The sequence below is a fragment of the Diuraphis noxia genome, unplaced genomic scaffold, assembly GCF_037042655.1.
Source record: "Diuraphis noxia isolate RWA-SAM2 unplaced genomic scaffold, SU_Dnox_SAM2 contig0001, whole genome shotgun sequence".
Lineage (NCBI taxonomy): Eukaryota > Metazoa > Arthropoda > Insecta > Hemiptera > Aphididae > Diuraphis > Diuraphis noxia.
In genome coordinates, this window is record NW_028301711.1 from 21,622,809 (window position 1) to 21,674,825 (window position 52,017).

Consider the following 52,017-nt stretch of genomic DNA (forward strand, 5'->3'; position numbering starts at 1 on the left):
AAAATAATTCATTAAAACTGTTAAGAAAAAAAATATACATGGAAAGATAACATTTTATGGTAAGGAAAAATGTTCAAATTAAAATTTATCGATCAGTGACGTTATATTATGTTCTATATAAATGGAAGTGTACTCGCAGAAACGATATTTAAGTTTGGCCACAACACTGACAACATAATACACATTTGCTCAAAAAAAAAATTTAATTATTTATTTGTTTGTTTTGCATTTTTATTTAAGTATGAAGTGTCTATAAGTTATAAATATATACATAATATGTCATATTATATATTATAATATAGGAACTTATTTTTCACATTTTAAAATGTGAGTTGCGGCAATCAATAAAAAAAAACGTTTATTCGAAGCAAATAAATTTAAATAACAAATCATTTAGTAATGAAATAGCTTCAAAGTTAAATAAATTGAGATTATTAAATATTAAATAGAACTCAGCATTTATTCAGTTGTCAAATATTCACGCACGACAAAAATCATAATACATAATATATTCGCTTAATATCAATAAACATTCTTAAACTCTTTAACAAGATATCAATTACATTGTAAAGTGATCTACTACGATTGTACGAATATATCATATTAATATATAGCTACTATCGCTACAACAAATAATGAATTAAAAACTGTATAGAATTTATTTTTAATTATTTTTGACACTCCAAAGTCATAAACATAATACAATTAAGAAAAAAACTAAATTTCCTTTACAATAAAAAAAAAACATACGTTGCATATTTTATAAAATTGATGTTTTCGTCGTCAAATATGTTTGAACAAGATATAGGTATATACAAATTGTTTATTTTCAATCCAAAATAGCAAAGAATATACCAATCCTGTAAAGTTACTTCTAAGACATGTTTTGAATTTGAGGGAAAATTTTGATCATTTTATTCTCATCATTTTTCACTTTAAACGTGATATTTATAACAGTAGCGACTAATACCTTTCTTCGACCACTCGCACCGCATTAAGCTATGGAAACCATGGACTCTTAAAGTACATTATTTTTATTTATTCCGCTCTATACCGATCTTTAGATCCCGATTCCCTGACATCCACACATTGGTGTTTGTACAATCCTAGTAGGTATTTATCATTTCACACCTTTTCCAGGTTGTCTCATTTGTGCAGTCTATTTGCAACATTAAATTGATTTATTTGATAAATTAATATTATTTTAAAAACATAAAATTTAAATGTTACCATCTAGTATTACATATCATCTGAAATTCTAAAATATGTTAAACAAATTACATTTACATCAAGTATATAACTTAAATAATATCCATAAATGACAGGCGTCGAGATCCAAATTATATTGATGTTTCATGTTAACAAACGAAGTTCTACATATCAGCCAAACTGCGTCCTCTTGCCATACTGGCCATCGGCGTCTTATGGGTGTGAAGTATGGCTCAAAACGCTTCAACTAGAAAAGAAGCTACTAAATTTGAAAATAAGATACTAAGAAGGATTTGTGACCTCTTTTTAACAGCGAATTAAATATATTGCGAAGAAGGAAAAATATAGAGCTGAGAGACATCACTTAAGTACCAAGCTATATTAAAAGCCAAAGACTCCAGTGGTTTGGACTCGCGATGCGAAAAACTGAAAATTTAAATGTAAGAGCAGCAATCGAATGGCAACCGAGCGGGAAAAGACCCAAAGGAAGACTAAGAAAGTGATGTTTAGATGGGGTAAGGAGGAATTTTGAAATACTAGATGTGGTGGATTGGGAAGATAGAATCCAGAAACGGGAAGATTGAGGAACAGTGACGTTGGCGGCGAAAATTCTTAAAGAATTGTAAACCCAAAGAAGAAGAAGAATATCTACACTATCCCAATGTTAACATTGACCTTAACAACTATCTGTATTCGGGATAATGATATAAACTCTATCAGATCGATATTATATTTACCTGAAGGAAATGTGTTATCTCTCTCGAAAACACCTTAAGTTTTTTTTTAAATCCGCATATAATAAAAATTAATTATCATGAAATCTATTCAAATTGTTATTATTATTATGATTATTTACTATAATTTAAATAATTTACTTTATTATAATGAAATTCAAATGTATATTATTCATTTAAAAAATGTGTATGTTTGTATAATTATAACCATTTAAGTTTAAATGTATAAACGGAGTTATTATACTTATACATAATAGAGAGAGTTTACAGTGTTTACACGTACCCTGAGGTAGTAAAGTACTGATGTAAACCCAGGACTTAGGAGATTTTACATCATATATCCGTCAGAGAGTATACTTAAGTTGGCCCTGGAAATTTTACAGTTCATCAAAATCGGGAGATTTTACAACCGCCAGCAGTAATATTAAAATACATTTGAAATTTTTCTTTTCTATATTTTAATAGGTCACTTAAAACAAAAATGAATTCTCTTTCCGAATGTAATATCTATAATATTCCATCAAAGACAATAGTGAAACACGATGAATACTAATGAATACTTTTGTCCACAATATTAACATCGAATAATTATGATTATTAATTGAGATGATGACGGTTGTTGTTGTTTTGTTATTCTAAGCGTAAGATATAAACGCATATTAAACATTTATCATCGCAAGTTGTGTGTCAACGTTCGAATTATTTTCTGACAAAAAAAAAAAAAAAACCAATTAAATATGACTGTGGATATTAAACGGTCAACATTCTTTTGTATAGCTATACCTTTAAAAATCAAATTAACGCTAACATACGAGATTTTTGTACACTTGTCCACCATAATTATTTGATATTGAATAATATAAAATAGTCGTTACTAAAGTGGGTCTGTACCTATATGTATACATATTAATATATTATACATTTTATAACCACGTTTATTTAAAAATACATTCTTTTTTGGTTTATGAATAATTCATATTCATACATTTTTCTTTAATAACAGTACATACCTGTGTTAAAGTCAAACACTAAACACGATTGCATACGAATGCGTGCACTAAGAAAAATTCCAATATCTTACGGATATTGCGTGTGATATACAACTAACAATTTTTAAAACCCAGTCCCAGAGCTTTAAGACATTTCTAGTGAATAAATTACACGGATTCTGACGAATATTACAATAATAGATTTAAGAAAAAAAAAAGCAATACTACGTATATTATACATTTATACTGTTGTAGAATGTTTAAGATTAAAATATTTAATAGGCGTGGTTATAAAGTTCTTAAAAACCCTTTGAAACCCACCCCCCTCCCCCACCAAAAAAAACCCCTTTAAAAAATATGGCAAACTGTTATTTAATTTTATTAATTTTTTTTAGAATATATCAAAAGATTCATTTAAAATCCAAAATTTATTCTAAAAAAAAAAATAAGTAAATTATTAAAAAAAAAATGCTTATTATATGATAATGTTATTTTACGATACGTTAGGATAATTGGAAAAAAATAAAATTTGCATTTAAATAATCCATGTCACAATAATAAGTTTGAAGTAAATAAATAAACAACATTATATTTTGCCCAGGATTTGCAACGAATTCACAATATTGCTATATGCTAGTATAAAAAATACTCGAAATATATTTTTTCATATTATATACCTACCTATTCCATCAGTTTAAGTAATAAAAACAAATACATAAAATATTAGAAATTTTGGTTTTATAATATTTTTATTTTATATTTGTACCTAACTAAACTTACATAATGCTACAATTAAATATAATTCTACAATTAAAAAATCAAAAGTTTAAACTGGTTTCATTAGGTAACAAAAATAATTACAGTAAAAAAAAATGTTGGAATTGCACACATCTTAATTTTTTCAAAAACTTATTTCCATATATAATAACTTGTTGATGTGATAGTTCACTTTTATAAATAACATTCTGTATAAAATAAAAAAAATATGGCCATAGTTATTTATATATATATAGTATATTGTATATATAGTGTATTGTATATATTATATATAGATATATATTAGTACATGTGATTAAATAATAAATATTAATGGGACACGTCTTTTACTGCTCTTGGAAAAAATTAAGATTTTCCAAAAAAAAAAACTATATATAATAGGTAGTAAAACAAATTGATTGTTTTCTTGTTGTTGCTCAGAACCTATTTAAAGTTCGAACATACCTATGCAATTGTAGGTGAAAAAACATCCATCAAATCGCTTTTGTTATGTCATTTTTGATTTTACATTACACTATAAAAGGTTTATATAATTTTATAGCTAATTTTTGCTTCCACCAGAGGGATAAACACTTCCATCTACTATATTATTATGTAAACACAATACATTTTGAAACCAGATTATTAGCTACATATTCTTAAGGCGTAAATATTTACGGGAGACATGTTTAAGTATTCATTTAACGATACATTTTGGTCTTGAACGGACCCTTTGTTGTATATTTACAACTTGGATTAGTTGGATTATTATAAATAGACTGCCGGGCACACCCAAACAGCAGTTGTTCACAATAAATGTCTCTGTAATAGTAATATTATTTTATTTTTTATACAGTAGACGTTTTCAGTTATGAAACGGATTGAAAATATTTTCAATCAAAGTCGTCAACGGTGATGTTGCGTGCAGTAAAAATTATGCGATAAAAAATATTGTTATTTGATGATTTTTTTAAATGAATCTAGCATGATATACTTAATAAATAAAATGTCATACTTAGATCCTGGGTACCTATAATTTAGTTGTAGGTAAACAGCAAATAGATACACACTGCAGAAATTTGAAACTATATAGGCTATATAGCTATACTATTATTACTATTGTTGTGGATATTATTGCTATTATTTAGTATTTACATAATAATCCCATAAAGAATAGGAATTATACTAGAATTCGTAATAATATTAAAGTTTTATTTTAGATTTTTATAACAGTTTAATATAAAATGTTAATTACATATTTGTTAATGAATTGCCTATCTTGTGCGCCTGTATTTATTTATTTATAATATATTTTACGAGCCGAGTCATTTTAGCATGAATATACACTATACAGTTTAATTTAATTGACAAAATATATGTGAATGGTAGATACAATAATAAACAAAATGTAACAAAGATAATAGAAATACGAAAAATAAAGAACGATAAAAATAAAAACGACAAAATAACCAATAAAAGAATATAAAGTGCGATTTTTAATTATCTCAGCAAAACGTATGAATAAATATGCAATTTATTGATATTATTATGCTCAACAGCTCAACTGTATATTAAAGTAAGAAAGCCTAAATATAGATTTTCAAATATACACATGGACACTTAATTAATTCATAATTAACAATACATATAATAGTAATACATTTTTAGCACAAACGTTAACACTATATATGAGCTCTTGGTAGGTAACTAATTTTTTAACCACTGCACTCGATAATCTATATCTGGTAATATTTTGACTGATGCATTATAAAAACTATTTTCACGTGACGACCAAACACTTATTTATAACACCAATTCATTAGATGATTAAAATAAAAACGATTTCGACTTTAGATAATACTATCGCGTCTTATTCGTGGAATTCGATAACAAAATGGCATGATAAGTCCTTTATAATTACATTCTTAAAGTAATTAGGAACAAAATTAAATTTAAAAAAGAATCAGATCCCATCACATATTAGAACATATTAGACGTTAGGATGTGCACGCACTCGGAATATAGTATTTGAAATTATTAACATTGTTATTGAATTCATATGCGATACAATATAGGTCTAAGCTAAAATTAAAAACAACGTCATATTAATATGATATTGATAAAATATTGGGTGCAATATTTTTTTTTTAATTATCAAAATTACATGTTGAAAGTATAGTCAAAAAATGAATACATTACCGTTAAACTATTACGTGATTCACTCGGTTCAAAATCAAAGTAAATTATGCCATGTTAATAACTTCATGAATAAAATAATAAACATTTTTAGCAGTTTTGATACCTGAATACATCTAATTGAGAGATAATTTTCAAAATGCTCATAGATTAATAATTTCCAATTTCGTTAGAAAATCTGTGAGTTGGTATACATAGAAAAAGGAAACGATTCAACAAATATTTGACGTAGCAACACCTCTATCTATTCGCAAACACTATTCCATGAGCTATGCGTAAATCATCATACACTTTTGACTTTATTCACTATAGACTTGTTGATATTAATAAATTAATATTATACATCTATTAATAGTCACACTAATGTTATAGATTATTCACATTATGAGTAGGTATTATTTAGACTTGTTAAAAATGTAATTTTTAAAACACGTATTAGTACAGACTAGTGACTACAGGACATAACATGTTATTGTTATGAAAATATCAAAATTGCATACATATAGATATAATATAATATGAACCTATTGTAATCCAGCTCGAGTTATTTAGTTTCACGATGATATTCACAGGTGTTACCTATATGTATTTTACGTTATAATGGTCACTACAATTGTACATTAATTATTTTTTAAATATAAATGTTGGTACACGTTTTTTTGCCAAATGACAACAATCAAAATATTATCTGTGGTACCTAAATATAATAAAATATAGGTATAGAGGTATTACCATTGATTACATTATGAAATATAATAATATATGTATATAATCAATGGCATTAAGTAAATAATATTTACATAATGAATTCTCTTGGAAATTAATATTATTGTATTTAAAATTTAGAGATATAATGCAATACGATACCTTAAAAAATACATATTGGAGCACAGATGGACTTTAATCATCAAAACGTTTATAATTGCTGTGTTGAGTGTTGCGATGTTTGTCACTTTAAAATACTTATAATAATCGTGTTCGACGTGTTCAATATGTTGTTAATTCTAATTGAAAAATATAAAGGTGCCAATAGAAAATGTCAGAGCTATATATTATTGTAAGTATACTGTAATGAAACGGTTCCAGAAGTTTTACTAAAAAATGTATTACAATATTATACACGTATAACAATGACAAATTCAAATCAATACTGTACTCCTGAACTTGTAAATAATTTGTCGTTCAAAAACAATTTCAGTCGTTTTCTAATATATACAATCACAGTGACCACGTTTAACCGGAATGTCGTGGTAAAATATGGATAACAGACCATGTAAGTTGCATACAAATACGCCTTCGATAATACAAATATTGTCGTTATGGTTAGTAAATATTATTGTTAATTAATATTATATACTTATTATAAGTATAAAGTGGTACCAAGTATTTAAAGCGAACGGCGGTGGCGGCGGATGTTTTGAGAGATTTTAATATGTATAAGTACGAAGTACAATAGTACCTATTACCTACATGTTATTGTTATGGTACATAGTTAGAATATATTATTGAGAAACGTCTGATAGGAGTTTATTTTAAAAGTTTAAAATAATTCATTTTTTATTGTTGTTAAAAAAAAACTACATATTTTGGAGTTTTATTATCATATTAAATTATTATCGATATATTACATTCTGAACGAAGTGATGAATGTATTGATTTTACAATGATGTGTGTTTATTTTTTGTTTCTTTTTTGTGTCTGTGTACAGCATAACTAGTCGACATAATGCTTCGATTTCAAACTTTGGGGGTGGTTTCCGATGTAAAATTGAAGATCCTTGGTGCATTATAGATGTCAAAAGTAAACATTTTCCAATAGTTTTCAAAAAAATCGAGAAAAACAAAAAAAAAATGACAGAAAAACGGGAATTTTTACGCAAAACCAGTTTTCGACCAAATCGATATTTTTATATGGTTGTAATTCAAAAATTAATCACTGTAAATACTTGAAATTTTCACCAAATGTTAATTTTAGTGTTATATATATACAGTTTAATTTTCAAAAAGTTTTGACTTTTTTGAGTGATTTATAGACCACTGAAATTCTCTATTTTTTGAGAATTTTTTTTTTTGAAGTGTCGGTAAAAAAATGTTGGACTACCAAAAAAACTTGAAAATGTAATACAAGGTTCCTTATGAGTTGTTCTTATTGTAGCTAAAAAAAATTAAAAATCGTTAGTCACAATTTTTTTTTATAAGCGTTTATAGTTCAAATTTTTACGAAATCTGTCGAAAACGCGAAAATTTGCAAGTAATTTTGAAGTTTAAAAATCATAAAAATGTTTGTGTTTATAACTAAGGATTAAAAATATAAATCTAAGTTTTCCATAAGTTTTCCTTCAAATAGCTATAGAGAAAACTCGAAGCGTCGTTATAGGAAAAATTTTAAGTGCGTTTGAATTTTAAATTTTTTCGAAATAGCGTAACGATATCCTCAAACGATTTTAAACATTTGTTATTATTCAAAAAGTATAAGTCGTAGATACTTGAAAATTTTACCAGTTATTTAGATTGGGATTTTCTTTACATGATTTAATGTTCAAAATATTTTGACTTTTTTTGAGGTATTTATAGACAACTGAAATTTTCAATTTTTCTGAAAAATTTTTTTTGAAGTCTTGATAAAATTTTTTTGGCCCTATCAAAATACTTGAAAATTTAATACAAAATTCCTCATAAGTTATTCATTTAGTGATTAAAAATTAGTTCACAAAATACATACCTACTGTATAATATACGTCATACATCGAAATTCAACAGGTATGTTGTGAGTACTATAACACTGCATATTTGGCAATCATCTCGTTTCTCTTGTTTTAGTCGGTATGATACTATTGCGATTCGACACGAAGCCGCGGGAACAATACATTTATTATAGGTAGGTATCAATAATAGCAATAGCGTTCCAATGAAAGGCTATTGTCTATCCCGTCTAACAGCTACACGATGGAATAATAACAATATTAATAAATAATAATACAATTTACTAATTAGTAATGTATAATTACTAAAATATAACATCGATACAAGTTCCGGCCGGAGTCTTATGCACCACATATACTCCTATATAATATTGTAATATGATGTACTGATGTAGTATACAATATACATAATAGTAATATTATTGCATACCTATAATATCAGGTATACCCTGAAGGCTTGTAGCATACAGGGTGTGCGTAGTGATTAAACCACGAAAGTTCTTAACTGTGTCTTGACTCATGACTTTTAGACAATCTGCGCCGTCAATTGACATCCCCGTAAGAGTCCTATACTCACGGGAATTATAGGAGATGGATCCTCATGAACCTTTTTACATATTGAGCAAGAACAAAAGAATATCCGTTGTACAGAGTAATGTGTGCTTTTTAAAAAATATTTTTTAATAATTCCACGATCCTCCTCCGCAAAGATACAATTGAGTGTATTACCTATGCCACTTGAGTTCTGCATTTAATTCATCTTATAAATTGTTATCATAACTGTTTTTTTTTACATATTTGGGTACTTCGTGAATCATATCAAAATAAAAATAAAAATAACATCAATAAGGCTATATAATCTATGCAAATAAGTATTCACATTTTTTTATGTAGGTATACCTTCATATATTTATAAAAAAATTTGTTTTATGTCTTTTAACAAAGTTTGCCAACCAAATTGATATCCGCTTAACTCTTTTTCCCCGGTGAATGGTGATACTATTAAAATAATATAAAACAAACATAATAATAGATAAATAATCAACAGAACTGAAAATAGTAAAATAAATAATAATTATCATATTGGCATAATTTACTAATGCTGTGGTTCGAGTTTGTTGACTATGATAATAATTATTGTACTTTTATATTGGACAGGAGATAACAAAATACGCCATAATATTATAATCAATAACTTATGTCTATTGAACCACAACAAATTTGTACAAGTTAAGGAATTATTTTTAGATATATATTAATAATTCTCTACCGCTGATGGCTTTAAATAGTAAAAACATTAATATTTAGTTTTTGAAACTCGAAAAGCATAATAAAATATCATAGGTACTCTTATTTAAAAAATTTCAGTTTTAAAAGGTTTTATATTTCACGAGTGAACAAATTTCCGACTACAGAATGTTGCTGGTGTTTATGCGGACATCCGCTTCATGAAACGGACAATACCTACCTATATTTTGTACTTAGTGTAATTATTATGAAACAATAATATTGTTATGTTACACCCCATGATCGTGTCTAAGTTGACGTACGTTTGCACGTATACCTATATAATATATATATATATATATATAATAATTTGATTATTATGGTTCGTTTTTAATATATTATAATTAAATATTTATCGGTTTACTGTAATGTTAATATAAATAGGTACCTAAATGATATTCGTTCGATATAATTGTAAGGGATATGGATCAAATATAATATAACGATCAAGTTGGACCCGTTTATAGGCACGGAAGTGTGTAAAATTTTATATTTTTGCACCGTAATTTTACGTTTCATAGTGTCAATCTTATCGAGAACATCGCAGTTTTTATACGTATCTCTATAATATGATACAATATTATATTATATTTATTCTATTTCTAACTTTCGAACTATGTAACGTGTTTATCGTGCCTTAATTTTTTGGAATGGTTCAAATAAAACGAAATATTAGCACTATTGCTAGAGTTTGGATTAAAATCCCTTAAAATTATCGAGAAATAAAAACTTTAAAATGTATCTATGGAGTAAAAAACGATAAATGCGCTTTAAAAAAATATGCACACCAACCAAAACAATGTACCTAATTGTTTGTGCGATAAGAAAACATATAGATGATCGGGTAACTTATATAATTGCTGGTCATTATAACCATTTTTTAAAATTTTTTTTAGGGTTAGGGCTTCGACAACTGAGGTCATTAGCCTGGGGAACTGTAGGGGAAGGTACTGTAAGGTACTACACGTGGGTTTTTGGCAGAATTTGGTTTCCGGCCCCGGTTGGGGGGCGGCGGCCTCTGTCTCCAGACACCGCGAAATGCTATCATTAACTATTAATATTGACATGTTAAAATCATTTTGTGAATTGTTCTATGCATATATTAGATAAACTATTGTTATTTTAATAAAATTTGTGTATTTATACATTGTTTTTTTAATTTAAAAAAATGATAAACCTACTTGTAATATTAATTAATTTAATAATTGGTTTACGGAAATAATTTCCAGTATTAATAACGATGGATATAAATATAAAATACACAAACCCATCAATGTCATCTAATATAGATCAATAGATGCCTACGAAGTACAAAGTAAAATTAATTAATAATAAATATTTTTATTTTTATCTACAATATAATTGAAAAATGTTTACAAAATTCTAATTCTAATTGCTTATATAAACATTCCTAAAAACAAAAAATGATTAATGTGAATTATTAATATACCACTGATTACCAAATATCAAAACAATTTTAAATTCAAACGCGCATAAAAAAGGAATTTTACTTTCCGGTAAACTTTTTTTTGTTAGTACTTCCCAAGATTCATATTTGTTTTGAGTACACCATGCTAACAACGAACTCTTTTTACGATATTTTTTATTTTTTTAAAGTCATTTTTACTAATATTTATAGTAATATAACTAAAAAAAAAATATAATATATAAATGTGCAATTTATTCATTAGGTATTGTATAATCAAAAACATTAAAACATTTAGCAATCTGGTATTTACATAAAACGATTCTCAAAATTATCTTAATTGCCCACATGCTCATTCGTTAACAAAAATTGTGGTTGGTACCGTTATCATGGTTACTTGTTGACAAAAATATATTTATGATTTATAGGTTATTCTTTATGTTGGTTTGCGTTTCTATGGAAATAAACAAAGCGTTGCAAAATTTGGTTTTGAAAAATCAGCCAGAAAAAAAGTTATGGTCATCGCAAATACGTATTTATGTTAAAAGAAAAATGTTTTTTTATTGAATTCACTTAATTTATACTTTTAATAATTTAATTGTTTTCGAACTGACCACTTAAAGGTAATTCGCAGTACCTAAGCATTAAAACTTTCATACATTTGTAGGTGTAAAACAAAATAATTACTTTTTAAATTAATAAAACACTAAATCTGTTTTTGATATTAGGTATTTTTAAGTACTTAACAAGTAGTTATAAAAATTGTTTTGAAATGAATAAAAAACGTTCATAAAGAGTACATTAAATCTATATAGGTAGGTAGGTAAAGAATAAAAGTGGTTTAGTGGTGTAAAAGGCTCGATTAAATTATCCCGTAACGACCCTTAAAAGATTAATCGGTTTGTAATGCGTACCTTATTATTTAGTGAAGATGTATAGTTCAGATTATTAAGATATAATTCAGGTACCTGTAATTGTTTATTAATATAACATCCATAAACAACATTATTCAATATAATTTTATAAAGGGAACTGATCAGTGCTCATAACTCGAATAGTTATAATTAGACACGGTTTACTATACAGTACCTATTTAGTTATTTGTAAGATAAATGGTGACAAATAAAAAATAAAATAAAGCATCAACGATTATTGGTCTGAATAGTTTTAAAACTTTAAATGATATAAATATACGATATGGGCTTATTAAAAACATAAAAAAAAAAATAGAACTCAGATGGTACAATTAATAGGTATACCAAACTATAATTGTATGATTACAGTGAAACCTCCTTTAACGGACACTTCTCAATAGTGGACACCTCCAAATAACGGACGGAATTTTGGGAACGGTGAAATATGTACTCACTGTATTTCCCCTTTTAATAGCGAACACCTCCAAATAGCGGACGACGTTTAATCGACCGAGTGTCCGGTATTTAGAGGTTTCACTTTATATACTTACATATTACTGTATAATGTATTGGCCATTGATGTGATCTACTATATACCCCTTAATTATTAGTCTACATTCTACCAATTTTTTTTTTTTTTTGGGGGGGGGGGGCTTTTACCCTCATATTTTTATTTATTTATCTGTGAGAACATTTCTCTTGTATTTATTCACCGAGTTTTTATATTTTGAACATGATCTTTAATAAATATAAAAATATATGAACATATTATTGTATGTATATAATTATAATGTATAATTTATTTTAATCAACAAATTGTCTGCCTTTAAAATGATGTGCTTTCAGTATAATATTATTTAATAAACTGACAACATTTCTATCAAAATCGAAAACAGCCAAAAAATAGTCTCGCTGTAGGATACTTTATCTTTCGACCTAATTTTATCTCATCAAACATTTTTCGTGACTTATATACTATCTAAAATAATATATTTGGAGATACTATGACAATATTTGATATGCTAGGTCCCCTCTCTTTTATTTTTGCATTCAACGGCGAGAGCCGTATAAAGGTCCGTATATGTCGAATGCGACGAATTCGGAAAATTCGGTTTATTTCGTTTAAATAACAAAGTAGGCATACCTACATAATAATATTACCTATAATATATACGTGACGTAACGAATCGCAGAAAATGATATGCTTTTGTAGGTATTTTATTTTATTCTAAACTAGTATACATTTTCGTTCGTATTTTCGACACGGCCGGAGGGTTGAAAGGTTTTTTTTTTATTCGTTTTTGAAGGTCGTAAACGATGACGATTTGGGAATTCACGGAAAAACAATAAACATATCATTTTCAATGTGTCTACGCGTAACAATAATATAGAAAAATACGTTACGACTATACCCTACCGGCCTACCAGCATATACTGCACATATATATTGTGTACTGTCTATGTTGAGAGGGGGTGTGGGTGGTCGACTTCGGTCCGCGGTCAAGGGGTGTACGTGAAATACGCGTATATAACGCACGGCTGTGTTCAAGCGGCTGCTCTTTGAACAGCGGTCTCCGCGGGGTGTGTATACCTGTAATAATAATATAGTAGGTATATAGGTAATAATAATATTAGGTACGTCTTGTAAGTATATATATATCGCATATGTTGTATATAATATTATGTACACGACGAGATCGTATATCGATACCTAGGTATATGTATACAAACTCGCGGGGGTAGATGAATGTTAAACGTCGTTCGAGGTGTAAAACCGTTCCAAAGGGTCGTAAAACGATCGGAGGATGGGAAAAAGTACAATATACATAATATAATATACGCGTAGGTATTATATGAACAATACACCCCACGTCGATACATACCCGCGTGATTGTAACGCATAAAGTGTGCATTATTATTACGTAGGTATATATAAGTATATATTATGTGCCTGCGGCGAATCGTTTGGGTGTATTATACGACTACGGAGCCGCGCCAGGGAGTCTGGCACTGCTGCACGCTGCCCGAACCGATCGTCGCCCGGTCGCGGTGGACCGACGTTTTTGAGCGTTGCCGCCGTGCGCTTATAATAGGAACTTACTGCAGGTTCAGGTAGGAAAACTGAACCACGGCCGAGGCGCTCTGTTTACATCGATAAATGTATAGGTACAACGAGCACAGGACGTCTACGGGACCACACACGCACGTAAATGCAGTAGGGGTCGACCTTCGGTGACAAAATATTATTGTTGTCGCAGTGTCGTAAGTATACGAGTATATACTCGCCCGGTCCGGAGACTTCAACAGCGTGCATGAGCCGAAAACAAAATATAATTTATTATCATGGGCATAATATTATAACACAACCCTGTATGGGTACAAGACATATCCGAAAAAGTGACGGCCAGTTGTATATTATGTTACGTCTTGTGGCCATCATATCCATATAATATATTATTACACAACCATTCACAACAATCCGGTAGGTCCGTACAGTCGTCGTCTGATCATTTCACGTATTCGTTACACCTGCGCGGCTGCGTGACCAATCGAAATCGATCGTAAAGTCATTCACGGGTCGGTGTTGGGGACAAACCAAAGTCTCCCACATGCAAGGCTAAAGAAAATTATCTGATTTTCGCATATCTGCAGAGGAGTATAAACAACTTACATGCACCCAATCAATTTCGAGTTCCGCTTGTCTATGTATATGGTTTAATAAATGTATTTTAAATTAAGCACTTATTGTACTTCGCCAGCTTTGGATATCGTTTGATTTCGATACACAATTTCAAGGAATATTATTTATTTTTATTTATATTCTTTAAACTTTAAATTAATGCATTCGGAACATTAGCTACAAGTACGTTTTGCATTTTCGAATTTTATATTTTAAACAATTGTCTCTACAAAGCGATCTTTTAGTGTCTTTTACCATGCGGATCAGAAATTGAATAGTTAAGATTTAGGTATGGTTGACCTATAATCACAATTCACAATACTTTTAGTCCACCAAAATATTTTTTATAATATAAAACCCTAACATAATCAGTATCTCATTATACAGTCCATTTTAAAACTAATTGGTGACAGTGGTTATGGTGTGCATATTTACGTTTATAAAATCAACTTACCTCCTTTAATGAATATTAGGAGAGCATGTATAAATATTGTTTTATTTTATTGTTCATAAAGCGACAAATCTATTATTTATGACTTATAAGATATAAGCAGTGTTGAGCATAATAAGATAAATTTATCTAGATGAATTATCTAGATAAATAATTAATCATTTCTTATCTTATCTAGATAAATTTAAAAATGTTCATATGATGTGCCATCTTAGATAAATAATCTCATCATCTTAACCAAATTATCTAGATAAAAAAATGTCAAATACATATATTTTTTTTAATACAATTAATTCAAGAAGAAATAAAAATTGAGAACCACTAGATAAAAACAAAATAATAGATACGAAGTACAATAATCGTACATATCGTACAATTATTATTGTTATGTTTTTTGAGTCATAAATTATGACTATGAACAGGCAATGTTATGCAATGTGCTCAGTAGTCAGTACAGTCGTGCACACATACATACATACATACATACATACATAAATACATACATACATACATACATACTTACATACATACATACATACATACATACATACATACATACATACATACATACATACATACACATATGTATAAATGTTATCGCATTATGTTATTTTGATAGCCGGTAGAAAGTATTTTTATACATATTTTAAAAATAGCCGGTATTTCAAATAATATTATGGAAACGGAGACACCATCGTCTATTCGTCTCTAAACCTCTAAACCGTCTCTAAATCACAATTAAATGCCATATAAATTAAATATATATTATTATTTATTATACCATTAATTATACCTACCATTATAACTTGTGTTCCAGTAGCTTAGTCATAACTCATAACTCATCAATTTTAAAGCATTAAGTACTAAATTGGTACTATTTATAAAATATTCTAGTGTATTAATAAAAAGGACTCTTACTTATAGAATTTTAATTCATGAGTTTGTATAAGTTCTTATTTCTAATACCTGGCAATTTTTTACTTTAAGAGTAATTTTGTATAGGTATTCTGGGTATTCAACATTATAATAAGGTTAAAAGAAATTGATTTTTGTGTAATTTTAAATCACTAAGAAATAGAAAAAAAAATATTATCTTTTTATTTATCTAGATAAATTGCCATTATCTTTTATCTTTATCTTTATCTTTTTATTTTACTGAAATATTATCTTTATCTAGATGAAATTAAACTCAATTATCTTTATCTTTATCTAGATAAATATTTAATTATCTTTGCTCAACACTGGATATAAGAATTATTTACTTATTTATTTATTCTGTGATATGTTTACGGAAACAAATTAAACTATTATAATTATGAGTACAAATACATCTATTTCATAATATTAAGTATACACAAAGTAGAATTGATTAATAATCTAAAGCTTGTAAAAGAATTAAACTTTACATGCGTATGAAATGTATATTAGTGCTAAACTTAATATATGGGCTGGTATGATATAGGTACCATTTTTTCAAGGTACATATTTTATACTCTTCAAATTTAGTAAAAATGTGTGTATGATCGGTAAATTATTACAATAATTACAATTCATGATATATAATATATAATAATATTTTGTCATATAAATAGTGTATTATAAATAGGTCTATAGGATTTAAATGTCCTTTAAAAAAAAAAAAAAAACTCTAAAAGAAGGCACAGAATCAATGTTGTTGTATGATAAGAAAGCATTTAGATGATCAACAACCGCAATATCTTAAATAAAATACTTTAAAAACAATATCTTACTTTAGGCCACGAACCGTTTTGAAAATAAAATAAATTATCAAAAAATATATCATGAAATACACTTGTCTTGTTATAGACTCCGCTTAGAATCGTTTTTCCTATTCTATGTTATTTATAATTGTATACCTAGGTATCATTAGATTAAAATTTAACATTTAACAGTGATAACCACTCGCCTACCTTTTTTAAAAAGACATAATATTGTCTAAAAACACTTAACAATGTATAATATTAATTGTTATTTGTTATATTGAAAAATAAGATTTATTTTGAATGCATAAGGTTTTTATTTGTTTAAACCTATATAACATATTTTTTTTAGGTAAAAAAAATTTCATTTTAAAAATATGATGCTGAATCTGGGAAAATGATAAAAAAATCGATATAAATTTTTAATAAATTTTTTTTTAGTTAGGGTATGTTATCAATTTGCATTAATGTGCATTAATTATACGATTTTATATTTATTATTTTAAAAAACATTTATATTAGATTTTAATCATTATATTAATAATTCAGAATTCATTAAAAGGATGTCACCGCACTATTTGTTTTCTCTTTCTAACCGATACTCAACATAGACTAATTTACGCAGAATCGTTTTTTCAATGTTTTTAAATAATCTTAGTGTAAAATCACTCTCCGTAAAAATATATAGAATAAGATTTTTGAGGGAATGACATATCGATTTGATTAAATATTGTCTCAAAACAATTAAACATAATTTAAATTTAAAAATATTTTTTGTTTATTTTAAATTTTGAATACAAAATCAAATAACAATAATATATAATATCGATGTGTAATTCCTGCAAAAAATATTATTCTCTATCTTTTTTGTAATGGGTGATTTTACTCAAAGATTACTCAAAAACATATAAAAAGCGATTCAGCATAAATGCGTTTTGCCTGTGTCACTTGTGGGCCAGGGAGAGAAAACAAATAGTTCGCTGACATCCTCTTAATTTTCCGAGAAATTTTTCTAATTTTCATTTCTATAAAAATCTCATTGGAATATTACGATAAAAAAAGACAAATCCGTCTTCACATTCTAGATTGGCGTGATTACTATCAGGCAGTTTCCAGTGTTCGTCATATAGATTTATTGTAAATAATAATTAACTATATAATTATATAACTATTATTTGCAAAAAAAAATGTAGGTACCTATAAAGTAAATTCCAAATTAATCAATCAGATTTATTATGTGGCCGATTCTCTAACTCGCTCATACAGTGCTGTTCTGGTAGTATTTTTTTGGTGAGGCAACCTATATATCACCTTCAACCACCTTCTTAAGAATACCTAGACTTCACATTAAATGAAATTTAAAAACATAATTACTAATTTCTTAATTGTTCGTACTTCGTTCACGTAAATAATTCTATTATAAGTTGCCTATTCTAGCCTGATTCGGGCGCGAGGTTATTACCTCAATAATTATTAGTGGGTAGAATACAATTGCGCACATTACTATGGCGCACGTATACCCATATGGTTTAAGATTGCGCGTGTTAAATACGATTACATGATTGTGCAATGTTGCCAAATTTAATAAAATGACGATGCAAATTCTAAGATAATTAATGTCGTATTATATTATACTTGAAAAATGTTCTCTGGATTAATTTTTTTACCACCAAATTAAGTAGATGACACCTTCTTGGAATTAATTAGTATTTGTATTGATCAAGAAAACGGAACAATATTTTCTTTTTTACATTTATTTCAGCCGACACTATATTTCCGCCAGACGCTGATTAACCATCAACTTAAATTTATATTTTCACTTTTAATTTAAGAACTACAAATGGTCCGAAAAGTTTTCAACATACTTTTAACGGAAAATTGTAAGCGTGTCATCCTGAAGTTCCAGTAGTAATTTCTGTTTTAATTCAAACACAAGCCGAAACGTCCAAAAACTTGTATTCAATCGTCCAAAAAGGTTCTATCAATAAAATGTCAAAAAACTATTAGTTTATATAACAATTATAAAGATAATAAGACCTCTGACGAAATAATTATTTATTTAAGTAGACTTAGCCAGCTTTATAAACCTAAGAAATTGTAAAAATGGTAGCAATATTATGATCTCGTTTTATTTTGTGACTGTTGATGGTATACTTTAATTACCATATTATGGTATTTTTTATATATGATATTTAACATAATATGTTCGAGTATTTTATTATTAATTGCATTGAATCTGTATGAATTCGGACTAAATTATTATTAATAACTATCGACTCAAGCAAAATTAAATGACTTTCAATTTCTTTTTTTTAAATACAACCACTAAATTATCATATATCTTACCTGAAATGTATGTTCTATTAATTGTCCTATTAAAACGTGCGCAATCGTATTATGAAAAAGGTAAAATGCACGCAATCGTATTTTACCGCAATTAGTGAGATCGTTTTTGTGATACCTGGCAATGGGTTAGTGGTATATTCTATATCACATTCGGAAATTAATGGGTAGAAATTTTTGATTTAAGTTTTACATTGACCACAGATTTATCTTTTTGCTCAACATCTGCATCACATAATTGTATTGTTTAAAATATACATACAGCTAGTATTAGTGTAATAATTATAATCATATTTTTAAGGTTAGGTATATTAAAATGCATTGGCATAACTTACTAGAAATGTTTGGTAAATACTATATTCTTTATAATTATGAGTTTAAAATTAATTTTAATTCACTAAGGAAAGTGCAGGTGATAATATTCAGATGTTGATCGAGTAGTGAATTTAAAACATATAGTTTTTGTAATTACAGTAGCTTGCACAGATATAGTAATGGTCAACTGTTTAGACGAAATTTTTCCACTTTAGTAGGAACCTTACGTGTCAAGCAGCAAAGAATAACTGGAAAATTGAATATTTTTATTGTTTTGGTGGACTTATACAATTGGAAAATTGGCCTATGACCAAACATACAATATTGTTATTCCTTCATTGAAAATGTACATATTGTACATAGATAAAAATATATTATTTTTATTGAACCTTTTGTCATATTAGTGAAATTATAGGCACATTATTTGATAATATTATAAAAATTGTACTCAAGTAGGGAAAAGGTACTTATAAAATGATGATGAACATTCAAGAGTAAATATTTAAATATGATTAATTATTATTAGGTGTTAATCGGGTCAAAATATAGTTTGTTTAAAATGAATATAAATACTTCACGAATCTCAAAATTCGAAGAAATTAATAATTTACAAAACCTTACTGGAATGTTTCAAGTTTCTGCAATTAATATTTTTTGAATAGTAAAAAATAACAAAAAAATGTATGAGGATGTTTACTTTTGTAAAAATCTCGTTACTATTAATACAACTTGTATGCATACATTTTTATGATAATAACACGTCAACTATAAAAAGTAAATTTTCGCCTTATCTAGGTACTATTTCCAATTTTCTTTCAGATATATCTTCATTTTTTCTGAACAAAAAAATTAAAACCCACGCACATTATAAACCAATATTTTATTTTATAAAAAAAAAAATAATATCTTACAAGTTAAATGGTAGATTTAATAATGTTGTGAAATAACAATCTGAATTTCTTGACATTGTTTATTTTTGCGCCGCGTTATCCGCATAATGCAACCATATGTACTTTCATTGATTGAATTAATTAGGTCTATAGTTTTACTCCTAGACATCTAATGTTTAAATTCTAAACTCTTAATTTTTTATAAATATGTTTAAAAAAAATATACTGTACACACTCTAGTATTTAGTAAAAGATATATGAATGGTTAACACCTATTTATGATTAAAAAAAAAAAAAAAAATAGAAGATGATATAATGAATGAATACAATTCACAAGATATCAGTGTAACGATTGTTACCATCAACATCGTACATTACTCCCTACGTTGGGCATGGCTAATATGCTGAGTATTAGTAATGGCAAATGTAGTCGCGAAAATGCGCAATATAATATTATGCTGACTAGAGTTTAGCACGTGTAGAGTTAATGGCCGACCGGGACTCCTAGCGGTGGCAGTGGGCAGTTGAGTGTCAATAGTTGATGATGAAGGTGTCAAGGGCTGACAAAATTGACCCACTACCATAATTATTTTGCAAAATTTCAAAATTTTTTTTTTAAAGTTTCTGTGAATTTAGGTGGTAGTGAATATTTAGTTTTGACCCATAATTTAACGTAAACGTTCACTTAACCTATATCAAACAACTCTGATCTAAAATAGTTAGGAACTATTTTTTATCAAAAACATTGTTTAAATTACTTTAAAATTGTTATTGTATAAATAATATATTGAAATCCTCAATATATTTAAATGTTTCAAGTAACCGTGAATAAAATACAGTTACAAAAAAAAAAATTACAAAAATGCTCAACCGTACAAAGTGACCTAGAACCGTCATTCATAGTAGGTAGGTATATACAATTTATTATAATGTATTGTTATAAGTCATTAACGACATTAACTTTTAGAATTAGAATATAAAGTATATACTTTAGAAAAATTTAAGTAACCACGAATCATTTTTGAAAGTACATTAATATAACTAAAATAGTTATTCTTGGTTTTTAATATGTAATTTCATCCACATTTGAACTTAAAATAACTATAAAAAAATCTGTGTATTTGTTATTTTCAATTATATAATTTTTTTCATAATTTTAACTTGAGATGGTTATAAAAAAAAACGTGCTAATATATTTTTAATATTTTCCAACTATTACTGCTATTATATCAACTTATGAGGAACCTTGTGTTAAATTTTACAAGTTTTTTGACCCAATGAATGAAAGGTTATTAACATTTATAGAATAAAATAATACAAAAAATAGGTGAAATAATTTGAAAATTTTATTAAGTAAAAAAATGCCATTATGATATTCAGTGAAAATTGTATGTGTTTTCGATAATTTGTATGTATTAGAGTTACACCATTATCTAAAATTGATTTTCTCAAAAATAAATTTTGTATGAAACTTCCAGTGTTTCCTTAATTTTTTTTTTTGTTTTTCCCGGTGATTTTAAAAAATACTGAGAATTATAAAATTGGAACTACCCTTAGCATAAACTAGATTCATTTTCCAACCGGAAAAGCTACTGAAGTTGAAAAACGAATCATTATTTCGACAACTTATCGTGTACATACAAAAAAAAAAAACACTTAATTCTAAAATCAATACATTCATCGCTCCGATCAGAATCTAAAAATTAAATATTTAAACAAACAATAATATCGACAGACAAATATTTAAATGCAGAAAAATCTGTAGAATGCTGATGTTATTATTATTTGATAGCATTATGAAATTAAGACATCTATTTAAAATAATATATTTTTTTAATAATAATTAATCATCATTCAATAATAAACAAACGCCTTGTAAAATCCAAAAACTATTACGAATATATGTTGTTAAGTCTGCAGCAAATACTAAACCGATGCCCATTGCATTTCGCCGCTGAGATGTGGTATACACTGGAGTATGAATAGTGTTCTGAAAATAGAAAAATGAACGATTATATTATGATATAATACATTCTTTAAAAATAATAAGGTAGCACCCAATCTAACTAATATCGAATCGCAGAAATAATCCGTTATATCGTATGATGCGGTTGGCCAATGAGAGCACTATTTATCATATAACTTAAACAATTATAATTGACTGTTACTATTTATATGTACTATCATTATTATACTTGGATTATTACTGGAATTATAATCTTATATAAACTTATTGTGTTACTTGTATTTATTATTTAAGCATATATTATGATATTATTTTTCAAAATATTGTAAACGGCTCCTTTAAATTTAAATTTAAATTTAAATTTAACCCAACATAAGTATCAGTTTTTTTTGTATTACATACTTAAGTTAACATATAAGTTTATTTTATTTAAATGGATTATTATATAAGTTACTATTAATTTCAGCTCAGTAGCTTCGATGGGTATAATTAAAATAATTGGCATATGTTCGATCAATACGTTTGTTTTGGAGATAGCTAAACACTGTGCGTCCATATCCCAACGCGCTCCTTCAATAAATATTCCACTTACAAAACAACCCTGAAATAAAAAATAAATATTATTTTTATTTTTATTTCGTCATATGTTGTTAGATATTAAGTATTTTGATTTGTCGCATTAGTACCATAGTTAATCAATTTGGGAACGTAATGTTATTGAATAATAAAATGCGTTTGTATACATTTATGGATATTCGAATTTTAATAGTGCATGATGGATTACTTATATGGTTATTATAATTATTTTACCGTATTTGGTGAACTTTGTACATTGTCTTTATCTGTATATTCAGTAACCATTGTATATAAAGTAGAATGATCTAATGACCATCCGTTCGTTCTGCACGCCATTTGTACGATAGCTGTCAAATACGATTCAGGTACATGAAGACCAGCTAACCACATAACTAGAGGTTCTCCAATTGTGCTCTGTCACGACGATTAATGTTATGATGACAATTAACTTTAATTATTATTATTATTTACTGGTAAAATAATATCATACCCATTCAACATACTGTTCAGTTCTAGAAACAAAATGTTCAATCCATCCACCAAGGTTTTTACACGTTTGTGGTGCTAGCTTCATCCAAACAGTTGGTATTTGACCATTGTATAGTGACGAAGATACACTTTCTAAAATAGAATCCATCCCAATTTCACCCAATAATGCCTGTGTGGTATAATCAAAATAAATTCCCAGATTTCCTTCAGTTACGCGTAATTATTTACATATTTAAACTTACTTTTCGAAGCATTGATAAAGTGATCCTAATTTTTTTTATCAGTATGTTGAATCTTTCTAACTCTTGGAGCAAGACAACAGTGCTGGGTGTAAAATTGTTTTCATATGTTTTTTTAACCTGACTAATGACAAATAAATCAGGCAATTTTTGTAATATATCATCAGCTACAGCATCTATTAATTCTTCACGACTCTCCCCAGAGTCAGATGACTCTTAACGTAAACACATAATATGTAAATTATTATTCATTAGTTTATTATATCAGTAAAAATATTTAAAGACAAAAATGTGCTAATTAATTTACCAGCTTGTGGCTGTAATCTGAGTAGATTATCCCACATATTTTTTGAGGCTTTTGTGAAATACCCCATCTCAGCATTAAAATGCAGACCAAGCACCTCCGGTCCACTGTTAATAGGTAGTTCATCAATTGAGTCTAAAAGTTATATAATTTATATATATATATATATATAGGCAGACAAAATCATTCATGTTATAAAAAGACAAACTTAAATAATCTTCTTTCCTTTCAAATATTGGTAAATCATATTGGATATTTTTATCATGATAGAAATAAAATTTTTGAAATTCATCAATTATAAATTGTCCAAAATATTCTTCCATAAACGTATTTACGATTCTCTGATCGTAACTATCAATTACGCGTCCACCATACATAACATTTCCAATTAAATACCTCAATGTATCCCATGGTAATGGAGAATCGATACCATCATTTAAAGTTTTGTTCAAATATTTAATTAGAATTTGAACACAAACTGAAAAGTCTGATTCGCTAAAATCATAAGCAATATTCCATCCAATTTTACCGTATTTTCTTCTCTCCTGTGATAATTATAATTATTAATACAAAAATGTATATAGCTTAAATTTATTTACTTGAATAACTGCGTGGAAAAATGCAAGAACATATATCAATGATTTGTATGCTGGGTGAGCACATTCGTCCAAAGTGTCTTGTTTCAATTTAGAATAAGTATTTCTAATATTTAGTTTCAGTCCATTGGGTGGCTCAGTGACCACTTAAATATTTAGACAATTTATTGAAGAAATTATACGAAATTATTTCATTTATACAAACAATCTACCTTTTAAAGACCTTTGTAATATTGATACGGGAAAAAATGGTGTAGCTTCGGTAGCTAACCATAGTCTAAAATCTGGATGAATTTTACTCGTTCTATCCAATATTTTTTCAAGATCATATAGAAAATATATCAACAAATGACAATTTTGGAACATTAACCAGTGACCATCATTCATTGCCAAATTCAACAACTTAAATCCAATCTGAAATATTTAATTTTGGTAGTAAATACTGATGGATAATTTTGTTGTTATGTATTAACTTGTTCTTGTCCTTGTCCGAGTGATAGGAATTCAAATTCGTTTGATGCAATTCCGCATCGACCAGCGAGTTTCACCAGGTCAAAAGTTGGATCGGATCCAGGACTTAAGATAAATAACCCTGGATTTTTAGGTCCAGTTTGTGAATATATCGCATCATAATCAATAGTTGGTGTTGTAATATACATTTCACCCATAACTAAAACTATGTAATTGCTAATAGCTTGAAAGGTCCGATCTACTCGAAAACATCTCAATAACATTAGCATGTAAAAGGGTTCGAGTAATTCAGAAAATGGATAAGGTGGTTTTGATGACTCTGGCATATCTAGATCATACCAATTTTTCCAATCTGTATTATTATTTATTACATTCTCGCTCAAATCAGGGAATATTTCTGGAAAATCTCTGGTCAATTTAACAATATCTTTCCAGTTTTGTGGTGACAGCCAACTAATAGGATTTATATATTCTACATTTTTATCTAGTGTGACATTTCCTTTAATGAAAAAATCAAGTTGAGATATTTTTACATTATTTGTACTTATCTGAAGTTTAACTGCGATTTGAAATGAAAATAAAAGTTTATGCCTTTCAAAAATACCTAAATCCAAAAATTAAATCCAGAAAATGATTATTTGTTTTTAATTTATAATTTATAATTCAAGTACTAACCTGTACATCCGTATTTATACAAGTTCTCAGTAAATGTATTAATAATATTCAATAGTCTATTTTTTAATTTCATATGAAGTGCTGCTTTTTTCAGAGATGTTTTGAACACGTTTTCATAACTAGAAAGCGAATTTTGGTACATTGCATTAATTGTACTCATATCTGATAGTACAAAGAATAATAAAGCTCCTCTAATGGCAGCTGAACGAAATTGGTTTCGAAGTACATCAATTTCCATTGAAGTTGTAGTTGCTAATGATAATTTTTCTGTAACTTCGCTTGCTTTTGATTTAGTTTCTTCCAATGTCTCTATAAGATCTATGTTGTCTAATATATTTCCTGTAGAATTGGCCAATTCACGAAGCAGTGAATCTTCAAGATTTTTTAATAGACTTTTGTTTGAACTGATTTCCATGACTAATTCATCACTTTGTTGTTCTAAATCAGGTCTTTCATTTTTAACTACATTACCTAATAGTTGATCTTCAAGTCCCTAAACATAAAAATTGTTTTAAACACGGTTTATTAAATTAAAATATTTAAACTACTTTTAGTGTGATTAAAAAATTTATGACTGTTGTTTTTGTATAAATGGATGGAGAAAATAATGGATTTGCTATTTTCGTAGTTAGGTACACACGAAATTTGTCATCATAATCTATTTCTTTATTACCCAACATAACAAACCTTCGACCAGATATAGCTAAAAAAAAATACCTTATATAATTCCGTAATAATAATAATAATAATAATAATAATCGTTATTAACTCTTTATATTTTTTTCTAAGACATTTTCAATTATTGAATCTATATACTCTACATCTTGAAATAGTATTGGTGTTCCATAAATAATAGCATTTTCTACGTATTTTAAATAATCTGAATCGTTGAATGATAATGTTTTTAGATTATTTAGTTCTTCTTTTTGTTTTATCCAATTCAAGGCCTATTATTTTTTAAATCAGACTTAAATAATTATCAATATGCTTAATTTTTTTTCGCAGAAGACTATTTAAATTACCTGTTGCTGTGGATCGATACATAATGGAAATCTACTTGCTTTGGTGGTGAGAATACCATTTTGAATTGATAAATCATCAGATGGAAGTCCTTCTGAATTCCATCTATAAAAAATAAATAAAATAAATTATAAATAAAATTTTAGTTTATTATTAGTGATTGATTACGTAGCAATCAGGACTTCATCAGCTAGTTCTATTTCAATTTTAAATGGATTGGTTATCGGTATTCCGTATTGTATTATACTTGGAAACCAATTGTTAATTATCATATCAACACGAAATTCATACGAAAATGGTGCTGCATAAGCTAAGAATGCCGAACTTATCAAACAATTTCCAAATATTTCTTTCCTATACTCTTCTAAATCGACTAAATCGCTCTTCCATCTAGTATTCTCTGAACTTAAACCTTTAATTAATTTATCAGCTGCAATTAATCTACGTTCCATGAGATCTTTCTCTTCTTGTATAATTGCTCGCTCAGTCATTGCATTTTTATATTTTTCATTCAATTTGTCTAGTGTAGACATTATATCATTTAATTCCTTATTTAGATGAATTAGCTGTTTAGTTACCTGAATAATAAAAAATAAATAAATAAATAAAAAAATCAGTTAACAGAAGCAAATTAAGTTTAAATCTTTATCTCAGAACTAGACAGTTTCTTTTTTTTGGAAATCTATTTATTTATTCATTTTTTTTTTTTTTTTTTTGATACACCTAGGTTGTTTTTGATTTTTTATAATATAGCAACTTACAAGTTTACAAACAACCTAATAGGTACATTATTTAAATTTCAAAGTGTTATGATAACTGTAAAATGATAAATCAACACAGTTTTCATACTAGTTATTGAAAACTGATCTGATTGGTTTCTTATCATAACCATAGTGTTAAATCCAATAGGTCTGATATCTATGTTATAAAATAAATTAGTACCAACTCATATTAATTTTGTCAATTATGCAATATTAATACAGTCGAGTCTCGACAGTTAGAATTTTTTTTTGTCTCTAGGAAATTCCTATACACTCAATGCAGTGGAGGCCAACTTCATGCCGAACCTCCAGCAAAATGATGTTAAATCGATCAGCAGTTTGACTGTCACTTCTATTATATTCTATGCTACTGTTGTGCTGTAAAATAATCAACTCTTATTTCAAGTTATATTTCTAAATTTTATGAATTATACATATTTTGTGTTTTAAAATGTAATCTTTCAATACATTTTTAATTGATAAATACATATATAGGAAATTAGTTTTAAAATTTAATTTTTTAATTGTATTTGTAGCTTATAAATATAGGTACATATAACAATATTTCTAATAAAAGCACATTAAATAAAAAATAATAATACCTAACTCGAATCTCCCTTGACATTCAAGTTATCGAGACTCGACTGTATAATGTTAGGTAGTTACTGTATTGTTATAATGTATTATCCATTTATAGTCGAAGAAAAACTTAGTTACTTTTTATACTTGACATTCATTACGAAGGAAGATATTATAATAGTTTGCTTTATGTAATGAATTGGTCTCTTGAACAATATGATTTATTTTATGATAGAACTTTTTGGTTCTGAGCCCACAAAATAAGAACTACTAAAAGAGTTTTAGTTATTACGAACTAGTTCATGGTCTTTTTCGAGTTCTTTTAGTTTATCTTGTTTTGGTTTAACTTCTTTGAACACTACACAGTATTGCAGAACAGCTTCAACAAAACACAGTAATCCATATCCTGCATTACTGATATCTTTCATGAGTGCAATTTTTTTAGATGTCTGTTTATAATAATGGTAAAGAGTTTGTTACTATAATTTATATAGTAACCCGGATATATTAGTCATAGGTACCTTAAGTTTCGCCCTGACTTGAGATTGTTGTTTTGAAGTAATATCATCCGCATTTAAGCTTTTCAATGTATTTAAAAATCGTGGATCGGACATCATTTGTTTGGACACCTTCCAATTAACTTCTTTATAACCAAGAATTAAGGCCACACATTCTGTCACTACTTGTACAGGCTCTGGTGGTGTAGCGAATGATCTGATTTCTGTAATATCGTTTTTATTTAAATTGCTTAATGCATCCTTTGCAGAGGTCAGTGCTGGTAACGCTTGGCTAAGGATTTCTGTGGCTTCATCTTTCTCAACTGCTATAATTTTACCAGCCTCTTTACTTTCAATTGTCTTTTCAACGACAAATTCTTTTTTTATATTTGCTGTTTTAGAAGCTATTTTAAATCAAAAAAGGGATAAAATATTATAAAATATTTAAATCTGTACCAATTTCTCACCCAACTACCAATGCTTTCATAGTAGGCAGAAATATTTGGATTAAGGGATCACATAGTGTTGGTGACTTACTTATAATTTATTTTATAACATTTGACAATCAAAAGGGCTTAGCAGTAATTGTGCATTTTACGAAGTAAAATTGTGTAAGAACTCGTTATTATATTTAATTATAAGTGTTTAATAATTTAGTATTAATTGTTTTATTACCTTCTGAAATTTCCTGTAAAATAATTTCACATGCTAATGTTTTCTCGGCTACAACAACTTTTTGTATTTCTAGTTGTTCATTAAGTATTGTTAATTGTTCTGTAGCTTCATCAATTTTTCGTAAACCAACCAATAATCGTTCACACTTAACATTAAAATTGTACCAGTTACTAGCGGTTTATAATATTGAATACTTATAATATTACTTGGCGTGCAACAATAGAAGATTTCTCAGCAATTAAATTTAAATATAAATTTATAAAGTCTAGATAATGTTTGGGAGTCAAATAATTTCTGCGCTTTAATTTTACCAAAAAATCATTAGTATAGACAATCATTGTTTTATGTATATATACAATATGATTGGTGATAATTTGTTTGTAATGTTGAGGTATTGAATGTGCCTTAAAAGTATTAATTATTTAGTTTCAAAGATAATTTATTTTATAATAATCACTTACATTATCTATGAATGATTGTGAAACAGCATGCAAAGCCTGTTCTGGCCAAGGAAAAATCCAATTAATGTAAGTTTTATTTACTAAGCCAGGAAAATTACGACATCTTTCTCTGAGTTCGTCTCCAGGTGACATAGAAAGAACTACATGAAGATTGTTTACGCATGTCTTTATGAAATATGTCCAACCACCATCTCTGTAATCAGTATAATAATAATGAACTACAAAGTTAATTTTAATTTTCATCGTTTATGTATATTAATATTGCAATATTAATTTTTTTTCTTGTCTTGAAATTAATTTACTTGGTATTTTCATAACCAGCATTAATAGCTGCATTTCGGACTTCATTTACTATTACATTTTTTTCATCTTCTGTATACAATGCTTGTACAGTTCCAACCATTAATATATTATTGATAATTTCCAAAAAACCTTTTATAATATATGGTGTGGTTTATTAAATTGCGGTACATAAAATATAAATACCTATAAATATAAATTATATTTAATTAACATTTTATTCTTACTTTCTTCGGAAATCTGAGACTGGGTTAGAAAAAATACTAAACGTTTATTTTCAACACCTAACAACATAAACAATTTTTTTAAATCTTCTCTGAATACAATCTCATTGTATCCCCTGCTTATAACAATGGAAAATATTTCGCATCCTACAAAAGATATAAAAAAAACTAAAAGCATTATCCCGTAAACAAAAAAGAAATGTTTAAGAACATTTCATCAATGATTATACCCGCAGTAAAAGCTGCTAATTTAGTCATCAATGCTTTACCACTTCCACCAACGCCTATGAGCATTATATGCCCTGTATCCATTTTCAACACTCTGTGAATTCTAGTTAAATGTTCTAATGCCATGTTAAATAATACCATATCAATTTTTTCGTTCTGCTCATTATACTCCACCAAAATCTAATTTATAATTACATCTGTATTCAAACAATATTCTTTTTATTATTGATGGCTTTATATTACCTCAATAAATATTTTCAGTATAGCTTCATATGTTTGATAATCTTCATATAGTTTTATCGGGATATCTAAATTTAAAGCATTTTTAAAATCACCGAAAATTAATGGATTTATTAGAATTTCATTTTTTTCGTTTGGGAAATAAATTTCCAACGTTTCTTCAATTTGCATTTTCATAAATTGTTCATCCTTTGAACGATCAAGGTATTAACTAATATTTAACAAATAAATACTTTCACTAACCTGCTCGCTGTTAAATCTGTCACATATTACCCGTGTAAATTCATTTCTCCACACTCTGACAAAACTTAATACATTATCAAATATTATTGGATTCGTGAAAAGCATTCCATTAATTATTCGACTCAAATCCCGAAGGTTAAATATGTAATGAAACTTATTAGGAGTAGGTGGAAGTTCTACTAAAATAATCTGAAAAATAAAAATATTGTTACTATTTATTATTATTTCACTATTTTAAAGCTTATATTATTATATTAAATTTACCTTGTATAATCTCAAAGTCATTTCTAAAATAATTGGAACTATATTTTTGACATCCTCATTAAAATTTTGCGTGTGCCCCGAAAGAATTGAATTAAAAATATGATTTATTGTATCATCTGAAGGAAATACCATACAATAAACTGAAAACATTGAAATAAATCTTGGATCTACCTCATTTCTACCACTACCAGGTTTACCCATGGCTGCATACAAATCTTAAAAATATTAAAAATATTATTTATGGAATAAAATTACAACTCAATTTAAAAATTGACTCACAAATTTCAATTAGTGACTTCCATATTAATTCTTTACTACGATCATACATTCCTCCTGATTCCAAAAATAATTTCAATAGTGCTATTGGTTGTTGAGTACCATATGTGTCGACTTGAGGCATATTCATATCATCCACAAAGCAAACGAGTTTTTTACCAATTGGTGGACCATATATGTTTTTGTTCCGCTTGGCAACATTTGATTCTAAGATCATTTGTACGTCTAAAGAAGTTGTTCTCGAAGAAAAATTTAAATTCGTTTGCATCTATAAACATATAAAAAAAACAATAAATATTAATATGTACCTAGTTAAGTTTGATCGAGCAAAAATTACAAATTTAGTAGTATCTAGCGTTCTTAAGAAATTTTGCATTGTTGCTGTTTTTGATGTTCCTGTTTCTCCAATTAGGATCACTGGGCGTTTTACGTCAGTCATAAGATTTAGTAACCACGTGACTCGAATGGAATCAACGGTTGGTACAAGTATATCGTTGAATTTAATACTTGGATTATGTTCATAATGAGGTACAAGAGTGTTCCATGGCACCCAGATTTGATTTTCAACATCCAAATAGTATTCAAACCACGTTTCCTCATGACAAGGAATGTATTCTGAATTAATATTAAATTTATAAGTACCAAATAATAAATATATATTTTTTTTATTAGAAATAAGTCTCGGCAGCGAAGGCCATTGGCGGACAGTTTACATTGTTTAGGAAGAATTATTATATACATTATTTACATACACATATTACACATATTACAACATAATAGGTTATAAGCTATAATAAAATTCGTCTTGATCAAAAAGGACATCACGCGACTTATGTTGTCTGGGTGGAGAGCTTCCGATATAACATTTGATACCCCAGCTTCACGTTTGTCCGATTCAAAGGAACGGCATTCAGATATAATATGGTTAATTGACAGTAGTGTACCACAACTGGCGTAAATGGGTGGTTCTTCTTTCTTCATCAGGTACTGGTGAGTTATCTGCGTGTGTCCTTTGCGCATTCTGCTTATGGAAATTTCCATCTTTCTTGAGAAGTCAGGTGGGGAATGCCATGTGTGAATGGTATTTTTGATTTGATTAATTTTAGAGGAGCCTTGTTTCCATTCCCGTAGCCATATATTGTTTGCAATTGTTTTTGTTAAATATCTAGCGTCGTTTAGGGTAAAACAATTGAGTTTAATAGCGTTAGGGCTTGGCGAGCTTTTTCGTCAGCTCTTTCATTTCCCAAGATTTGATTGTAGCTAGGAATCCAAATCAAAGTGATTGAGTAGCCAGACTGTGTAAGGTCGTAGAGTTGGTTATGTATTTTCCTGGTGATCTTGTTTGGGGTGGTGAGGTTATAGATATTTCTTAACGTGCTTAGTGAGTTGCTTAGGATTACTGCTTTATGTATGTGTCTTGTTTTAATGAGGTCCAGAGAAAAGGAGATTGTCACCGCCTCAGCTGTGTAAATTGAGCTAAAGTTTTGTAGTCTCAGCATGCTGACGTGATCATGGGATACTACCACTGCTCCAACTCAGTTTTCCATTTTTGAGCCGTCAGTGAATATTTTGGTATAATCTTGGAGATCGTCGATGATTGAATTGAGTTGTTGGTTATAAATTAAGAGGAAGGTGTCTTTCTTCGAAAATTTACTTAGTTTACTGTTTACGTAGTTTTTTAATAACCAAGGTGGTGACTGTATATTTTCGTTTTTGATAACGTCAAGATGTAGAAATGGGATGTCTTTTAGGACGTTTATGATCTGTTTTGAAACATTGAGGTTATTTTGGGAGCGCCTAGCTGCTTATAGCATGGAGCTTTGAACTCTCCTGATGTAAAATAGGGCTACACCGGCTGTGTTAAGCACACTAGGACTAAGGCTGGAGCGATATGCTCCAGTGACAAACGTTAGTATTTATAAATATGTAAAATGTAAAAATGTGTTGATTTAATACTATAATGGTTTAAAATGTATTTAATAGTTCATATTTATAAGTGGCTTGATATTTATCACATTTAACATTTTGTATGAAAAAAAGAATGTTAACTAAACAAAGTAGATATTAAAAAGTATATTGATGATAATTATTTATTTTAAGGGTATTATGTAATAATTATACATTTATTTTGTGTAAAATTAAAATGCTAGAAACTTTAAAATTTTTCTTCCTCGAGTAATTTGAAGTGTAGTGTACCATAATATGATAAAACTAATACACATGAGACATTTTTATCATAATCGTTCTAATGCTTAAATAGCAGAATCAACACCATAACTTAAATAATTAAGAAATAAATTTTAATAATCATATTATTTCCTATAGAAAATGAAATAAATTGCTCACTAAAAGAAGCCCGTTTTGACGGAGAATCAACCATTTTAATGAGTCCAGAAATTTTTTTTACAAACTCATCAAATATTAATCGAGAATTGACTTCTAGTGGTGCTCCTAAAGAAGAATAAATAGCTGAAATGAATATTGCTTCTAATTCATCTGTGACTTCCATAATTTTATTTGACTCTTCTTGCAAGCTTACTGAATTATTCGTCGATATTTCAGTGATTTGATCACTATCGGGGATTAAAATTGCATCTAAAATATAGCACATCTGGGTAACCTAAACACAAATATGTTATTATCATAAAATTATAATTTATAAATTGAACACTATAAAAATAGTTGTATAATTCATACCAGGTTTAATTTTGTCTGAGATATTATTAACATTAATGGACTAAATATTTCGAATCCGTAGTTACCATCAAATATACGATCCAAAATAACTGGTACATATTTATCAAATAGCATGTTTAAAGGTTCTCTATCAACATATCTTCTACTTAATAAAAATTTATTCCAATATGGAATGTAGCCAAGGTTTTTAGGATCTACATACACCATACCGGCTCTGGAAACAGTAGCAGGTGAAGCATACCTTAAGTCACCTACCTAAACATAATTAATGTATACAATTTCCACTATAATAAATAATGAAAAAATGGTATAGTAACTTCAAATAATAACGCGCAATGAGGTAACAATCGTATACGTTCGCCATTTGCTAATGTCAAAAGTTTATTATCGTCCATAACTGAGTTCATATTTTCTATCCATAAAGCATCTACATCACCATCAAATAATATATATCTTTTTTCTGGTTTATCTTCTGGTATAGGTTTATTGATTTCACGAAATATATTTGAAAGAAGTCCATCGGTCCAATCTCTTGTGACGAGATTAAAAAAACCATAAAGTTCAACTACAGTACAAGCCTGCAATGTTAATTTGTTTTAAAATACGTCAATCAGAGATAAATTACTTAATACTTTAGGATTTAATGTATACAATGTTGTTGGTAATCCAAGTGAAGACTGGGCGCTAACTAGCGTATTAATGACAACGGTTTTTCCACCTCCAGTAGGACCTACAACCATAGTTGAATGTCTTGTCATCATAGTTTCATATAATTGAGTAACTTTATCCATCTAAGCAAAATAGTAAAATATATATTAAATATTTAAATACTATGCTTTGGATCAACATTGACAATTTTTTATAATTTTTATACATTACAAATTACAATACAAATAAATAACCTGACTTTCTAATGGTAAATAATAATTTTTTCGTAATTCTTCCTCGACTGCATTACTAAATTCAGGATACGTTATTCGGTGACATTTAAGTCCAGGAAACAAATCCTTGATAAGTCCCAAAAATAGTGGTACATCATCATATACAAATTTAGGTAAGTTCATATCTCTAAAAATAAAATAAACTAAGTTTAGCATATTATTGAATCCAATATTAATGTAATTATTTGCATTCCTTCATAATTATATATTAGATTTAATATTATAACGAAACTAGTGTTAATGAAATGCTGGTAGTTTTATATTAAGAATCTAGTCTTTACCAATTTACTAACCTTAACGCTCTCATTAGTACTACATTTTCATCGAGATTTGGGGAATTTCGTTTTAATTCACCGGCGATAACTAGCACAGATTTTAATGCTCTCAAGCCAAAGTCATAATGTGATTGTTTTGATAATTGTTCACGGGCTAGGCTATATAAAACTGCCATTTTTTTTGCTAATACTTTAGCATTTAAAAATCCTTCCGAAAATAGCATAATCATACAAATTAGTTCTAAATCAGGAAGAACACATATAACTGGTCTAAATAATGTTTTCACGGTTTCTGGTAATTCAGTACGACCTGCATAACCAGGATTCATCGTAATAAATATACCAACCTTAACATCGAGGACGGTGTCTCTATCCCTAAACTATATCACACAAATAAATTGGATATCAGTTATAAAAATAACTGTATTATTAATGTATTTCTTACGAAAAATATTTTTTTTTTTTCAACTAATGCATTTCTAATTGTGCCTAATTGTGTTGAAATAACGGAAAGAACAGAAATATCGATTCGGTTAAATTCATCAAAGCAACCCCAAGCTCCACACTGACATAATCCATCCAATATCATACCAAATGCTTGAAAGTCCATTCCTTCGCCACAATTTGTAACCAGGCACAATATTCCTAATGTTTTTGCTAAGTCCTTAACTGTTTCAGTTTTACCGGTACCAGCCGGTCCTAAAACCATAAAATTCTATTTCTTATTGAATAAAGGCGTTGTACCAAGTTTGGTTTTAGTTTTACCAGTTGGAGCACAACCTAATTGCATTGAAAGTGCTTGAGTTATTGTTAAATATATTCTATCTGTTAACGGTGTTATAACCAAGCGTCCATTTAATCCCATATAGTCGTATCCGTACGAAAAGGTCCCTGAACACTGGTCGATAATTAAATTATCGACATATTTCTTCCAGTAAAATCTTAACTGACTCTCCCAATCAAATTCTTGACTTTTAATAATGCCATCTCGAACAAAATTTTCAACTACATCTCTGGCATGAACATCGACTATCAATACTGAGTTAAATTTTTTTCGGTCGTTTGATGCTAATTCCCCTCTCACTTGTATAATCAACTCATCCATCTGTTGATTTAATTTTTCTAAGTAATTTTTCATTGCATTTATGTTTCCCTAAAATAATAAAATGATTGTTTTAAAAACAACAACAAATTTTATTATATACTTTTTGTATTTCCCAAAAAACATTTTCAACTTCAGCTGTCCACCACACACCGTTAGCAGCCAAACACATCTGTCCTTGATAGTTCATCATCCATTCACATCTAGACCCTGTGGTATTTCCATATTCAAATATTGATTTTTTTATCAAATACTTATTAGATCTCCACATTTCTATTAATACACTATACATCCATATTTCAACTGATCCATCAACCATCACTTGACCCTTAAATTCCATTATTTCTTTTTCACACGAAACCATACCACTTACTAAAGTATTCATACGAGAATCATTTATAAAAATTAAGCTTCCCACATTATCATACATCTTTACAATGTGTTCTTGAACAACGTTTGGATTAGTATTACCCAAAACTAATAACAGCTCATTATCAGATAAAAAATAAAACCTCGGAAAAGAGTTTCGTTTGGTTTCTAAATACTTGTTCAGCATTTTTTGGCATATTTCAAATCCTTCAAATAAACTAGTTAGTTCTGCAAATAGTTCAGGCATTTTACATAAAATAACAATTTTTGGATTTTTTAATGTGTTTTTCATAATATCTTTAAATTTTTGATTTAAGCCATCAAATTTCAATGCTTCGTCGGGAAGTTGACTTCGAAATTTATCATCAAGATATATCTCTTCTAAATACATCCATTTTGATTGCACTAAATTCCACATAGTAAGGGTATTGATGATAAATGTTAGATCCTTATCCCATTTCTCTACTAATGATCGAAATGGACCAATAAACCTACGTATATAAGACATGGAATTATAATACATTTAATAAAATCCAATTCAATTTAGTAATAATTCAATTACTGGGAACCAGCCATGCTTTGAAGAGTCATCACATTATCTTCAAGTAATTGAAAAACTTCTGACAAATCTCCCAAAATTATTCCTCGAAATGTATCATTTTTTATATATTCGATAATAGTCAAATTCATAATTTCCCAGATCTATTGATACAAATTATTGTTAGTTTTATAGATAAAACAAATTTGTTTTTATATGTTTACACCTATGTATTAACATTTAATTAGTTATTCAACTTAGCAATAACCTAAATCAAATCAAACCAAAATTGTTTGAATCACTAAGTACAAATAGTAATAGTATAAATATCTTCATCACATTTTTCCTACAAATAATGGATTGTTTCTTAATACAATTTTTAATATTCAGTACAGAAAACAACATTTAACTATCTCTATCTATACATTTAGTTGTTTTAATATAAGATGACTGGCTGTTACTTCTGACGTTGTCCGAACAAGGATTCGTTTTTGGAATTGAGTACACGATTATGACCAACTAAGTTCATTAAAAGGATGCCACACCCACATGTGTTGTCTCAGCCTTACAACACGTATGACATACTGTAGAACCCCTCTCGTACGCGCTTGGCTAGTCCACCGCTCCGGTTGATCCAACCATAGTATTATTGATATGAATATTATGTATGTAATTTAAAAAGTAAAATTTGGATTTTTCAATTTATAGTAGATATATAAAATTAATTGCTAGTTTAATATTTCCCTTATTAGTCTTAGCTAAGTGTAGAATATCATTTGCTAAACAAAAATCTATAACTGGCTTTTTTTCTAAGTATTGTAAAATATAATACATTTCTAATATAATCTTTATGTAATATGTAAATAAAAATGTTCTGTATATTCTGATAATCCAACCTTTTTCGCGTTCCGACCGCATACCCCCAGTCCCGAAGGTGACGGATTAGAGAGGTTCTACTGTAATTTTATTTGAATATTTTGAAAATTTTCTTTCAAAGCTTGTGCCATGGAATGAAATAAGCAATTTTCAAACACATCTAAAATATTGAAGTAACCACAATTCTAAATTTCATGTTTATACGTTTTTTCATTTAGTGAAAGGTAAAATGAATAAGTTAAAACTGTACAATTTTATATTATTTTACTGCCAGATAAAGCCACTGGTGTATTCCTATAACCCCTTACTTTCCCAATCAGGAGTAAATTTCCAAAAGTGTTGTCTTTGACTACGTCATAATGGCTGTCTAGTATGTATATACAAAATGCCAGCTGAATCCGTCCAGAAGTTTGGGCTGTGCGTTGATTGGTAACCCAGTCAGTAGTTACCTTATGCTTATAATATAAACATATATAATATATATATATATATATATATATATTATATAGAAATAATAACAAGACATTTTTTTTAATTTAATGCAATTCTACAGATAATCGTGTGCATTTTTAATTCACTGCTTAACACATTAAACGACATATAAAATAAAATTTATTTTCGGTACATATTGATAATAAAACAAAATAAATAAATACTTTTTCGACGTCATTAATACTCCGTTCAATGCTCAGTTCTTTTACTGAATTTGCAACAATTTCCATACATGTGTCTTTATAACGAGCTAAATCCATATTAAAAATGTTTTCTAACGTTAATATTTCAGGATTCATGTCAAAATGTTGACCTTTCGAAAAAACACAATTAATACCAGTATGTTTAGTTTTTTGGTTTATACAAAAGCTTTATAGTTATGTACCAGTTTGTTCCATTAGCTTTTTCCAATGCATTTCTTTCATTGCATCGTTTTTTAGCTCGATAAATAGTGGAATAGAGTTTTTAAATTTTTTCATATTCATATCTAAGACCAAAGCAACGGGTACTGAACGACATGCTTTAGACATTTTTTTAAACTCTTTAATAAAGCTGTCCATTCCTTCTAATAATAACTGTGGTTTTAACTCTGACCACAGTGTTTTGGCCCAATCGTCTCTGGCGCTTTTTTGACGTGAATATAAATCATAAATAGATCGTAAGCAATGGTATTCTTTATATGCATTATCGAGAAGCATGAAAGATGCTTGTGGCATTTCAAACAAAGCTGATGTTTTTTTCATTACATCCTTATCGGCTAGTAATGCTTTGAATTTCGCATCGTATTCCTGATATATAAGAATATATAATGTGTAGGTACAAATTACATTATAGGTAGGTATAAATTTATATGAAATGTTAAAACTTTTTTACTGAAATACAAATACAAGGTTATAGGAAAAATAAGGTTTCGTTTAATCGTTAAGTGAAGTTATTATACATACCTATGAGAAAAAGGTAAGTTAAGTTAAAAATTACCTAATACATTTTTTTTACTTCGATAATTTACAAATTAAATAGTTAAATAAATAACTAAGCAAAAAATAGTTTAATTAAAAATTAATTTTTTTAACTAATAACTACAAAATAGATGCCTCTGGAAATATTTTTAAACACGAGTTTTGTTCTCATGTATGAGTCATAGAGAAAAATTTACTAATATTCAGGTCAGCTTTTAGCAATACACTTGTGTAATCTTTACCGTTTCTATGATTATATCAAATATTTTTCTAAAATCAGTTATGTGAGCCTTTCGTATTCAATAATACCACAAAAAAGACAAATACGAATAAATTATTTATACGAAAATTTAATATAACATTAAAACTTCTATGATACAAATCATAAGTTTTTATTAACTGGTTATATATTTTTTGTATTTTTTTTAAATTAAAACTTAATTTCAAAAAAAGTAACCATTTACTAAAATTATTTCTTTGATTTTAATTTTTAACATGTTAATATCTAGTCACTCTAATCTAGTAAAAATGTTGATAAACATACACATTATATTATGAAGGTGGGTATAAGTATAAATATATAAATGGAATTCTACATGTCGTATAATATGGTATCTTATTTAAACGTACATAATTTTTTTCAATAAACCTAGGCATGCCTACGTTAATTACGTTGAATAACTCATAATACGTATAATAGTCATCAAACAAATCTTAAAATCTTACTTCTAACATTTGTAGGCCTAAATCTAAATTTTCGTTCACAGAACCAGGACCGTTTTCATGAAAGTCTTTTACAAACTCTTCAATCTCATCGGTATATACGTTTACATCATCTTGGCCTGTTACAACAAATAAATATAAGTAGATATTAACCATTCACTTTAGTACCTACACCATATAAATATCAGATAGTTAAAAACAAATTTCCAATCATATATTATAAATGAAAGATTGTATATTTTAATTCCACAATAATTTTTTTAGATTAAATTAATAATTTGTAAAAATGTAGGTACTTATGTAGTTTAATTTAAAATTAAATTAACAATTAAAATTAATGATAACACCCATCAAAGTTAAAATACACTACAAAATGAAAATAATAAATAGCACAAGGAATGTGCCAACCACTTCATTTAATTACATTTATAATGTATTTTAAGAGGGCTCAATACTCGCAGGTGTTGTTCTCGTCTAACAAATGAAAAACACGGCAAAAACTTATTTGCGCGCGAAAGAACAGAGGTCTACAGACATAAATAAGAAACAAAATTTCCGCTACATAAAAAATTGAATTTTGACTGTGAAATATCGTTTTTATTTTTTCGATATCGAAACTACAAAAAAATGTACTTATTCAAGTTTACTAATGAATATTCTTTATTATTATTTACAAAAATACTGCAATACTTTAAGGAATAATAAGTGTTTTATGATATAATAATCACTCTACATAATACAATATTATTTATTAGTATTATTTTTTCTTTTTAGGTATATTAATTCATTATAATTATTCGTTCTAACAGTGTAGTGAGTAGATCTGCGCTGTGTTTGCGAGGTCTACCTTACTGTTAAATAACATTTGTTCTGAATAAATTCGTCTCATATAGCGAATCGTTGTGTTTTTCTTTCAAGTGTGTGAAACGTTAATGAGAAGTTAGCATACATTAATCAGAAGTGGAATAACGAAAGTTGCTGAACGTATAGCGTTTGTCAAGTCTCGAGTCTCGGTCTGCGATCAGACTTTGAGATTCATGTATACGGCAGTCGAATCAGACGGGTATTCGTGAAGTAGTATTAGCAGCAAAGTTGAAGTGTTGATTTTGAATGTGTCAGACGTTATACCAGTTAAAGAAAAAAGTGGTTTTTTGTCTAAAGGTATGTCCACACTAGTGCGTTTTCGTTTTCACCTTTCGATTCCACTTGCGTTTCAACTTGCTCTTCGTCATTCAATAAGCGCAAGCGATTATTAAGTGCTTTAAACGCATGCTTCTTTCTGTCCACGTCTGTGTCTACACCAGCAGTTGTTTTTCACCGTGCGGTATAGTTAAAACTAAAAGTACGTCAGATTCAAATTTACGTATTTTTGCAGCGTACTATATTATCGCGAATGCGAAAAAAAACGCGAGAAAAAGCGTTCCAAATGGATAAAAAATTATTTTAAAACACGAAACTTCAGTATTATTAACGATTTGCAATTGGATGAACTGTTTGAAAACTTTACGCGAATGTCCAAAACAGTTATTGTTCGTTATGCCCAAGTCCATGCACAAGAGTCTCTTGGTATCAGCGCATGACTTGAGCGGGCATCCAGCTGTGGACAGAACCATGTTTAACCTGCTCCAGGATTTCTGGTTTCCGAAAATGAAGAGGTATGTCAGATAACACATCCATAATATGTGTTTTGAATGTTTATTGGCCAAAAACCCACGTGGCAAGAGACCTGGGTTGTTACATTCGATACCACTAGGACTGCAACCTTTCCAGACTGTGCATATGGATCATGTTTGTTCGAACTTGCCGCCGCTTTAATTGCGACGTTGGCAACCGGTACGCAAGACAGCACATCGCGCGGCCCGTATAATACGCCGGGCTCCGGCCGTCTTGTTTTTTTTTGTTTTTTGCCCCCATCTGAGACGTGTGGTCATCACGTCCGTTCGCGTTCTTTGTGAACGCTGCGGCGAAACGCACAAGGTTGCGTTTTCGTCGTTCAGTATATTACCGTTGTTTGCGGTGCATCGCCCGATTTGGTCCACTCGACTCGACCGTTTGCAGTCGCTTTGATAACAGCCGAGTGGTCAAGTGTTAACGCGCTTAGTGTTCCGTCAACGCTGTCGTCTTCGTCCTCGGCATTGAGAGGATTATAGCCAAGCTGCTCTCCGTTACGCGACCGTAACTCGTTGTCGCGCATTGTTAGCCGCGAGTTGCAACGCGCACTATTTATCGGTGTCACACACATTCGATATCTGTTATATATCCTGTGTGGTATCGCCATCGTCGTCGCGACCGGTGCGTATGATTTACGTTATCCGGTCCATTGATTCGACCAAATCACGCCGTGATCCGGCTTATTGTTGCTGACCGCCACCGTCCCTATCATCACCGCGGTGTTCACTTGCGGATCATCCACGTCATCGCAGCTGCAGCCGTTTGCAGTCATCGCCGCCGCCGATACTCCGCCCTTCCGCGGTGCATGTGCCGTCCGGTAATCAGTTGTTATTATTATTGTTGATCTCGGTCAAAGAGACGTCTTTACCGGATTCATATATTTATTATCATTTGTGTATTTCATTATTGTTTTGTCTAGGCGTCATTAAGCGTTCCAATATACACTTATTACCATATTCAGCACATATATTATCATTTATTCCCCGTCACCCTACTCACATCCAGCATCGTAAACCTCCGTCTTTTATATTATTTATAGTTGCCCGGCCAAAGGCTAGCTACTAGCCGGGAAGGCAACAATGTTAGACCATTCATCACAACCGAGTTGATGAACAAGTATATATTATTAGTTCTTGTAGATAATTTCAGATAATTTCACTAAATTTGTCGTTTTGTATGCTGTAGAGGACACCGGGGATGAAGCTTTGTTGGATCGAGTAAAGATATTTGTGAACGATTATAGGTTACCGCGAAGATTCATTACAGACAGAGGTTCTTGCTTTACATCTAAGCTGTTTGAAGAGTACTGCCCGAGGACAGGGGGTACAATGGTATTGACCTCGTCGAGCCATCCTAGAACAAATGGTCAAGTTGAGAGGGTGCACAGTGTAGTGATGGCAGCCCTGATGACCATAGGGTGTGAGGTAAATAAATGGAATCTCGGGTTGTCCAAGGTTCAATGGTGTATCAATAACAGTGAAAGCAAAGCGTAGCTTGATAGCTTTTTTTTGTATTTAAAATGGTTTTTTTTTTTTATTCTATGAACTGTAATGGTTGTAAATTGTTAATCCATTGAAATTGTATTTGTTATATTAGTAAAAGAGTTATGAATGTTGAGGACAACATGTTTTCGCATGATGATCGATTATTAACTCCGCTAGATAGTGTATCTGTCGCTGTCTAGTGGAATGATATCTAATAGTTTAGTAGTTTAGTTGTAAGAGTATCCGTTCTAACGGTGTAGTGAGTAGACCTCAGCTGTGTTTGCGAGGTCTGCACGTACGTTGCACCAGCACCGCCCGTTAAAAAATTTTGATTTTTTATTTCATCAACAATTAGGACACAAGTAGCATGAATTTGCATGACTAATTTTGCAATTAGCACGACATCGGTGTCTCCGGGCGGAGACAAAAATTAACGGGCGGTGCTGGAGAAACATTTCGCCAACACCGCCCTACTAAAAAAAAGGAATTTTTTATATTTTTATATAACCTTCATTTAGCACGTATTTAGCATGAATTTGCACGACTATCGCCGAAATTTGCACGATCGTCACTTCCGTGCGAAATAGTTTCTAATAATTTGGGCAATTCGACAGCACCAACCCAGAGTGAAAATTTTTAAATTTCTTAAATTGAACTTCACCATTAATTAGCACGCATTTAGCATAAATTTGCACGACTATCGCCGAAATTTGCACGATCGTCACATCCGTGCCAAATCTCTAGTAATTTATTATGATTCAAATTATAAAAAATCAAACTTAAATAAAAACCACAAGTGGAATATAAAATCCGTGCCAAATCTCCAGTAATTTATTATAATTCAAATTATAAAAAATCAAACTTAAATAAAAACCACAAGTGGAATATAAACTCTGTGCCAAATCTCCAGTAATTTATTATAATTCAAATTATAAAAAATCAAAATTAAATAAAAACCACAAGTGGAATATAAAATCTATATTTAATAAAAAAAAATTTACAATAATAGCAGAACTTTTCAGAAACCTCCCAACAATATTCAACAAGTCCTTTTGAACATTGTTGAACATTTGTTGGAATTTGTTGCAGCCTACCCTCCTCTCACCATTTAGTTATTCAGTCATTAAAAAAATAAAAATAAATTTATAAAAATCAGTTTTTTAATAAATAATGTAAATTTAAAAAAAAAATATGTTTAATAAAAAAATTAAATTGATTTTTTTAAATATATTTTTTTAATTCTTTATTTAGTTTCATTTTTTATCATAACAGTGTTTTTTACAAAAATTTTGATTTCTTATAAAATATTGATTTTTTAATCAGTTAATTTTTTATATGGTATACTGAATTATATTTATACACTGAATTATATATAATATTTATATTGTATATATTGAAGGTTAATGATATATAAAAAAAATTCAATTTTTATAAAAATGCTAAAAAATATATATTATTTAAAAAACTTAATTGAATAAATATTCAATATTTGATAAGAAATCAAAAATGTTGTAAAAAACACTGTAATCATAAAAAATGAAGCTAAATAACAATTTAAAAAAATATATTTAGTGAAAAATTTAAAACATATTTTACAAAATTGATTTTTATAAATACATTTTTTTATAATTTTTTTTAAATTCTTTATTTAGCTTCATTTTTTTATGATAAGTGTTTTTTTAAATATTTTTGATTCCTTATCAAATATTGATTTTTTGTTGAATTAACAAATATCAAATACATTTTTATCAAATATAAATTTTTTAATTTAATATATATTTTTATAAAAATAGAATATTTTTTATTCATCTTTAACCTTCAATATATACCTTCTAAAAATTAACTGATTAAAAAATCAATATTTTATAAGAAATCAAAAATTTTGTAAAAAACACTGTTATGATAAAAAAAATCAATTTTTGTATTTTTTAAATTTTTTCTAATGACTGAATAACTAAATGGTGGGAGGAGAGTGGCTGCAACAAATTCCAACAAATGTCCAACAATGTTCAACAAGTCCTTTTGAACATTGTTGGAAGGTTTTTGAACGGTTTTAATAAAAATGTAATGCTAGGTATGAATTTGGCAGCACAAAATATATGGTGTTTCAGTTAAAAAGTGGGGTCCAACAAATTCCATCAAGTGTCCAACAATGTCCAACGATTCCATTTGAACATTGTTGGGAGGCTTCTGAAAAATGCTGCTATTATTGTAAATTTTTTGATTTTTTTTATTAAATATAGATTTTATATTCCACTTGTGGTTTTTATTTAAGTTTGATTTTTTATAAGTTGAATTACAATAAATTACTGGAGATTTGGCACGGATGTGACGATCGTGCAAATTTCGGCGATAGTCGTGCAAATTAATGCTAAATGCGTGCTAATTAATGGTGTGGTTCAATTTAAGAAATTTAAAAATTTTCACTCTGGGGCGGTGCTAGCGAATTGCCCAAATTATTAGAAACGATTTCGCACACGGAAGTGACGATCGTGCGAATTTCGACGATAGTCGTGCAAATTCATGCTAAATACGTGCTAAATGAAGGTTATATAAAAATATAAAAAATTCCTTTTTTTTAGAAGGGTGGTGATGGCGAATTGTTTCACCAGCACTGCCCGTTATGGACGTTATGGACTATGTATTTGATAATTATATTTTCCCAGAAGCAAGTTTTCCACCAAGTATATGGGCTCAATTTTCAACTACTTTAAAATTTAAATAGAACTACTAACAGCTGCGAGAGTTTTCATTCTAAACTCAACAGTTGTTCTTATAGTGGGCACCCAAATATTTACGTATTTATAGATGAGCTGTTAGATGTACAATCAGAAACATACATAAAATGCAGGAGTAATGGAACTAAGAACTCTAAAAAACACCAAGAAAAACAAATTTTTTTAAGAGAAGTGATGTCACGGTATACTGGTAATCTCATTACGAGATACCAATTTATAAAAACAGTGAGTTACAAATTTTTACCAAATTACTAAATTTTTTTATATTTTTTTACCTATAATTACTAAATGTTTTTAATAATAATTTTTTTTTAATAAATAATAAATATAATACAATTAATAAATAAGTAATTAATAAATAAAAATTGAATGATTTTAAAAATATGAAAAAACTAAATTTTTATTTAAAAATATTTTACTAAATATTAAATAAAACACATAATGATTCGGGAATCAACTCGTACGTACCTCTTAATGACCCGGGAATCAACTAAACGGTATTGGTTCAGGTAAACAGGTACCCGGGAATCAACTCGTATGCAGCCAGAATTTTAGTTGGGGGGGAGGGGGCACAGCAGGATACGGCAGATATTCCGTAGTTTTTTCCCGGATTTATGTCATAACATAAAAAATTAAGTGATTAAACATTTCATTGTGAAGGTGCTTTGTTTTGCAATTAATATTGTTAATTAAAAAAAGAAGATGTTGGGCCCCACTTAATTTATAATTAATTAATATATTTTAAACATTTTTGTGTCATTAGTGGAGGCAGCTATAAAAAATTAAAATTTATATTAGGTAGCATGTAAATTAAGTTTGTTACCTTTTAGAAGAGTCAATCGTATGGAATTTGTGTAGGATGGGTATGAATCTGAAATTAACAACAGAATTTTATATAAATTATTCCCAAAATTATTATTAACTTATGAATTAAAAATAGTTTTAAAGTTTAGAAATGTTTATTTAATTTATTTACATTATAACTTATATGCATTTATATAATAAAATAATATAATATTATATATATTATATTATTATATTATCATAATAATATATTATATATATTATTATTATAAATATTATATTATAATTATTATTAATTATTATTATATATTATATTTTATATTATATATATATTATATATTTTATTTTATATATTATATTTTATTATATTTTTATTATATTTAATTATTAATTATTATTATTATAATTATTATTATTATTATTATAATTATATATTATATTATTATTTATATTATATTATTATTATATATAATACAAAAACATTTATGTGGGTGATTTCGAAAGTTTAAATAGTTGCATTTAAGTACTACTACTACTACTATTAATATAGGTAATTTATTGGTCATTATTTTAATTTAAAAATTGAAGAAAAATTCTACATTTTATAAGCCTTTCCCTATTTAAGGTATTTTAGTGCATTCAATTCACAGTTCGATATTCAGACTTTCTTTGCTATTGTGAACATTAGTATATTATAATTATTAGCTATAATTATATTTCAAAATATTAATTTATTAAATTACCTAATTTTTAAAATACCTACACGTTCAAAATACTTTTAAGACATATTTAAAGCGGCTCTAAGTGGCTAGCATTTAAGAGGAAACATTGAGGCGATCTTGTCGTCACCGTTCGTACTGTTTGCTAGTCGTAAATGATTATTAGTGTGAGAGCGGTTCAATGTGCACCATAGCCTTCCGCTCCATAATTTTAATAATAGTGATACTGCGGGAGCCGTCATCGTAAAACCATTGATGGAATTTCACAATAACAATTTACCAGATAATAATTTATGTTGGGATTAATTATAACTAATTGTAACTTGAATTTATTTTTATTATACAGTGTCCCGCAAGGATTTAGTATTTACCCATTGCGATATCTCACAAAATAATGGAGATATAAAAATTCTGGTTTTAAAATAAGATTCACAGGGATAAGAACTACAATTTTTCATTTTAGATACTGAACGAAGTGATGAATGTATTGATTTTACAATGATGTGTGTGTTTTTTTTTTGTTTTTGTGTCTGTGTACAGCATAACTAATCGAAATAATGCTTCGATTTCAAACTTTGGGGGTGGTTTCCGATGTAAAATTGAAGATCCTTGCCCCTTGGTGCATTATAAAGATCAAAAGTAAACATTTTCCAACAGTTTTCAAAAAAATCGAGAAAAACAAAAAAAAAATTGACAGAAAAACTGGAATTTTTACACAAAACCCGTTTTCGACCAAATTGATTTTTTTATATGGTTGTAATTCAAAAACTAATCACTGTAAACACTTGAAATTTTCACCAAATGTTTATGTTAGTGTTATATATATACAGTTAAATTTTGACTTTTTTTGAGTTATTTATAGACCACTGAAGATTTCTATTTTTTTAAAGAATTTTTTTTGAAGTGTCGGTAAAAAATGTTGGACAACCAAAAAAACTTGAAAATTTAATACACGGTTCCTTATGAGTTTTTCTTATTGTAGCTAAAATAAATTAAAAATCGTAAGTCACAATTTTTTTTAATAAGCGTTTACAGTTCAAAATTTTACGAAATCTGTCGAAAACGCAAAATTAGCAAGTAATTTTGAAGTTGAAAAATCATAAATTTTTTTGCGTTTATAACTAAGGATTAAAAATACAACACTAAGTTTTCCATAAGTTTTCCTTCAAATAGCTATAGAGAAAACTCGAAGTATCATTATAGGAAAAATTTTAAGTGCGTTTGAATTTTAAATTTTTACGAAATAGCGTAACGATAACGATTTATCCTCAAACGATTTTAAACATTTGTTATTATTCAAAAAGTATAAGTCATAGATACTTGAAAAATTTTACAAGTTATTTAGGTTGGCATTTTATTTACATGATTTATTTAATCATAAAAATGTTTGTGTTTATAACTAAGGATTAAGAATACAACACTAAGTTTTCCATAAGTTTTCCTTCAGGTAGCTATAGAGAAATCTCGAAGCGTCGTAATAGGAAAAATTTTAAGATTTGAAAATGTAATACAAGATTCCTTACAAATTCGTCAATCTTTATCACAAAAAAAATGTCAATCAGAAATTCAAATTAAATTTTTATTAGCATATGAATTTCAAATATTGACAGAAATTCGTCAAAACCATGAATATTTGCAAATTATTTTGTAGTTCAAAATTCATAATATTGTTTGTATTTATATCTAAGGTTATAAAATTTAACACCAAGTTTTCCATAAGTCTTGCTGCAAATATTTATAGAGAAAATTTGAAGCGTCATTATAGGAAAAATATTTTGAGAGTTTGAGTTTTAAATTTTTATGAAATCGCTTAATGATAACGATTTATCCTCAAACGAACGAGTCAAACGAATTTAAATATTATTTGTTATACTTCAAAAATTATAAGTCGTAGATACTTGAAAATTTCACCAGATATTTAGATCGGAAATTGAAAAATTGAAAATTTGTTCAATAGTTGTACCACAGATTATAACATATATAAATTAGACGAGATATTGTAATATTGTAATTACGAAATGTTTTCATGGATATTAGAGAAGAATTTGTTTGAAAATTTAATACAAAGTTCCTCATAAGTTATTCTTATAGTGATTAAAAAATTATAAGAATACATAGGCACAATTTTTTTTTTATTAGCGTTTATAGTTCAAATTTGTACGAAATCTGTCGAAAATTTGCAAGTAATTTTGAAGCTGAAAAATCATAAAAATGTTTGTGTTTATAACTAAGGATTAAGAATACAACACTAAGTTTTCCATAAGTTTTCCTTCAAGTAGCTATAGAGAAATCTCGAAGCGTCGTAATAGGAAAAATTTTAAGTGCATTTGAATTTTAAATTTTTACGAAATAGCGTACCGATAAGGATAACGATTTATCCTGAAACGATTTTAAATATTTGTTATTATTCAATAAGTATAAGTCGTAGATACGTGAACATTTTATCAGTTATTAAGATTGGCATTTTCTTTACATGATTTAATTTTAAAAATATTTTGAATTTTTTTTGATATTAAAAGACAACTGAAATTTTCAATTTTTCTGAAAAATTTTTTTGAAGGGTTGATAAAATTTTTCGGCCCTATCAAAATACTTGAAAATTTAATACAAAGTTCCTCATAAGTTATTCTTATAGTAATTAATAAATTATAAAAATACGTAGGCATATTTTTTTTTATTAGCATTTGAAGTTCAAATATTGACTAAATACGTAAAAATTACAAAAATTCGCAAATTATTTTAAGCTAGAAATTTATACAAAATTGTCTTTTTAAATCAAAGATTTGAAAATTTTTAATTATATATAATATATCCTAGACAGACAAATCATCTCCGTTCAGAATCGTTTTTCGTATACAATGATACCTATCATTGCATTCAAATCTAACCTACCCTAGTCAGAGGTCCACCCCACCACCTAATGTACAGCAGAGCGACATCCACTTACCCGCTTTTTTTTTAAATTTATTTTAATGTTTTGTTAAAAAATTTAAAAAATATATTTTTTTTTATTAATTATTTCCAAAAAAATTAAAGATAGCCATTTTGTAGAGTTTATTTTTCTGAAAATATTGACGTTTCAAAATTTTATTTTCATTAATTCTTTTATTTTTAATAATTTGTCATTATATTTGTATTATTATGTAATCTTATCTGCTGTATTATATATTAACTGTAATTGTTGAGCTATAATGGTTTTATACCGATAGCTAATAATAGATAGCGAATTATTTTATTTTTCAACTGCTATTGCAAAACTTTATTATGAGCCTTGTATTAAATTCTCAAATCTTAGAATTAAAAAGAAATTTTTTTTTGAATTTCTAGCTTATAATAATTTGCGAATTTTCGTGATTTTTACGTATGTTGTCAAAATTAGAATTTAAATGCTTGTAAAAAAAAAATGTGACTATACATTTCTTGTATTTTTCAACTGCTATTGTTAAAATATTTTAGGAGTCTTGTATTAAATTTTCAAATCTTAGGTATAAAAGGAAAAATTTTTATGAATTTCTAGGATAAAATAATTTACGAATTTTCGTGATTTTTACGTATGTTGTCAAAATTAAACTTTGAATGCATGTAAAAAAAAATGTGGCTATATATTTCTTTTATTTTTCAACTGCTATTGTAAAAATATATTATGAGTCTTGTATTAAATTCTCAAATCTTAGAATTTAAAAGAAAAACATTTATAAATTTCGATCTAAGATAATTTGAACATTGCCGTAATTTTTATGTATTTAGTCAAAATTAGAACTGTAAATGCTTATAAAAAAAATGTGTGACTATATATTTCTTTTATTTTTCAAATGCTATTGTAAAAATATTTTAGGAGCATTGTATAAAATTTTCAAATCTTAGGTATTAAAAGAAAAACTTTTATGAATTTCGATCTAAGATAATTTGAACATTGCCGTAACTTTTATGTAT

At 28.0% G+C, this 52,017-nt stretch overlaps 1 protein-coding gene across 1 annotated transcript; it reads right to left on the reverse strand.

Annotated features, from left to right (window-relative positions):
- Window positions 1–22,455: 22,455 nt before the first annotated feature.
- On the reverse strand, window positions 22,456–48,459 carry Dhc98D (Dynein heavy chain at 89D). Its single transcript, XM_089228680.1, has 43 exons — window positions 48,456–48,459; window positions 47,385–47,432; window positions 40,672–40,787; window positions 39,372–39,774; window positions 39,151–39,299; window positions 37,643–37,782; window positions 36,815–37,571; window positions 36,375–36,762; window positions 36,055–36,308; window positions 35,628–35,989; window positions 35,296–35,461; window positions 35,026–35,184; window positions 34,711–34,971; window positions 34,394–34,648; window positions 34,043–34,316; window positions 32,034–32,311; window positions 31,700–31,964; window positions 31,421–31,635; window positions 31,157–31,345; window positions 30,917–31,102; window positions 30,676–30,853; window positions 30,449–30,592; window positions 30,224–30,353; window positions 29,922–30,114; window positions 29,667–29,864; window positions 29,461–29,605; window positions 28,810–29,189; window positions 28,585–28,737; window positions 27,117–27,526; window positions 26,951–27,053; window positions 26,698–26,875; window positions 26,477–26,631; window positions 25,929–26,421; window positions 25,256–25,857; window positions 24,995–25,196; window positions 24,786–24,928; window positions 24,395–24,731; window positions 24,190–24,321; window positions 23,886–24,097; window positions 23,645–23,812; window positions 23,389–23,568; window positions 23,033–23,179; window positions 22,456–22,602 (listed from the first exon to the last, which is right to left on the reverse strand). The coding sequence occupies exons 1-43, from the start codon at window positions 48,457–48,459 to the stop codon at window positions 22,456–22,458; spliced, it is 9,999 nt and encodes a 3,332-aa protein (XP_089084806.1).
- Between the last annotated feature and the right edge of the window lie 3,558 nt (window positions 48,460–52,017).

Coding starts and splice junctions, on each gene's coding strand:
- Dhc98D (XM_089228680.1), bottom strand. Junction 34,972..35,025: donor TGTATACATTAAATCCTAAA/GTATTAAGTAAT, acceptor TTAACATTGCAG/GCTTGTACTGTAGTTGAACT. Junction 24,322..24,394: donor AAGGAAAGAAGATTATTTAA/GTTTGTCTTTTT, acceptor TATAACTTTTAG/ACTCAATTGATGAACTACCT.